Below are 62,758 nucleotides of genomic sequence, written 5' to 3'. Positions count from 1 at the left end.
TCAGGTTATTGGAATATGGCTGCTTCCCATCCCCAGAGATATAAAGAGATTGGTATGATAGCTTTGAGTAAGAATGTGGAAGTTGGGGAAGAGTGTCAGAGAGAGAATATCTCTTTCTGGAGCTGGGGTAAGACAGGGTTTCTGGAAGGGGGCAAATGATGTAGCTTGCATCCCTGCCCTCCTGGCAGTGATAACAGATGAATTGTTTTTCTCCTCATCATCAAATCACATTTGGGAGGAAAGGGATTTAGGAAGGTCTGCCTCCCCATCTCCCTCCTGCAGAGGCCCCAGACAAAGGCCCTGGGGTGGAGCCAGGATTTGAGGAACTAGAGGGCATGGTGTTCTATTGCTCCAAATACTCACGCCTTAGCATCTTCTGTAGAAGTCTTCAGGGCAGTTGTCATGAGGGGAGATCCTGGGGTCCTGCCAGGTCTACACCCCAGGGTTCCTGAGTGCTCCAAAAGCCTCAGCTCCCCTCCCCACCTTCTGTAACCTCCTTCCCCTGCCATACACAGGAGGAAAGTTCTGGGAGGTTGCACCTTCTGCAACCACCTCCCCCCACAACGCCACAAAACACCTACAAGAGGAAAGTTCTGGAAGGATCATGATCCGCGCAGCTGTCTCTTCTGGGAGTCAATGCTGAGAACTCTCAGACTGAGATAGCAGTGATAGATTTCTTTGGCTTGAGGGGCAGAGGGCTTTTGCTTCAACCCCATTGTACTCCAGCCTCTTTGCCACTTAGATGCCTGGGGAGGGAGCTTGGGCCCCACGTATGGGAACCTGAAATGGGAAACTCCTCTTATCTCCCATGGTCTCATTCATATTTGCATTCCTGTGCCTAGCACAGTGTTGACATAAGGAGAGAACACTCAAGATCCTCTTCAGTATGACTACATGACCAAATCTTACCCAGCTGTGCAGTTCAATGGCCTCTTCCTTCTCCCACTCCAAAAGACTTCAGTCCTTCAGATCTGAGTTTAGGGGCTTTACTGGGGATCATTACCGTTGGGAGTCCTTCCCTGGAGAAGGAATTCCCTCCACCTCCACTTTCCCTTCTCCCCATTCCTTGAATCAGACACCCCAGAATACAGCCCAGATGGGAACGCCTCTGTTGTGGGCATGGGAATACTTTACCAACAGTAGGGGTTAGTGTGACTATCTCCAGCTGAAAGGACCTGTAGTCATCAAGCCTCCATCTTCAGAGGGCTGGGACTGGGGGTTCCTGCTGTGCATCCCAGGCAGGTCTCTGAGGTACTCTGAATCTCAGTGTCCCTCCCGGTGTAAAGGGGACAGCAGTTGCTTCCTTACAACAGGAGGGTGGAAACGCGATGTGAGCGGCTTGCCCAGCTGTTGCAATACCCACTGCCTACGGTAGAGGACACTCGACCCCGTCCTCAGCTGGCGAGATGAGGAGGTGACACCGTTCTCTGGAACCCCTCTTCTCCATAAGGAGAAAAGGAGGGACCAGGCTGGATGCCGGGTCCTATCTGACACCTCCGCAATAAGGGATAGGAAGGGCCTAGAGAGACCTGGAATCCAGCCCTCCCTGCTCTGTGGTCCATCTGGGTCTCACCCAAAGGCCCCTGTTCAAGGATTTGGGAGCAGCTCCTGCTCAGTTGTCCTTTTCCCTGGAAAGAGGCACTGCCGGGAAGTGGCCCCAGAGTTCCAGCCCAGTACCGTAACTTCTAGAGCACTGACTGCATTCCAGTCTCTGTCTAGGAACTTTATGTTACGTAATCCCCATAACAATTCTAGGAGATAGGCTCTATTTTTTTTTAATTTTACATACCATACATAACCCATTTTAAGTATCCAAGTCAATGATTGTTATTAAATTTACAGGGTTACACAACCATCACCAGAAGCCAATTTTAGAACATTTCCTAAGAAATCCCTCATCTCCAATTGCTGGTAACTCCCCATTCCCACCCCCGGGCCTGGGTGACTAATCTGCTTTCTGTCCGTATAGATCTGCCTTTTCTGGACATTTCATAGAAACAGAATCATAGCATATGTGGTCTTTGCATCTGACTGCTTCACAAAAGCATAATGTTTTGGAGATTCGTCCATGCTGTCCCTTGTACTAGTGAGTCTGTTTCCTTTTTCACACCGAGTAGTATCCCGGTATGGACAAAACGTATTTTGTGTAGCCAATCACATTTGGGTTTCCACCTTTCCGTTTTCATGAATAGTACTGTTACAGACCCCGACACACAAGTCTTTGTGTGGACATAGGTTTTCATGTTCAGAGTGGAATTGCCAGGTCATATGGTAAACTTACACTTTTTTTTTAAGATTTTTATTTATTTATTTCACAGAGAGAGAGATCACAAGTAGGGAGAGAGGCAGGCAGTGCGGGGGGCGGGGGGAAGCAGGCTCCCTGCTGAGCAGAGAGCCTGATGCGGGGCTCAATCCCAGAACCCTAAAACCATGACCTGAGCCGAAGGCAGAGGCTTAACCCACTGAGCCATCCAGGCACCCCTATACTAACTTTTTAAGAAACTGCCAAACTGTTTTCCCCACTGGCCACACCATTTTACACTACTGTTAATATCCATGTTAAAGTAAGGAAAGTAAGGGACAGAGATTTTAAGTGACTTTCCCAAGATCACAGCTAGCAGGTGTCAGAGCCATGACTCAAAGCCAGGCAGAGAGGTCCCAAGACCACACTCTTAACCACAAGTCTACTCCCAGGACAACGAACCTAAAAGGGGACCCATTTCTTGGCCCACTGCAATGTGGCCACCACCATTTATGCCCATCTTACTTCCAGAATTCCCCAAGTCAAGCTCTGTTTCCACCCAGTGGTGCCGCATCCCCCCCGTAGCCACAAGCACACTACCCCCTCTGGAAATGTGTACCCATGATTAATAGCTGAAATTCTGGATTCAGTCGTATTCCTGACTCATCATCTTACCAGCTGTGTAGTTTGGGGGGCAAGTTACTTAACCTCTGCTTTCGTTTCTTCATCTGTAAAATAGAAATAGCATCTTCCTTCGTGCAATTCTTTAAAAATGCTTTTATTATGGAAATTTTCAAACCCCTACAAAATAAACAGAAGGGTACAATAAACCTCCATGTACCCAGCATCCAGCTTCAACACTTATGAACCCATAGCCCATCTTGTTTCATCCTTACCCCTACCCACTTCCTCCCCTACTCCCATTTTTAAAAAATCAACTTTACTGAGGTATGATTTATATAAATTAATGCACATTTTAAGTACATACTTCAAAGAGCTTTCATGAATGAATGTAACCATGAACAATTAAGGTAGAGAACATACTCTATTATCCTGGAGCGAATCCCGGACATCATACAGTTTCTTTCCTAAGTATTTCAATACATATTTCTACAACATAAGGACTCTTTAATTTTTTTTAATGTTTTATTTATTTAGAAGAGAGAGAGAGAGTACAAGCAGGGGGAATGAAAGAGGGAGAGGGAGGGGTGCCTGGGTGGCTCAGTGGGTTAAAGCCTCTGCCTTCGGCTCCGGCCATGATCCCAGGGTCCTGGGATCAACACCACATCGGGCTCTCTGCTCAGCGGCAAGCCCGCTTCCCCCCACCCCCGCCGCCTGCCTCTCTGCCTACTTGTGATCTCTGTCAAATAAGTAAATAAAATCTTAAAAAAAAAAGAACAGGCTCCCCACGGAACAAGGAACCCCACATGGGACTCGATCCCAGGACCCTGGTATCATGATGCCAGCCAAAGGCAGATGCTTAACCAACTGAGCCACACAGACACCCCCGGACTTTTTAGAAATAAACATAACCCCAGTGCTATTTGATAATAGTGACCTAAAAAGAATTAATGCTCACTCTTTAACATCCTCAAATAGCCAGCCAGCGTTCAAATTTCTGATTATCTTATATTATTTGTTCCTTTATAATTTGGCTTATTTGAATTAGGATCCAAAGATGGATTTTGAGGGGGTGATATGTCTCTTACGTCTCTTTTAATCTAGAAATTCCTCCTTTAACTAATGCTTGTCCTCATCAGTATAGTTGTCATTGTCCCCACCTGTCTTTTAACTCTTTTTATTTTCTCTTTATAGTTTATTCATTGAGATACTAGCTTTTCATCCAGAATTCCCACGGTCTGGAATTTACTGATTGCATCCCCATTCTGTCATTCAATCAAGCAACGCTTATTCAGAAATATTTACTAAGCATCTGCTACGTACAGGATTGCCAAATATAGCACCAAAAAATACAGAACATACTTAAGACTAGAAAAATTATTGCTTCTCAATAATTCCAATTTAACTGGACATCTGTGTGCCTGTTATCTGTGTGCCTGTCCAGGGTTGGAGGCACAGCGGTGAGCAAGGGAGACAACCCTCTGCCCTCAGAGAGTCTACATTCTAATAGACCAGGGGAAGCCAGGGAACAAATGAGGAGACAGTACTTCTCCTGGAGATTCTGTGAGGGTTAAATGAGAAACACTTAACTTTCCTGCCTGGTCCACTGGAAGCCCTTGATAAATGTGAGTATTCTTGGCAACAGTCTAGCCTTTCCCCCGTCTGTTTCTTCCCTTTTCCCACCCCTGCTCCACATCCCCCTGGGAACTATTCCAGGCTTGCCCTCCTCCTGCTCTACTTCCTCCACGTATCTAATGTTAGTTCATTCCTCTCTTCACCCCACAGTCACTGGGCACCACCCCCCCCACCCTTGAAGCAAGCCCCAGACCAGGCCCTGGGTACTCAGAGTTGATGGGGACATAGCTGATGGGGGAGATGGACATTCTAGGCTAATTTGAGAAGAAGCAACAGAGGAATGACCATGGTCCTTGGAACATTAAAGTCAGGGTAACCATACGGAAAGGAAGTCTTCTCAGAGAAGGTGATCTCCCACTTAGTTTCTAAAGGATGAGCAGGAATACCAAAGGAAGCATGAGAGAAGAATTCCAACTGAGGAAACAGTATGGGCAAGGAACAGAAGCAAGCAAGTGCCTGTCCCATGTGCTGCCAACTAGCAGCCATCAACATCTCTTTCTCCCTGTTAAGTAGAGGGGGCATCCTGGCGTTGGTCCCGACGCATCCGCCCTCTGAGTCATCCCTTATCTGTCTCAGGCAGCCCACTCCATCAGTGTGTCCCTCCCATTTAAAAGCCCCATCTTCCCTTGACCCCATAGGCTCTAGCCCCCATCCCTCTCTCCTCCCCTTCACAGCCAAACTTCCCCCAAGAGCTGTCTACACACTGTCTTCCGTTTCTCACTTCCCACTTGCTCCTCAACCCACTTCCATCTGCTTCCACCCCCACCCGCCACCGAAATAGCTGTTGCTGAAGTCCCGGGGCGTCCATCTCATCGAAACTGGCAGGCTCTTGTCAGTCCTCTTGTCTTGACCTCTCAACAGCATCCCACATGATTGGCCACTTCCTCTTTCTAGGAACCGTCTATAGTTCTTCACCTCCCGGGCACTGCTTTCCCGGTGCCCTCCCTCCTCCCTGACTTCTCCCTGGTGGTATGGGCGCAGGCTCGTTCTCCCTGCCTCAGCCCAGACGTCATGGGGTCCTCAAGGCTCTGGCAAGAATTTCTCTCCTTTTTCTATAGACGTTCTTCTTCTGTGCCCACTCCACGATGAGCATCCATCCACCGGGTCAGGGGGGAGCTCAGAAGATACTGCTCCTCTCAGCTCTGACCAAGACACTCAACTGCCCTCCCAGCCTCTAGCTCGGGAGTTCCAGAAGTTCAGCAAAATCAACCTGTCCCAGGCCATTAGCAGCTCACCTCCTCTGCCACACTTCCCACTTCCAGGGAATCGTAGCCCGGTGGAGGGCTCCACTCGCCACCCATTTTAACAGCTAGAAACTCAGGGCTCATCCTGGCACCTCCAAGGCAACGTTTTGGCAAGTCACGTAGCCATGTCTATTTCTGCCCACCCCGGCGGTCCCCCCACACCCCACTGTGCCCTCTGTATTGCCACCAGCTATCCTTCTAAGCCACAAACTGGATTGGGTTACTCTTTGCTCCAAACCTTTTAACGGCTTCCCACTGCTTTCCGGATGCAGAGTGAAATCATTCATTTGGCTCACAAGCAGGGTTACCTGGGTCTGACAGCCCTACCCACAGGTCCTCCTGGGGAGAGGGGATGAGTTCCCTCACCTTCCACCCCCATGTCCCCTGTGCCATTGTCTCTCCCTTCAGCTACCCAGGACTCCCTTAGTGCCTAAAGCAACAAGATCCCCCCTCTCCCTCCCTTAGCATATACTGTTCCTTCCAACTGCACACTTTCCCCCCACCTCCCTTCACCTGTACCAGGCCAATGCCCACTCCTCTTCAGAGCCCCACTGAATCATTCCTTCCTCAGAGGACACCTCTCCCACTCCTCCAGATACTAACCAGGTCATCTTCCATCTTTATTCCACCCCCCCCCAAACCTACGTATCTTCCTTCAAAGCATTTTCATCTGTTTGTCACTATTTAATCATTAGTGTGATGAACTGATTATTCACCTCTCCCCGCCACACTCTAGTTCATGTGGACAAGAAGTATGTTAGATTTTGCCTTAGCCCAGTGCTTAACACATTGTTGGCATGCAAATACATTTTTTTTAAAGATTTTATTTATTTATTTGACAGAGAGATTACAAGTAGGCAGAGAGGCAGGCAGAGAGAGAGAGGAGGAAGCAGACTCCCTGCTGAGCAGAGAGCCCGATGCGGGACTCGATCCCAGGACCCTGAGATCATGACCTGAGCCGAAGGCAGCGGCTTAACCCACTGAGCCACCCAGGCGCCCATGCAAATACATTTTAAAAGTCTTTTCTATCAGGCACATCTGTAACCTAGAGAGAAGCAGAGAATAGTAAAATAAACCCTACATACCCATTACCTAGATGGGTAATTACGTTAATAAATTTTTTAAAGATTTTATTTATTTATTTGACAGAGAGAGTGAGATCACAAGTTGGCAGAGAGGCAGACAGAGAGAGAAGAGGAAGCAGTTTCCCTGCTAAGCAGAGAGCCTGATGCGGGGCTTGATCCCAGGACCCTGAGACCATGACCTGAGCCGAAGGCAGCGGCTTAACCCACTGAGCCACCAAGGCGCCCCTATGTTAATAATTATTAGCATTTTTGCGTATTTATCATTTTTGCTTAAATATTTTCAAGGGACTTAAGAGTTTGCATGACTGTTCACCCCTAAATAGGAAATTTTTTAAATATACGTTATGACTGGGGCACCTGGGTGGCTCAGTTGGTTAAGCATCTGACTATTGGTATCTGCTCAGGTCAGAGTCTGAGATGGAGTCCTTCATCAGGCTCCACACTCAGCTTAGGGTCTGCTTGAGACTCTCTCCCTCTCCCTCCCCATATGCTCCTCCCCTGCTCTCTCTCAAATATATAAATTAAATCTCTTAAAAAATACAATATTATGATCACACCTTACAAAATTAACAATAATTCCTTGAGGGGTGTCTGGGTGGCTCAGTAGGTTACGCATCTGCCTTCAGTTCAGGTCATGATCCCAGGGTCCTGGGATCAAGTGCCACATCAGGCTCCCTGCTCAGGGGGAGTCTGTTTCTCCCTCTCCCTGCTACTCCCTTTCGCTGTTCCACTCTGTTTCTGTCAAATAAATAAAATCTTTTAAAAAATAATAATTCCTTAATATTGTCCAATACCCAGCCCATATTCACATTTCCCTGTCCCCCCAAAAATGTTTTACATTTGGTTTGTTCCATCAAAGATCTAAATCAGGTCCACACATTGCAATTGGCTATGTCTCTTAAGTCCCATTTAAATCTAGAATAACTTTTTCCCCCATGCCATTGAGTTGTTGAATTGCTGAAGTATTTTAAGTAAATTACAGACATCATGTCCCACCTTCTAGATTTCTCTGATTGCTTCCTTGTGGTGTTGTTTATCCTGTATTTCCTGCAAACTGGAAATTAGATCTACAGGCTTGATTAGATTTTGGTTGACTAGACTAGCAAAAACACCTCATGAAGAATCCTTCCCTCATATCACACTATGTCTGGTATCCTCAGTGTCTGAGTTCCAGCCTCAGTGATGGACCGCTGACTAGCAGGTCTGCATTGGTGAGAGCAGATTTCTTTATTGAGAAGTTGTGTTTTCTTCCTTTAGGGCCAGCAAGTAATCTGTGGGATGATATTTTGGAATGACTGCGGTTTTGTTTATTTATTTTTATTTATTTTTAAAAAGTAAGCTCTGGGGGTGCCTGGGTGGCTCAGTGGGTTGAGCCTCTGCCTTCAGCTCAGGTCATGGTCTCAGGGTCCTGGGATCAAGCCCTGAATCGGGCTCTCTGCTCAGCAGGGAGCCTGCTTCCCCCTCTCTCTGCCTGCCTCTCTGCCTACTTGTGATCTCTCTCTGTGTCAAATAAATAAATAAAATCTTTTTTTAAAAAAGTAAGCTCTGTTCCCAATATGGAGCTCAAATTCATGACCCCAAGATTAAGAGTTGCATGCTGTACCAATGGAGTCAGCCAGGCACATCATGAATGACTGTGTTTTTAATAAGTGAATGAAGTAGGTCAGTGTGGCTGAACAGTGGTAAGGACCGCAGGCAGGAACTCAAAGGGCTGAATGCCTTGATAAGAAATTCGGATTTTAGGGGTGCCTGGGTGGCTCAATCAGTTGGGTGACTGACTCTTGACTTCACCTCAGGTTGTGATCTTACGGTCTCGAGATCAAGCCCAGCATGGAGCTCTCTGTGCTAAGCGTGGAGTCGGTTTGAGATTTGCACTCTCCCTCTCCCCGACGTTCACACTGTCTCTAAATAAGTAAATAAAATCTTTTTTAAAAAGATTTCATTTATTTATTTGTCAGAGAGAGAGAGTGAGAGAGTGAGCAGGGGCAGACAGAGTGGCAGGCAGAGGCAGAGGGAGAAGCAGGTTCCCTTCCCTGCTGAGCAAGGAGCCCGATGTAGGACTCGATCTCAGGATGCTGGGATCGTGACCTGAGCGGAAGGCAGCTGCTTAAACAACTCAGCCACCCATGCATCCCTAAATAAATAAAATCTTTAAAAAATAAAACAGATTTGGATTTTATCCTATAGGTTGGGAAATTAAGGACATTTTTTTTAATTTGATAGAGAGAGAGAGAGATCACAAGTAGGCAGAGAGGCAGGCAGAGAGACTGGGGGAAGCAGGCTCCCACTGAGCAGAGAGCCCAGACTCAGGGCTTGATCCCAGAACCCTGAGATCATGACCTGAGCCGTAGGGCGGAGGCTTCACCCACTGAGCCACCCAGGCATCCCAAGGACCACTTTTAAGCGAAAGAAATCATGTGGTCCGACTTGGCAAGGGGAAGGGTGCGGAAGCATGAAGGGAATAGAGAACTAGCATTTCCCAAATGTTCAGCTTGAACTCAACTCCATGCCCTGCATCTGGCATACTTGATTAAAGTGAAACCTTCACTGTGTTTAAAACAAAAATCCTTTTTTGCAGATGAGGAAAGCAGAGGCATCACTCTCTGTCACTCACCCACAGTTCCTGCAAGAGATGGTGAAGACCGGATGGGAGTCGGAGACCACAACCATGGTTATTTGAGGGAGAATGAGCGGCTGGCCATGGGGCGGAGGGAAGGCTGAGGCTTCCCGCATATCATGGGTGGGATGCAGGAGGAGACAGAGCAGGTTGGAGGGGAAGATAATGAGCTCAGGCTTCCAGCTGCCCAGATGTCTCCAAGCTGCTCTCTTGAGAAATGGTGTTTATAACATGACAATGCCTATAATTTGGCTTCCGGCATGACTCGATAATTAGCTTAAGTTATCCTTCATTGGCATTTCATTCAAAGCAAGGACACTCTTCCATTCATTCTGATGAGACCTGTTTTCTGTGAGCGGTACAGTGGTGAGTGTGAGCCCAGAGCCATCCAGTCTCTCTCTTGGCTCAGCTGGGTCAGAGACTGAAGTTGGTGCATGGGCTGTCTTTTCTCTTGGCTAGTGCCCTCTGTCTCGGGAGCTTAGGGGTGTGGGCACCCCCCGGGATAGGGAGCTGTCTGAGGGTGATATTCTGGAACCTGAACATTCAGTGCCCAGCAGAAGCATAGCCCAGAGACTGGTTCCAAGAGCCACATGGAGGGTGTGGTGAGGAGGACGATGGTTAAGAGAAGTCAGCTGGGAGGCACCTGCTGACATTGGCCACAGAGATGTTTAGGACTGAAAGAGGGCCATGTTTCGGGAAAGTGTGATTTAAGAGGTGTTGACAAGGCTGGTTTTATGAGACTGGCTGGCTGACTCAGAGGAGGAGGGAGAGAGAGAGAGAAAGAATTAAGAAGGACCCTCACGTTTCTTTCTCAGGAGAGAGAGGCTATTAACCAAAGTAGGACAAGAGGAGGGGCGGGTCCAGGGACAAGCTGTCAGTTCAGTTTTGGTCTCGGTTCCCAGACACAAATAAAAGTGGGCATGGCCTGAGGAGCCAGGGGGAAGGCCTGGGACTGGAAAGTATCAGGACTAAGTCATGGGCGCCCGGGTCAGGGTAGAAACCACAGGCATAGCTATGCTCTTCCTGGGAGAGGTCAAGCTGGACCATGATTGAGGAGCTGCTGGCTTTAGTGATCCTGAGATGAACCAGCCAGGGGTCTGGAAAACTGATTCTGGCTTCTTAGGAAAAACAGAGGAATAGAAAGGATCACCTAGAGTTGGAGCCCTGGGGGCCAAGAAGGGAAAAGTACAGCCGTCTCTCAGCAGAAATGGGCCCCTGACACAGTCCCCCTGCCCCCAGGGCACTCTGGGCAAAGCCATCAAGAAGGAACCCCACCAGCCTCTGTTCTGGTCACTTGGATCCTCAGAGCAGATCACGAAGGCATCAGATGGGCGAGGCTTGGTTCCTGGGCCTGCATCTAGTGTCCAGGGCACAAAGACAGATGCTCAGAATTCCTTCCTTCTGTTCTTTCAGTAAATATTCATCAAACAGCAAGGGTGTGCCGGGCACAGTTCTAGTTCCTTGAGAACAGCAGCCAAATCCGAAAAAGGTCCTTGTCTTCATGGCACTTCCATCGGAGGGGAAACACTGACCACCACCAACAGATAGAAACATAGGAATGAGACGGTCAAGGACAAAGGAAAAGGGTAAGGAAGGTTGGGGCGGGGCAGAAAGGGCACAGGTGGTGGGTGTAAGGAAGGGGGCCCATGAGAGCCTAACTGAGAAAGCAGGGGCGTGCCCACGGCGCACGGGGGAACAACAAGGAAGCCAGTGTGGCCACAGAACAGAAACGAGGGGAACAGTGCAGATGAAGCCAGAGCGATTGGGGCAGCGGGCTCTGTAAGACTTACACGCCCCTGTTAGGAGCTGGGCTTCCCCCAGAGTATAGTGGGAGCTCTCTGGAGCTCAGGGGCCACGTGATCATCTTACAGCTTCATTGGACCACTCTGGCCACTGTGTAGGGAAGCGATGTCAGAGGGGAGAGGGGAGGCGGAGGAGCAATTAGGAGACCACCACAGTCACCCACGGGAGAGGACGATGGTGCAGATGGTGGGAAGTCATCAGACTCTGTGTGTGTCATGAAGGTGGAGCTGGCAGGATCTGCTGACAGAGCAGAGGCGGGAGCAAAATCAGAAATTCAGGTTTGGGGCCCGAACAGCTAGAAAGATCGAGCTGCGAGCACTGGAGATGGAGAAGGCCATGGGTGAAGCAGTTGGTGCTGTTGGGGGGTGGGGAGATTAAGGTAGATAGAGAGTTCTAGGGTAGATCACCCAGTGGGACGTTCCCCTGAAACAGGATGGGGGCACGGGACAGATGACAACCTCCAGAAAACACCTGTGACATATGGTGGGCAGATATGGGAGAGGTAGGTCAAGATAAAGAGACCCCCCCCCCAGAGGGAGGACAGGCAGGTCCCAAGAGAGGCTTAGCCCAGGCAAGCAGAGGCTTAAGCTCAAGGCGCTGAGGGTCAAGGAACAAAGAGAAGGATTCCAGAGACATTTCAACAGAAGTGGCCAGGCCAGTGGTGGAGAGTGGGAAGTCAGGCGTGACCGCAGGATTTTCAGTCCCAACTCCACCATCCAGCTTGAAGGCCTTCAGTGTCTGCTTCTGATTCCAGGCCTCAGTCATGCCAGTGAGCCCCAGGGCCTCACCCTGCCCCTGCCATGAGGGAGGTAAATTGTACCTGAAATGCTTCCACTCCCAGCACACACTCAAACCTGAACCCACACCCACATGGCTGCTTTCTCTGCTTTTGCGGAAGGCCACACTTGGGGAACACTGCTCACTGGAGGTAAGGGGCTCCCTCTCCTGTTCTCCATCTGAGCCCCCTAGACAGCAATGGCTTCATGTCCTGTTTCAGAGAAAAAACAAAAACAAAAACAAAAACAAAACAAAACATAGTGCCGGGTAAGAGAAGCCAAACACAAAAGAGTATGTATGGTAAGATTCCACTCTGAGGAAGTTCTAGAACCAGCAAAATGAATCCACCATGACCCACTGTGACAGAGATCACATCAGTGTTTGCCTGTGGCCAGAGAATATGAAGGAACTGGATAGGGAGGAACTTTCTGGGGAAATGGAAACGTTCTCTATCTTTATCAGCATGGTGGCTACTTTGCCAAAAGTCATCACTTACACAGTTAAGATGTGTGCATTTTATTACATGGGAATTATTCCATAAAAAGTTGATTTCAGGAAACAGAGCATGGTGGATGTTAGCTAAGCTTATGATGGTGATCATTTCACAATATCTACAGATGTCAAATCATGTTGTACACCTGAAAGTAATACAGTGTGAGCAATTATATCTTGATAAAACTGGGGACAAACCGAGAACTAAAAAATGTTCTACAGAGAGTAGAGGCTAACAAGCAGAAGTGTCTTATACAGGCATTCACCAGTCTCCTCCTTCACTTCCTCCCCCCAAGAATGGGGAAGCAGGGTGCCCTCTGGTCCACCCAAGCCTTGTGTGGGAGACTGTCCCGGAAAACTGTGGGCCACACGTCCCTGACCTTGAATTCTCCTCCCCTGCTGTCATGTCTCCCGTCAGCTCACAGCCCAGCCCCTAGGAAGGTTGTCTAAATTCACACTATGCCCCCTTCTCATGCAAGCCACTGCCACCCCCTCCACCCCGCTGGGCCAGCTGCCCCACTCTGAGACACCTACACCGCACAGGCCCCTCTTACCATCCCTCCTCCCCCCTTTCCATGACCCCATTTTCTGTGGGGTCCTCCTCCATCTCTGGTCACTTTGCATGCTCTTTGCCTGGCTTCTCTCGCTCTGCCCCTTCTTAAATGCCTCTGGCCTTGGCCTTCTGCTCTCTGCACCTGCACAGCCTCCCACGGTGAACTCACGCACACCAGGGCTTCGGTTACCGTCTATTGCTGACAATGCTCAAAGATGTCTGTGATATTTTTTCAGAGTATCAAGGATATGGCAGAAGAGGTTGACAGAATATTACGCAGGCTTCCAAAGCACTTTATAGTCTCTAAAGTGACATATATATCCAACCTTCCTCTGGGACAGACGACCAGACCCCCAGTTCAAGAAGCCCCCATCTGATTTCTTCAACTCTCCCAATTCTGCTCCTCCTCCTCCCTTCCTCAGGAGCTCTGCTGTTTAAGACAGAAAGCTGGGAGTCACCCTCCCAGTCCCTGACTACCACCTGTCCCTCACCCCCTTCTCTCTACTTCACCCTCTACACATCCTGTTTCTCAGTCCCCACACTCCAGTACACAGCCTCTTCCTCACTCCCAGAGGTGGTCAACCGTTCATCCATTCACTCATTCATTCATTCATTCATTCATTCAGCAAATATTAACTGAGCACCCATTATGTGTCAGACGCTGATCCACGGGCTGGGGATACATCAGCAAACACAACACATAAAAATCACTGTTCCGTGGAGCTGACACTGCAGCACTTGTGATCATTTCAGAAGTCACTCCGTCTTCTGCCTTTACCCTCAGACCTCCGACTCGCTACCGCCATTGGACTTCGCAACACCTTCATGTGCTCGGCATCTTCCACGGGATCTCTTGCTCTGGGGAGGGGCCAGGTGAGGTGCCTTCTGCCTCACTGATCCCATCCGCCCTCATGTCCCCTTTCCGCCCACCACCACCTCCACTTTCCACTCCTCCTTCACTGAACACATTGCCCCCCCCACCGAACACAGCGGTGCTCTCATGCTAGCATGGACACCTGCTAGTCCTTGCCTTGCCTTAAGTGCTTCTCTCACCTGGTGACCCAGCAAACTCCTGGTCACCTTCAAGTCATAGCTCTGACCCTGTCTCTTCCAAAGAGCCTTGCCCGACTTCCCCGGGCAGACACTGGAGCTCCTTCTCCAGGGCTCTCTGCAGAGCAGTCCGGCCCCCGCACCTCCGATAACATGTCACACTGTATGGTGTAGTTTGCTGCCCACCAGCCAGCCCTTCCTCTCCACCTTGAATGCCTGCAGGGCTGCAACCTGTTTCAATCCTTTCTGCATCACGGAAGTCTGGCCCATTATCTCACACATCAGTTGCAGCCGTCAACAAATGCTGGCGGGTTAAATAAATGACAGTGAATTAGTGTCACAGATAGGGAGAGATTTGGGGAGAAGGGGATATAAGACCTGAACTAGCTCCAGAACAGTCCTCTTACTGATCATTTTGACCCACCCCACGGTTAAAAGCGGGGTTCAAGTCCTGCTTCTGCGCCTGCTGGCTGTGTGCTCTCTGAGCTCTAAGCTCATTCCCTTCCCTATAAAACAGGAACGAGAACAGAACCTACCTCAGTGGTGTTGCAAGGAGCACATTGGAAATTTGGCACAGTGCCTGGCACACCAGCTCCATCAAAAGCAAGCCGTCATTATCATCATACTCACCATAGGTGTCTATCCTTGTCTCCTGACCCTCCCGTCCCCCTAGCACATTCTCCACTAACCCCTCCCTTCTCGCCTTCCAATCCATGCTTAACCCACACCCCCCAGTGCCTGGAATTTTCCAGGCTGAGGTCACCAGGGACCTCCTCCTTGCAGAACCCTTTCCTCTCTGGACCTCTCAATGGCATGTGACCCTGGCATCACTTCCTCCTTCTTAAAAGTCCCTCTCCGAATTCCATGAACGCTCTAGCTTCTCTGGACAGCCTTCTGACCCTCTCACTCCGGGTCCCTCCAGCCCAGACTCTGCTGATACAGACAGAAACCATCCACTGCCTACTGAGCATCTCGTGTGTGCCACAAACACGCGATGCCAGGGGGTCCAAAGTGGCTCCTTACCAGCTCCACCCCCCGCCCTCACTCCTGGGGTCTATCAGCGAGTGGACAGAAAAGCCCCATCAACCAAATCCCCAAGCTGCCCCTCTGAGAGTTATTTCCCGGGTCTTGCCCTACTCAGCAGTCCCAGTCCTGGTCTTAAGATCCCACCTTCTTGACATCCTCATCCCCAGTGCTCCACTCATCCCCTCCGCTCTGCTGGAGTCAGACCATCTTCTCTCCGCAGGGCCCTTACAAGTCTGCTACCACTTGCTGTTCAAGTGTGCTCTTTGGATCAACAATACAACATCACCTGGGAGCTTGTTAAAAATGATGGATCTCAGACCTGCTGAATCAGAATCTGCATTTTAACAAGACCCCCCAGGGATTCCATGCATTTTAAAGGTTAAGGATTGCTATCCTAACCAATCTCCCACCCTCCAGCCTCCCCCCAACCCTAACCAACTCCAGACTTGACACGCCATGTTTGCACCTCTTAAAAGCCCTTAGTGACTCCCCACTGCCCTTGGGATTAAGTCCAAAGTCCTTAGCAAATATGCAAGGTCCCCTTAATCTAGCGTTTGCCTTAAGGCTATCCCTCTAACCCTCCCTACTGTTTTCCTGCCACACCTACCACCCTGTGGCTGGCACAAGACACAACTTCAGTACACACTTTGCTGGTTCTTACCTCTGTGCCTTTGAACATACTGTCCACCCCGCCTGGAATGTTCTTCTGTCTTTTATCTGCCTGTACCCACTTGGTCCCAGCTGAGACCTTCTCTGACTCCCTAAACACAATTACTTCTTTCCTACCCATGTTAGCACTATTCTGAGCACCAGCACGGCTCTTTTATCCCTTAAGTTATTTCTCTATATGCCTGTCACTCCCACCATCCTTGGTGTTATCTGTGTCTCTCCTGTGGCCCATCCGTGAAGACTCAATGAAGTGTTTGCTAAAAGACTGAAGAATACAACGTTTTCAACTTCTGTTATGACAGCAATTATAACAGGAGGAATGGAGATTAGACTTCAGGAGGAACTGGAGGAAAAGGGGAACATAGCAGGGCAAATATGCTATTCATCTGTCCTCTCTCAGCCTGGAAACTTCCCAGGAGCAAAGTCATCAACCACAAAATGTTAACTGCAATGAGATTTTCAAGATCCGGTCACCCAACCAAATGCCAGAGAGGACAAGTGCTTTGCCCAAGGTCACACAGCTGGCGAGGGGCAGGGCTGGGACTAGATTCCAGGTAGCTCTGAGAAAAGACCGAGTAGATGGCTACTTCATCCCACGAACCTCTTCCTTTCCTATCCATCTTAGCTCCCTAACAGAAGTTCCTTTACAACCTAATGTAATCAAAGGGACCACTTCACTCACAGCTCTTAAAGCATCCTTCGGGATCTTAGCTGGCTGGAGCTGCCAAAGCCCCCACGATTGGAAGAGGGCATCCAACTATCCCCATGTTCCAGATTGGCAAACTGAGGTAGCCAGACTGTGTGTCACACTGCCAGCTAATGGCAGAGGCGGGATTTGACACTAAGTACTGTGCTGTTCCCGTAGAAAGATTTGAAAAGCCAAAAATCCCACCACGCAGAGTCACTATTTACAATAATCGTGACGGCTGGCCGCCTAATGCCTGGGGAATCCCCTAACTCCCACCAGTTCCCCTTTAAATCGAGCTTCTTTCCCTCTTGCACAGGATGTCTGACTTAGGAAAGAACCTGTACACCCGCCCTCGCACCCCAGGCAGGCCTGCTGGAGAGACCACCGCAGGGACATAACCTTTGACGGGGAAAACACCCTTCCCTATGCCCCACACTTGACAGTGTCACTGTTGACATCAGCCATAAGGTTGGAAGTAGCGATCACATTCTGAGATGGGGGTATTGAGGGTCGCGGAGTAGTAATTACTAACCGATGGTCAAAGCCAGTAAGTGGCTAGGCGGAGTCTTGAACCCACGTCTCTCTGGCCCCAGCCTTTCTCCTTCTATTCGGCCTCGCCAGGCTCTCCTACCCGGCAGGAAACCACCTGAAGCCTCTTACAGACTGGGTTACCTCGAGAAAGTAACTTAACCTCTCTGAACGCCCCAAGGTCAGAAGCTTTGCTTTCGGGAGGGAAAGCGAGACGCAAACCCAATGCAAACCCGCGGGCGCCGGCGCAGTTCCTTCCCGGAGCCCGGGGCTTTCTAATCCGGAGGGCGCGCCCCCAGCCCCCGGGACCCGCGAAACCCAGCGCCCGGCCGGCTAGCAGAAGCGAAACCTCAACACTCTTCAGCCTCCCCCGCTCGGTTCTGGGAACCAGAGAGCCAGGCTTCGTGGAAACGCGCGCGGCGGCAGCCGCCTCGGGCCCCGGGACCGCCCCGACCACAGCCCGCGGTCCCTGGCCGGGAGGTGCGGGGGCCGGCGCGGTCGGGCCCGAGCAGCAGCGCGACGCGCGCTTCCGCCCCGCTCGGCTCCGGCGGCGGCCGCGGCGGCCCCACAATCCCCTTCTGGCTCCGGGGACGGGCGGGGCGGGGCGGGGCGGGGCGGGCCGAGCGGGCGGAAATAATTTTCTGTTTGGTCCTCTCTGCCCCAGTCCCTTAGCCGCGGGACGCGCGAGTCGGGCGAGGATGCTGGAGGCGGGAAGCGGGAGCGGGAACGCGCTGCCCTGGCATGCAGAGAGGGGTGGGCGGAGAGCGAGAGAGCAGGGATTGAGTGCCTACTGTGTGCCTTAGCGCTTTCCAAAAGGATTTTCGTTAGATTTTCACTATGACACTTGCCAGAGGGAGTTAACGTCCCATATAGGAAGGACAAGCTGAGCCTGAGAGGTGAAGACAGTCGCTGAAAACTGCACAGCCCAGATCAGCGTGACACCCCCAAATCAGTGCACAGTTACTCCAAGGAGAGCAAGACGGACTTGAACCACTTGTTGGCTGAGTGCCGCTCTTGCTTTTTTTTTGGGGGGGGGTGCATAAGCACATAGTAGGTTCTCAGGGAAATATTGGAAGACCGGGAATAAGCTTTACAGTTCAGCCCTCGGAGTGCCCGCCGCGAATCCAGCCCAACCCGCGCGGAACCGGGTTTCTCCAGACCTCAGAAGGGAGCGTTTGTGATGGGCGGACATCAACACAGGCATTTGACCAATGCGTAGTGGCGGAACCCGAGCCCTAGCGGAGGACAGAGTGGGTTCAAGTCCCTGCTCTGCCGTTTTCAAGGCTGTGTGACTTCGGGCAAGTCACTTCATCCGCCAGAACCTCACCTAATTTGTTTATAAAACGGAATATTAACACCCATCCCAAAGGGTTATGGGAAGGATTAAACGAAACAGTTCCTAATACACTTACTAAACGCACAAGTATCATCGCGCGTTCACCTCACAATCTTCGGGCGGTCACCCGCATGGGATGAGAACCGGAGACAAAGCCTCGGCCGCCCCACGTTGCCCACCCCTGGATGCAGGGACCGATGGGCCTTCGAGTGACCCTCATCTTGCGAAACCCGAAACTTCGGCCACTTCGGCCGCGGTCGGTCCCGAAAGCAAATATTCAAATATTCCGAAACTGGTGCATGGTTAGGGCTGACATTTTTTGCGTTTGATTTTCTTGAAGTTTTATTCTTGTCAGGAAAAATAATTCGTTAAAAACTCCTAAGTGACACTTCTCTTCTGTTTCTTAACTTTTCGTATGAGCGAAGTTCACAAAGCCGACCAAGATACCGGCACTTGGCAGTCCTCGCAAGGATCGCGGTCCTCTGGCCCGCTCCGACAAATCTCTAGCTCTCGGACCCCTCCCCCCGTCACGGAAGCCGCGGAGACAGGCCTCCTCCCCGCCGCGCCCGTTTAGACAGAGCTTCTACGTCCTGGCAGCCCTCCGGGATTCTCTGGTCCCTTGCAGGAGCGAGGGGAGGTGGAGGGCTGCAGTCCGGAGTTTAGCTTCCCCGACCTCCCCAAAGCCAGTGTCGCTGGGATTAGGGAGTAAATCCCTGACGCCAAAGACCAGGTCAAGGACAAGTTCTCCCCAGTCCAACTCCCCCCCACTCCTGGGCGGGGATTCACCCCCCTCCTTCCCGGATGAAAGGTACTAAATAGACGCGAAGGGAGGGGTGGCGGCGGGTCCCGGCCCCTTGATGTTCCGGTTGAACAGGTGCTGGTGAAAAGGAGGCGGTCCCGGCGGAAGAGTCGGCCAGGGGGGCAGCGCGCAGAAGGGGGGGCAGCCTCCTCCCACCCTCAAGTCCCCCTGCCAGTCTTCCCCTCTCCTCTCCCTGGGCCCCTCCCCCGCAGGAAGCGTTCCCGGGCGCGAGGTCTTTGAAGTGTCGCTGAAGCCCTCAGGGCTGTCTTCTCCCCTCCGCCACCCCACCTCCCGCAGAGGGAGTGTGACCTTTGGTCCCTGAGGGCGTCCGCCCCCCTTCAGGAAGGAGGGGTCAGATTGCGTCCCCCTGGCCCACTCAGGTCTTGGGATAAAGCCATCGGGCTGACGCCCCTCACTTCTTCCCAGACCCAATTTCAGGGGCTTTAGTCCTTTCGGGGAGCTGTGTGTGAGTGTATGTTCTGTGGTTAAGTACGTGCCTAGAGGTCAAGTGTAACTGGGTTGTTTGCGGACACTTCCGTAAACGTGGGTCTCTAACTGGCGTGGGTCTCTAAGCGTGCCTGCGGGGGCCGGACCTGGGGTTTATGTCTCTCTGGGAGAGTCAGGTGGTGTGGCTGGATGAGGCTGGGGGTCATTTTGTGTCTGTGGGTGCTTCCGTGTGCCTTTAAAGGGTCCCAGTCCCTTTGCACGCCCTCCTGAGTCTATAAGCTGGATCGGAAGCTCCCTGAGGGCAGGAATCAATACCTGTTTTGTTCACTGCTCTATCCCAGCAGCTGCCCATAGGAAGCATTCAATAAATATTTGCGTAATGAACAAATGTCTGCATGGGAGAGTGTCTACCGTCCAGAGGGGCCTCTGAAGACAGAGCCCACGAGCGACCACCCAAACAGCACCCCCCAGACACGGAAGGGCGAGCGGCCCACGTAGTTCTCGATCGTTCTAGCGCCCCTTCCTCTGATCTCCACCTCTTGGGAGTTTCTTCGGAGTTGAAGAGTAGAGAAGACCTGGGCAGAGGGGATGGAGAATTGGAGAACCGGGGCCGAGACGGAAGGGCAAGCGGAAGGAGAGCTCAGGAGTAACAACCGAGGGCCACGGAAAGAAAAAGAAAGAGGGAAAATACGCGCGGAGCGAGAGAGCGAAAAGCTCCCTACCAAGCCAGGCTTTGTTCCCTGAACCTAAGACTTTACCCGGCGGCTGGCGGCGGGCGGGCCGGGAGCGAGCGGAGGCGCGCGGCCATGGCTGCCGCGGCCGGGCAGGGGGGCCGGGGGGGCGGTGCGTGAGCGGGCGGCGCGGGGCGGGCGCGGGGCGGGCGGGCGCCCGCGATGTGCCACTCGGCGCCTCCCCCGCCGGGCCCGGGCTGTGAGGCGGCCGGGCGGCCCTGGTAGCTGGGCGCGCGGCGCGGAGGGGGCGAGCCCGGCGCACTGGTCTCATTGTTGGCGGGGGGGGGGGGCCCGTCGGGGCATGAGGGCGAGAGCACGGCGGGGGGGGCGGCCAGACAGAGCGAGCGAGGAGGAGGAGGAGGAGGACGCCGAGGAGGAGGAAGGAGGAGGCAAAGAAAAGAAGCGGCGGCGGCGGAGGAGGAGGAGGAGGGAGCGAGGAGGCGCGCGGCCCCCCGCTCCCTCCCTCCCCCCCTGACCCCCGACCCCCGCCGGCCGGCCCCCCGCCCCAGCCCCGGAGGGAGCTCATGGGAGTATGAAGGAGATGGTAGGAGGCTGCTGCGTATGTTCGGACGAGAGGGGCTGGGCCGAGAACCCGCTGGTCTACTGTGATGGGCACGCGTGCAGCGTGGCTGTCCACCAAGGTACGGGGTGGCCCGCAGGGGGCGGCGGGACCCCGGGGGCGGCGCGCGCGGGGAGCCCCGGGCCGCGCCCTCCGGAGACCTCCCGGGGCTCGGGCGCCCCTCCCCCACCCCACCTGAAGGGAAGGGAGGCGTCGGGGGGCTCCCCCCGCCCGGTCCTGGAGGACCGGGTCAGGCATTGTTTTCTTGCCTATTGTTCCAGTCCCGCGCCCCCCACCCCAAGTTGAGGGAGTTTGGGGACAGACTAGGGGGCAGTGAGTGCACTCTCCGCGCCCCACACGGCCGGTGTCGGGGCTGCTGGGGGAATGTTTACCTGCGAGGTGTCCCCTCCCGCTCGGTTATTTTGGTCCCAGCTCCCGGAGGGAGAGGTCAAGGGGGGGTCATCCCCCCCTCCCGCTTCCGGATACTGGGAGGAGCGGAATTGGGAAGGGAGGAGAAGGGTCCCAGGGGAGAGGGGACTCCTAAAATCCTCCGGGAAGAGCTGCGGATAGGAGAGAGGTTGTGCAGGGGGCCGGGAATAGAGAAGAGGGAGGTTTGGAGTTTCCCCCAACAGCACATGGTTCGGGAGTTAACTCCTTGAGGAGTCTTGCCGAGGGCGCAGGCTGGCATCTCCCGCCTGTCTGGCTCAGCCAGCTTCCCCCTAACCCCTTCCTGGGACAACCCTTAATGCTATGGCTGTCCGGGCTTCCCACCGTTCTCCTATTGGTTACCTGCACTGCACCTGCCCTCCAGCCTTGACTTTTGACCTGTACCTATTATAGTCAGAGGCTTGAGATGTGGTCCCTGGACCCCCTTCTTCCCCACCTCTTCCCTGACTGGCCCTTTAAGAAATGCCCCCCCCCATAACAACAAAACGTGTTTGACTATAGTAAATGTTGTCCCTCTGGTTTCCTCTATCCCTGATGATGAGAACAGTTTCCAGGCAGGCTTTGGGGAACAGGTCCAGAAAGAGCATGGGGTGGGGGCGGGGGTCTTCTAGAACTTTAAGGTCAAGTACTCAGACTTCTTATCCCGGTTTGGACTACTTGGTTGTGTGGTCAAAGGCTGGCCATGTGCTGTTAGGCATTCCTTGTGATCTTGCTGTCTAGTGAGCAACTCCAAACGGGAACAGCTCCCCTCTCCTTTGGAGTCACCCCCTCCCCCGCTTGCTCTGAGAGGAGCCGCTGCTGACAGATTTCCTTGATGATTTTTCCACCCCCAGCTTGCTATGGCATCGTCCAGGTGCCAACGGGACCCTGGTTCTGCCGGAAATGTGAATCTCAGGAGCGAGCAGCCAGGGTGGTGAGTCTGACTCCCTCCCTGGTCCTGTACACCTGAGCATCTCCTCCCAGTTGAACTCGGGGACTCAGAGAGGCGGAGGCTAGGGTGGGACTGTCACACAGGACTTCCTGTTTCCTGTACATCTCTCACCAACCCCTCTCTCCCTCAGCTGATCCTTTACTCCTCCCCAACCCCCAGCACTGGGCCTTTTATTTTGTTTGTTGTTTGAACTTTTTATTATGGAGAGTTTTCAAAATGTACAGAAGTAGAGGGAATACTATAATGAACCTCGTGTCCCCATCACTCATCTCTGACAATTATCACTCACGGCCAACCCGTGAGTGATGCCCCCACACATCCCCCATAACTGCTCACTTCATCCTGGGGCCCTGTGAATGTGTTCAGGAGGGGCCCAGCTCAGCAGATCCCCCATCCCCTCTTGGAAAGCCCCCCCAAAATCCCTGTGCCTCCTTGCTTTGGCAGAGGTGTGAGTTGTGCCCACACAAAGACGGGGCATTGAAGAGGACTGATAATGGAGGTGAGGGGGGCCCTGAGCCCAAGAGCTCATTGGTCGAGGTCAGCAGGGCCCCTGAGTGGGATCTGGGAAGGAGGAGTGGACTATTATAGGGTGGCCAGGGTGGGGCTGGAGGTTGGGTTTTCCTTCCCTTGCTGGCACTAGAATCTGATGGGAAGGCTGTTGGGGGGGGGGGGACTGTGTGCTGTGTGGGGCGGTGAGGTGCCAGGGTCTCAGGCCGGCCCCCCACTGCCCCAGGCTGGGCCCACGTGGTGTGTGCCCTCTACATCCCGGAGGTGCAGTTCGCCAATGTGCTCACCATGGAGCCCATCGTGCTGCAGTACGTGCCTCATGACCGCTTCAACAAGGTCAGTGGGCCCAGCCTGGCCTGTACCAGCCCCCGCCCCAGCCCCCGCCCCACCCCACCCCCAGCCAGCAGTCCTGGGGTCCCTCCAGCTTTCTCTCCACTAGTGTAATTGGAGTCTGTCCAGCCAAAGGGGGACTCAAGAGGTGGGTCAGTGCTTTCCACTGCCAGACACACGCCTGTGCTCTGGAACTTGTGTGGTTGAGCGTGCCCCATGGCAGTAGTAATGCCAGGTCATGGACCTGAGCAAGCCTGTCACCTACTCATTCACTGAACGTGTTGTATGGAATGCCTACTGTGTGCCAGGCCTGGGCTGAGGTACCAGGCACATGGGGTCACTTATCAAAACAGATGTGCTCCCTGCTCCGTGGAATGCATACTTTTGTGTGGGAAGACTGTAAATGCCAGTAAACAGGCAAATAAAATAAATGCAGTTTGTGGTCAGTGCTGTGAAGAAAAGAAACAAGGTACAAAAAGGGGGGCTTCTGGATCCAGGGAGAAGGAACAGCATGAGCAAAGGCCCAGTGGTGGGAAGAAGCTGACTGTGAGTAAGGCAGACAGAGTCCTCAGCATTATAGGGCTCACCTTCCAAAGACTGCTGTCCTGCCTTGTAGCTACCAGCTCCACGCAGCTGCGTGCATTAATTACAATGAAATACGATTTAAAGTTTAGTTCCTCGGTCACAAGAGCCACATTTCAGGTGTTCAGTAGCCCGTGTGGTTTATGGCTACTGTACTGGACAGCGCAGTATGGAAAATTTCCATCACCGCAGAAGCTTTGATTGGATAGCACTGGCCTAGGATCCTGGGGAGAGGACAGAGCTGAGAAGGCCAAAGATCCCTCGGGTATGAGGGAGGAGGGGACGACTGTACCATGTCCCGCAGACATGCTACATCTGTGAGGAGCAGGGCCGAGAGAGCAAGGCGGCCTCGGGAGCCTGCATGACCTGTAACCGCCACGGATGTCGGCAAGCTTTCCATGTCACCTGGTGAGACCCCTGCCTGTCCCCGCTCCCTCCAGGGTTCCCTGGGATCCCCCGCCAGTTGGCCCTCGGAGTTCTGCCATGGACAGCTGTCTCGTTGGTGGTGATGGCAGCGATTCCCTTGGACGGTCTTGGCCTCCCGCTAGCCACAGTCCGGGAGGGTGGGAAGAAGGTGGCCCGCTCTGGTCTGCGGCCACACGCTTCTCAGGCTGACTCTTTCGCTTAGCGCCCAAATGGCAGGCCTGCTGTGTGAGGAGGAAGTGCTGGAGGTGGACAACGTCAAGTACTGTGGCTATTGCAAATACCATTTCAGCAAAATGGTGAGTCTTGTCCACCGGGCCGTGAGGGGGTCAGTCAGTCCTGCTTTCGAGAGGGCACAGGCTCTGGGCCAGGCTGGAGCCGGGTGCTGGGAGGACAGAGATGGATGGAGCCCAGGCCCTGCCATGAGGAGCTTTGCTACTGGTTAAGGAATGGGTTGAAGTAGAGCCTGAGGGCTGAGTCAGGCAGTCCATTCCAGAAGACAGAGCTCAGACCCTGCCTGTCAGAGTCTGGGAGGCTTCAAGGAAGAGGCAGCATTTAAGTGGAGTAGAAGTGGAAGCCTTAAGAGCCAACATTTGTGGGGATGACTGTGCTCTGGCCTCTGTAGGAAGCTCTTTACGTGTGTCGGTTTATGGTGTCCTCCCCGCAACCCTAAGAACTGGGTATACTGTATTTTCCATGTTACAGATAGTAAACGAAGACCTCCCGAGGTCTTGTACGAGGTCCTGTAACTTATCCCACAGCTGGTGGTGGGATTCAGAACACACAATTTGATCTGAAAGCTCCTTGGGGACGTGCCAAGCAAAGACAGAAAGAAATAAGTCCTACGTAGAGGGACTGGCATGGGCCAAGTCCTGAGGTGAAAAAGAACTTGGGAACAGAACAGGGTGCTCAGGGAGAATGAGGCAGGAGATGACCAGAATACTCAGGCAGGGCCAAAGCAGGGCCTAGGCTTCTGGGGCCCCAGGAGAGGCTGGAGGAGGGGTTCTACTCCATGGTTGTGGGGAGACCCACCTGCTGTGGAAACTCTGGGCTATCCTGGAGAGGGAGGCTGCAGCCTGACTGGGAATGCAGCTTGGACCTCACCCTGCCAGGCCACAGGCTTGTAAGCAAGAGGGTAACCTGATCAGATTTGTTTTTTAGGAAGATTACCCTGGCAGGCACTGTGAGGCTAGATCCGAAGCGCCGAGGCTGGCGGCTGGGAGACAGCTGCGAGGGGGCGGGGGGTTGCTGGAGGGATAAGGTTGGACTCTTGAACGGTTTCTAGGTAGACAGGCCTGCATGTGGGGGTGGCTGAGAAGGAGGATTTAAGGGTGGGACAGAGCATCCGGGCTCTCAGTGCTCGGGCACCTCGGCCTGCTATGAACAGGCGGGTACAGTGGGCTTCTGTAGGGGTGGCCTATGTCCTGTTCTGCCCTGGATAGTTCCAGTTCGAACCTGTCACCCTGGTGTAATTATTAATAGTTCCCCCTTTTGTTTTCAAACGTGTCCTGGTTTGGATCATAAATTATATGGTCACCTTGGTTTCAGGGTTTGATGACAATTTAGGACAAGGTAGGGAGCTCTGTGGGGCTAACAGGAGGGGCCTCGTGGGGATGTTCAGGTTTGGCGGCTGTCAGCTCCCCAGGCGGGGTGGTGGTGGCAGCCCTAAGGAGAGAAGGATGGGCTGGAATCCTCAGATGCCCACCAGGATTCGGTGGGGCAAGGTGTGAGGGGGACCATGAAGGGGAGAGTCTTGTGCTTGGCAAGGTAGGAGCAGTACCCACCACTGGGGAGCAACTGGCTTGGATGGGGCTTGAAATTAGTCCTTGGATGTGGCAACTGGGAGGCAGTGGGTGACCTCAGAGGGGATACCTGCAAGTCTGGGACAGGTGAAGCTACCAGGCAGGGAGCAGTCCTCAGCAGTGAAAGGAAGGAGGGGGAAGGCCCTAGCTGGGAGGAGAGGCAGAACAAGGATCATTTGTGGTTTTGCTGCCATGCATGTTTACTTTCCTCCACTTAAGGGCATCAGGTCCTTTGGGACAGAAGGACCCACTGTGGGTTTGATAGAGGGGGAGGGCCAGGATCAAGAGAGAATGGCTGGAAGGAAGTATCTGGAGGGGAGAATGAGGTGGAGTACAGGGGAGCAGGGCCTGCTCAGGGGTCCCCCATGTAGCCTCTACCCCACTGAAAGGTGGAACTGGGCTGTGGCTCAGGCTGCCTGAGATGGACCAGGAGGCCTTTGTCCTACCTTCAGTGGTTCCTTGCTAGGGCCAAGATGCCTCTAGCTTTTCTGGGCCTCAGTTGCTGAATCTGTGCATTGGATAAGCCAACCGGGGAAACTCCAGGATTTAAGACTAGAGGATGCCTTCTGCCAGGCAGAGCATCACTGAAGACACAAGGTCCTTTTAGTGACAAGCAGGGTGGGAGGGCCTGGCCCCCAGGATCATTTGACTTTCAGGAATCCTTTCTTTTCTTTTTTTTTTTTTTAAAGATTTTATTCATTTATTTGACAGACAGAGATCACAAGTAGGCAGAGAGGCAAGCAGAGAGAGACAGGGGAAGCAGGCTCTCCGCTGAGCAGAGAGCCCGATGTGGGGCTTGATCCCAGGACTCTGGGATCATGGCCTGAGCCGAAGGCAGAGGCTTTAACCCACTGAGCCACCCAGGCACCCCTCAGGAATTCTTTCTGAACCTAGCGAAAGGATGGTTTGGCAGTTCTTCTCTCTTCTTTCCCCAGAAGACATCCCGGCATACCGGCGGGGGAGGCGGAGGAACAGGAGGAGGAGGGGGCACAGGGGGCGGTGGCAGTGGCTTTATTGCTGGCCGGAGAAGCCGGTCAGCCTCTCCATCCACTCAACAGGAAAAGCACCCTTCCCACCATGAAAGGGGCCAGAAGAAGGTAAGTGCCTTCTCCCTTTCCTTCTCCTGCCCACACCCACAAACACAGAACTCTTTCTCTCTTTCTTTCTTTCTTCCTTCCATTCCTTCCTTCCTTTCTTCCTTCCTTCTTTCCTTCATTTCTTTCTCTTTTTCTTCCTTCCTTAAGATTTTACTTATTTATTTGAGAGAGAGATTGAGAGAGAGCACAAGCAGCAGGGAGAGGGAGAAGCAGGCCCCCCACTGAGCAGGGAGCTGGGGATGCGGGGCTCCATCCCAGGATCCTGGGATCATGACCTGAGCCAAAGGCAGACATTCAACTGACTGAGCCACCCAGACACCCCAACACATAACTCAAGAAACCACCACAAGGTGCCCCTGAGGCCTTGGGGCCTGCCCCGTCCTTCCTCTGAGGCCATTAAGGGCCAGCAGGGGATTGAGGAAGTGACACATGAGGATCAGGGAGGGTAAGATGAGGGTCTGGCTTCCCTGGAGCTCTTGGAGATAGGTTCCTCTGAGTCCTCCTCATGACATGACGTCTCCCAAGCCCTCGACACAGGGCCCTGCACATTTGGAGACACCCCCACTGTCTAGCCACGCAGCAACCTAATTGTCTGCATCCCTCATGCCATACACCCCTGTGTGCCTGGTTCTCAGCCCAGCTCCACACACAGCTCCACGTCCCAGGTGGACACCCTCGCAGGTGTGGGCTCCTGCGTGTGGTACTCTGTGTCCCTGGAGTGCTAATGGGACAGGCTATTTTTAGTGAGCCATGTGGAGGAGGGGGAGGGGCTGTTGGCTCCCAGAGCGCCCTGCCCAAACCATTCTTGTCCAGCCTAAGTCCCCCAGTCTCTTCACGGGAGTTGGGGGGGATGCCCACAAAGCCCCTCCCTGAGAGGGGCCTACCCCCTGCATGCTTGCAGCATGTGTAGCCTCACCCAGACTGTCCCTCACTATCCAGACCTGGTCACTTCTTCCTCCCCAGAGTCGAAAGGACAAAGAACGCCTTAAACAGAAGCACAAGAAGCGGCCCGAGTCACCCCCCAGCATCCTTGCCCCGCCTGTGGTCCCCACTGCTGACAAGGTACTGCTGCCCACACCTTGGGGGGGTGCGGGTAAGGCAGGGGAGGGAGGCAAATCCTGAGGGGTCAGAGTGAGCCAGGAACTCTGGGTGCCCCCCAGCAGCTTCAGGTCACTGTGCCTGTGTTCCCTACCCCGCCCTCCACTCCCTGCTTCTACCCTGTGCTCCTCAGACCCACCAATCACTGACCAACCAGGAGGGTTAGGGTGGGGAGGTGCTGCTGCCCTGCCTGCTGGCTGCCAGATGTTTCCATCTGCCTCTGTCCAGACAGAGAGCCTCGGCACCAGGCTCTTGTCCACGGGTATAGCACTCAGGCTGGTTCTCCAAGTTCTGGGGTTCATTGCCCCAGAGATTAGCTCCCACCTCTGCCCCCCACATCTGCCCCTTGGGAAACGACCCTGTTTTCCAAGCAAATGCCGTGGTGGCATGGGGCAGGCCCACAAACAGCACCCTGAAACCCCCACTCATCCCATCCTTCCCAGGCCTGCTATGTCAGGCCTGTCTCCAGAAATGGGCAACATCTGGAGGAGCAACCGGCAGGCCCTCCCCCAGGCCAGGGAGCTGCTAATCCAAGCCAGAGCGGGCCCCTGCCTTCCCCTCCTGCCAGCCTGCCTCCCCACCCCCTTACAGAAGGAGCATGGGGGCCTGGAAAAACTGCTTCTTCCTGTTGCTACCCCATTCACCTCCACTGCCTTCGGAGGCAGGCAGAGCTCTGGGCATCATCTTCGCAGGAGGCTCGGGTATTGGGTTTCCAGGGTGATGTTGTGGCAACCATCCCAGTAACCCTCTTCAGGCCTGCTTCCCAGGGCTCACCTGGAAAAGCTTGTCATTCATGCCCTCTGACCTTTCCCTGGGGCCTGCAGGCAGGTGGAAATAGGGCTGGAGATATGGGAGTTCCTAGCGGCCAGGTGTCCCCTTGGACATGTAGGAGACTTCTACCCATCCCCCTCCACCCACCCCTGCATTTCAGCTACCCCTCCCCCTTGGCCCTTTCCTCCCTTGCTTTCAGAACCACATCTGGCTCCCTTCAGAACTCCAGCTGTTGAAAAGAACAAAGAGGAAGACAGAGACCAGGACTTTGCCCAGGGAAGGGCAGTGCAGGGTGATTCTTGTCCCCTGATCCAACCTTCCTCTAGCTTTTATCCGGTTACAGAGTACCTGGTCTTCTCTGAGAGGAAGGGCGCTGTCCCTGGTGGTACCACAAAGCCCTCACTCTCTCCCTCACCACATGCCAGGGTCCCTTCTCGAACAGGAAGATGGAAGGGGTCTGTGGGGATTAGCTCATTTCATCCTTAAAATAATCCATTGAATTAGGTATTATATTAACCTAGTCTAATAAACGCAGAAGCCCAGGCACAGAGAGGTTAAATAACCTACCTTAGAAGTACACAGCTCGTAGGTAGGTGGGGGAGCGGAGATTTGAACACGGGCAGTCCGGCCTGAAGGCCCATACTTTCACATAGGCCACGGTCTCGGCAGTATATTCACAGCGGCTGCCAACACCTGACTTGGTTGACCCCTTACTCTGTATCTGGCCCTGTGCTTCTCGTGCCATTCCAAAGAGGCCTTGTTGGTCCTCTAAGGACCCTGAAGCTCAGCAAGGCTGAGAGGCCACACAGCATAGCACAGCCGTGGATGGTAGAGCCCCCCAGGCTGCCTGCCTGCTCTGCCTGACCCCAGAGCCCATGCTGCCCTCTGGGGCTCCCTGGAGGCCTCAGATGTGGGGACTGGTATTTCAAGGCAGTGTGGCAACTGTGGACATGGCCTCTGTGAGGACATGGTGCTCTGGATCTAAGAGGACAGAGCGACCAGGTTTGTCCCAGGGATTTAGGTGGCCTCGTGGGTTAAGGCCTCACAGACTTCCAAGCTGGATTTGGAAGGATGAGAAGTTTCCCAGGAAGAGTAAGGAGAGACTGTCCTGACAGAGGCTTGGCACTGCTGAAGAGCCCAGAGTGGCCAGGGGAGGGGGTTTCAGGTGAAGGAGTGGTGACTGGGGGGCTCGAGGATGGGGCCAGGCAGTGGTGCCTCTCCCCTGTGCATGTCATGGTCAGCACATCTGGGCTTCTGGGGCCCACTGAGCGTTTCTTAGGTGGATGACTGAACAGATGGGCACACGTGTACGGGCTCAGGGACTGTTTTCACTCCCCTCTGCCTCAGGTGAAGGACAGACAGACTCCCCTCTCCTCACACCCACCTCCCTGATCTGGGGTCCCCACCCACAGGTCCTTCCCTAAGCAAACTTGGACTCTGTTTGTAGCAGAGACAGCCCCGTTTGCATCTGCCACACGGCCAGGTCAGAGTGAGCCCAGACAGCTGGCCTTGAGCCTTCCCCTCTCCTCCTTCCCTCAGGTCCCCTCCTCAGCTTCCTCGTCCTCCCACCATGAGGCCAGCACTCAGGAGACCTCTGAGAGCAGCAGGGACTCAAAGGGGAAAAAGTCTTCCAGCCATAGCCTGAGTCACAAGGGGAAGAAACTGAGCAGTGGGAAAGGTGTGAGCAGTTTCACCTCGGCCTCCTCCTCCTCCTCCTCCTCCTCCTCCTCTTCCTCCTCCTCTGGGGGGCCCTTCCAGCCTGCAGGTGAGTGTGGGCATCCTGGAGGAAACTGGGGGCGGGACAGCCTTTGGCCCAGAGCTTCTCCAGCCAGAGCCTCTGCACACTGCTTTGCATCTCATTTGCTTCTTAAATTGGTTAAAGATGGGGGCTCCCCACCAAGCGATGCCTCTCCAGCCCCTCCCTCTCAGGCCCCACCCCTCCACTGCCCTGACAGTATTGGCCTGTCCCCTGCACTTGGGCCTTGAGAGGCCATTGTTAAAGTACTAACGCTAATGATAGCTCCTGTAATCTCTACAGTCCCGTGAGGTCAGCTGGGCAGGAGTTCTCTTTCCCCTTTATCACACATGGGAAAGCTGTGTGGGCGGGGGAGACGTTCATCCTAAGACATAGAGGCAGTGGCAGAGCTGGGACAGGAACCCAGTCTTCCCCAGCCCCCGACCAGAGCTCTCTCCAGCTACTGCAATTGCGAGGGCGGGGAGGTGGGGGGGGGCGCAGATCTGGGGCCCAGCTGTAATTCCATTTCCCCCTCTGTGCAGTCTCGTCCCTGCAGAGCTCCCCTGACTTCTCGACGTTCCCCAAGCTGGAGCAGCCAGAGGAGGACAAGTACTCCAAGCCTGCAGCCCCTACCCCTTCAGCACCCCCCTCTCCCTCAGCCCCCGAGCCCCCCAAGGCTGATCTCTTTGAGCAGAAGGTGGTCTTCTCTGGCTTCGGGCCCATCATGCGCTTCTCCACCACCACCTCCAGCTCAGGCCGCACCCGGGCCCCATCCCCTGGAGACTACAAGTCTCCCCATGTCTCCGGGTCCGGGGCCTCAGCAGGCACCCACAAGCGGATGCCCACACTGAGTGCCGCCCCCGTGCCTGCTGAGGACACCCCTGAGACAGGCCTGAAGGAGAAGAAGCACAAGGCTAGCAAGAGGAGCCGACATGGACCAGGTCGTCCCAAGGGCAGCCGGAACAAGGAGGGGACTGGGGGCCCAGCTGCCCCCTCCCTGCCCAATACCCAGCTTGCTGGCTTTACGGCCACTGCTGCCTCACCCTTCTCTGGAGGTTCCCTGGTCAGCTCTGGCCTGGGGGGTCTGGCCTCCCGCACCTTTGGGCCTTCAGGAAGCCTTCCCAGCCTGAGCCTGGAGTCCCCCCTGCTCGGGGCAGGTTAGTGACCCTTGGGCATCTCAGGCCCCAGCCAGTCTAGTGAGGGAACAGAGGCATAAGCATGCAATCCGAAGGAAATGTGATAGAAACTGCTCCAAAGGACAGAGATAAAGGATGGAAGAACTAGTCCCCTCTAATACACTCCATGATACCCATCTTCTGCGGGGTTGTAGTGGGAGAGATTGGAGTAGACTGCCAATAGGAGGACTCACCTATTAGAAAAGCCTGGAATCCTCCTGGCCTGGGCAGGGCAGTCTAATAAACAGGCATGTCAAACAGATGTCACACACAGGCAAGAGGTGACATCTTTGCAGCTAAGAGGATTAGACTGATCCAGGGGAGCATTCTCTCTGGGGAGGGGCTGCCCCAGCCACCTGACTGAGAGAGCGTTCTGGGGGAAATGGTAACTAAGCATCCCTGTGTGTCCTTCTTGTGCCTGTAGGCATCTACACCAGTAATAAGGACCCCATCTCCCATGGTGGCAGTAGTGGAATGCTGCGTGCTGTCTGCAGCACCCCCCTCTCTTCCAGCCTGCTGGGGCCCCCAGGGACCTCGGCCCTGCCCCGCCTCAGCCGTTCCCCATTCACCAGCACCCTCCCCTCCTCCTCTGCTTCTATCTCCACCACTCAGGTGAGGCCTTACCCTTGGGCTCCTCCATCCCTGGGCAGGTGGGGGACAGACTGCTGGGGATGCCAGCTATCCATGGGAGAGACTGAGAGATTAGGCTTGGTGGCCACCAGAATATCACCCTCTCTATGGCCCTGTCCTCCCCAGCACATCTGATCCCTCCCCCTCTGTGTACACATGGTTGTGCCCTAGATCCCAGAATAACCACCAGGCTGGACTATCCCTCCTTTCCCTCAGGTGTTTTCTCTGGCTGGCTCTACCTTTAGCCTCCCTTCTACCCACATCTTTGGAACCCCCATGGGTGCCGTTAACCCCCTCCTCACCCAGGCCGAGAGCAGCCACACAGGTACGTGTCTCTGAACCCATTTCCCTTTCTTCCCAAAGACCTGAGGGGCACCCATCACCTGCATGTCACCCCAGAAAGATGGGAGGGTTTTCTGGCTGCCCCCTCCCTCTGGCCATTTCCCGCCCTGGGGTAAAAAAAAATCCACGCATAACAAGCCAGGGTACACTTTCACGTTAAAAAAAAAAATCGTGGAGAGGACAGGACAGGACGCACAGAATTACTACGGCTCCATCTCACAGAAGAAAAAGGCTTAATGATCTGCTCAAAGCAGTTGAGAACCACGGCTCAAATTCTGGTCCTCACTCCAAGCCCAGTTCTCTGGTCACTTGCATAGTTCCCGGCTGGCCTCTTAGTCCTCAGAATGGGGCCTTTCGGTGCACCAGCTAGGACACCTGCGCTCCGGGTATTTCGGGTATTTCGGAGTTAAGGGGGAGGATCACAGGCGCCCCTCCCCCTCCCTAGAGAGCCAACCCAGCCCCAGAGAGCTGATTGGTGCAGAGACACCACCTGGCCGGTTAGGGGGCGGGGCTCACGCCCTGGCCGCCAGTTCAGGTAAACCTCCTTAAAGGGGCGGAATCCGACTCCAAAGTTAATGACCTGACAGCTCAGGGTGACTATCTTTTCCAAAACCCAAATTGGAATCCTGTGGCTCAACAAGGTTTTGCAGTCTAACTCGTGAGTTTATGAGTATGAGAAATTGCACAGGACTAATTACAAAAGCTGCAGTCAATAAGGGCAGGTTGCAGGACAGCTGACAGTCCACATTTATTACCTTGTTTGTAATCCTCCTAACATTCATTTTAGTGAGATTTAGTTTCCAGCCCAGGTCACATAGCAAGTATCAGATCCACATTCAACCGAGAACTGTCTAGACCCTGAATCTCTATAACCCTGAATCGTCCAGGAAAGAGATTGGGAGGTGGTTCTGAAAGAAGCCAGGCAGCGGCCGCCCTTCTGACTAGAGAAATGGAAAGAGACCAGACCCCTCCCATGGCTGTGCCTCCCAAGGGGCCAGGTTTCCAAGCCCGGGCTCCCAGCGCCTTCCAAGCTAGAACTGCCAGTCTGGGGTTGGGGGAGTTCCTGAGGGAAAGGGGTCTGCGATGAGGTCCCAGATCCTGCACCCACTTCCCAGGCGGGGACCGTGAGGCCGACGGCACCCCTTCCCCGCTGATCCCTGCTCCCCTTCTCCTTCCAAGAGCCAGACCTGGAGGACTGCAGCTTCCGGTGTCGGGGGACCTCCCCCCAGGAGAGTCTGTCTTCCATGTGAGGGAGGGGGCAGCGGCTTGGGGGAGGGGCAGGGAGCGGGGCTGGAGGGACTTTAGGGGAGGAGGGGACGGAGAGTCGGGCGCCAGGAGAGGGTGGGGTCCAAGAGGGGACGACTGGAACCCCTAAGGGGGGAGGAGGGACACAGGAATGGGGACGGGAGGTAAGCCTGAGCCCGATTTTTTCTCCCGACTCCAGGTCCCCCATCAGCAGCCTCCCCGCACTCTTTGACCAGACAGCTTCTGCACCCTGTGGGGGTGGCCAGTTAGACCCAGCGGCCCCCGGAACGACTAATATGGAGCAGCTGTTGGAGAAGCAGGGCGACGGCGAGGCCGGTGTCAACAGTGAGGAGGGGTGGGGCCGGGCTGGGAGATGTGCCCCAGGACCCCCAGACTCGGTCACCTTTCTCTCCGAGGTCCCCAAACTTCTTTAAGGTTCCGTCCCTTGGCCTCGCCCCAGCCTCAACTCTTGGCTACCCCAAGCCTTACCTCTAACCTCTGCTAGGCCGGGCTCTTGGACCCGCCACTTGTGCACCCCGCTTTCGGCCTCCGCGGCCTCCTGGCCCTTATATTATTGAGCTCCAACTTCCTCCCGCCTCGGCGCTTCCAGTCAGAGCCTCCACCCCCCAGCCTCAGGCCCCGCCCCTAGTCCTCACACCTCTGCTTCCCCGGGGTCCCGCCTCTCCCAGCTCACCTGAGTCTGGCTAGCAGGCGCCTTCTCTTTTAGGTCAGAGTCTGATTTCCTCCGCCAGGCCCCGCCCTCCAGGCCCCGCCTCCGGCTCTCTCGCCCCGCCCACTGCCCTCGCCCCGCCTCTCCAGGCCTGCGGGGCTCAGGCGCTCTCACCCTATCTCCGCAGTCGTGGAGATGCTGAAGGCCCTGCACGCGCTGCAGAAGGAAAACCAGCGGCTTCAGGAACAGATCCTGAGCCTGACAGCCAAGAAGGAGCGGCTGCAGATTCTCAACGTGCAGCTTTCTGTGCCCTTCCCCGCCCTCCCTGCCGCCCTGCCTGCAGCCAACGGCCCAGTCCCTGGGCCCTATGGCCTGCCTCCCCAAGGTAAGGGGACTGCCGCCCAGTCAGGGAGTGGGAGCCTCTGCCGGGCGGTGCCACTACAGGGCCCCGATTCCAGCCCTTGACCTCCTTCCCTGATCCCCTCCGCAGCCGGCAGCAGCGATTCCTTAAGCACCAGCAAGAGCCCCCCGGGGAAGAACAGTCTTGGCCTGGACAACTCTCTGTCCACGTCTTCCGAGGTGGGCGCCGCGGTGGGGAGGGTGGACAAGGGAGGGGCAGGAAGGGAAGCGCCAGGGCCTCCAGGTCTCATCTTCACCCTGCAGCGAGTGGAGGCTGGGCAGTGAAGTGATTGGCTGAGCAATTGGTTGACCGGTTCATTCCTTCTTTTATTAAATGATAATTATAGGTGTCTACTTAATGCCGGGCATTGGCCAAGCAATCAGTGAGCAAAACGGCCTGCTCCTGAAGCTAGACTAGCCATCCGAGAAAATAATCGTTACAAATCAGGGAAAGTGTGGAAATGGAAATAATTTGAGGTCAGGATAATTTGTGAGGCAGGATGGGGGTGGGATTCTTCTGGAGTTAGGGGATGGTTAGAGAAGGCCACTTTGAGAAGTGTTTGGGAAGGGTTTATTACACCAAACGGCACCTAGTAACCGCACTGTGATTGACGGTGTTACTAGGGAGCAGTCTGTTGTTAGGTCGTGGTTACTGTTGAAATCAAACAAACAACGTGGCTTATACTTGAGCAAAAATAATCGTTGCACTGATGAGCATTAATTGCACACTTGCCCTTCGAGATTGTGTCCTGCACTGACACTTTCAAAGCATCGGTTTGTTTAGTCCTCCAATGAGCTTATGGAATAGGTACCACTATTCCCCCCATGTTATGAGTGAGTAAAGTAAGACCCAGAAGCCAGTGAACTGTGGACACAGAATCTGAACCTGAGCTTTCCCCTCCAGCTGCTTGCTCTTCTCCTGTCTGCAGAGTTACTTAGCCTGTTTAAGAATCAGTGTCTTTATTCAAATTTGGGACTAGATAGTTCGGGGCAAGCGGTACAGCCTGGGTCTAGTCCACTAGCTGGCCACCACCACCATTCCTGTTGGTGATTAACAAGGAGTGCGAGGGGTGCTGGGCCCCCAGGAAGTGATCTGTAAATGTGATTTATGAAGACCATTTGGATTCTTAGCCTTTATCCCTGGGCCTTGCTTCTCCCTCCTGGGTAGCTCTGCCTGAGTGAGGTGGGGGTGGCCGGGCTCTGTAAAGATGCTGGTGGGTGCTGGGCCGGGGGCCAGAAAGGTCACGCTGGCCCCCTGCCCCTCTGACCCCTCCCTTCCCCCTCCCTCCCCAGGACCCACACTCAGGCTGCCCCAGCCGCAGCAGCTCGTCGCTGTCCTTCCACAGCACGCCCCCACCGCTGCCCCTGCTCCAGCAGAGCCCTGCCACTCTGCCCCTGGCCCTGCCTGGGGCCCCTGCCCCGCTCCCGCCCCAGCCACAGAACGGGCTGGGCCGGGCACCGGGGGCGGCGGGGCTGGGGGCCATGCCTATGGCTGAGGGGCTGTTGGGGGGGCTGGCGGGCAGCGGGGCCCTGCCCCTCAATGGGCTCCTGGGGGGGTTGAATGGGGCTGCCGCCCCCAACCCTGCAGGCTTGAGCCAGGCTGGCGGGGCCCCCGCACTGCAGCTGCCGGGTTGTCTGAACAGGTGAGGGAGAGCTCAGCCTGGGGAAGGGGATGGGGAGGCTGGCTCTGGGAGGGGCTCCCCCCAACACCCGCAGTCCCCCCAAAAGGAAGAATGTTCTCCAGTCTTACAGGGTGTAGAATCTAGTCACCTCTTGGCCCCAGGTACTCCCTACATGTGAGATGTGAGTGCCCTCTGGGTGTGCTCTCCTGGGACAAAATCCTTTCTTTCTTGCACCCCCAGTCTTGATTTCCCTTCTGGGAAAGTTCTTCCATCGAACTTGTCTCCTTTCGGGTGGTCTCTGAGCTTGCTCTGTTTCTCCATAGTCCTGCCCTAAAACCGCATAGCCCTCTTTCTCCTCCTGGGACCAGGGAGTCTGGGAACTTGGGAGGGGCCAGGGTGGGGGGAGGAATGTTTCCCTGCCTCTTCCCATGGTCTGTGTCTTGTCGCCCTGCCTCAGCCTCACGGAGCAGCAGAGGCATCTCCTGCAGCAGCAAGAGCAGCAGCTCCAGCAGCTCCAGCAGCTCCTGGCCTCCCCGCAGCTGACTCCGGTAATGCCCTCCCTTCCTGGCAGCTCCAGCTCCTGGGGGGCCAGGGTCCAGCTCAGAAGGGAGGGAGGGCCACCTGAGGCTGGACCCCCCACGGGACTTGTTGGAGCCGGGGGCGTGGAGAGGCTCAGGGTTGCTCTCAGGCCCAGGCATTGCAGAAGGAATGCTCACCGCCTAGTGAGATGGTCTGGAGGGTGGTGAGTCCCCAGTTCCGGGTGTTTTCAGTCCCAGCCCCAAGGATCTTCAAGGGGAGCTGCAGGGTCTGTGGCCGAGCAAGTGGACACCCCCTCACCCAGAGCAGCCCCTTTTGGGTCTGTGCTGTATGTTGGGTTCTGTGAAGATTTCCTCTTGGAGAAAAGGAGTTCTACCTTTTTGAAAGGAGGGAATTGGAAAACACAGAAAACATCATCGTCTCCCTAAAAAGAAACACAAGAAACCAATTCAGTTGGTTACCTACAGGGGCCAGATGGGAACAGGGGTAGGAGCAAGATTTCTTAAGGTAAAGCTTGAAATCATTTTGTTGGTGTTTGGAACACTGACAATGCCTTGCCTGTTCAAAGCAAAAATAAATGAATCTTAAAAGCAACAAAACAGAAAGAGGGGGAATTGAATACTATTGACCCAGCCGAGTTGTCTCTCAACTTGGGGTCATACCACCCCTGGGGGCATTTGTGGTTGTCATAGCAACGGAGGAACTGATGCAGCCAGGGGGTGGGGCCAGGGCTGGCAGAGGTCCTCCCTGCAATCTGGCCAGGAGTGCCCTGTCAACCAGGGTTGACTGACACTAAGGGCCACAACTGCTTTCTTTCTTTCTTTCTTTCTTTTTTTTTTTTAAGATTTTATTTATTTATTTGACACAGAGAGAAAGATCACAAGTAGGCAGAGAGGCAGGCAGAGAGAGAGGGGGAAGCAGGCTCCCTGCTGAGCAGAGAGCCTGATGGGGGATTGATCCCAGGACCCTGAGATCATGACCTAAGCCAAAGGCAGAGGCTTAACCCCGAGCCACCCAAGTACCCCTTTCTTATCCACATGGGGAGACTGAGGCCCCGAGTGGGGAATTGGAGACAGGACCGTGACTGTCCCCCAGGCCTCTTCCTTCAGGGCTCCAGTGGGATGGGCTGGGGCCCCGGGCCGAGCAGGGCATGCTGGCTGTGGGGACCACTGGCCCCTGAGCCGTCTGGCCCCCTTGCAGGAACACCAGACCGTTGTCTACCATATGATCCAGCAGATCCAGCAGAAGCGGGAGCTGCAGAGGCTGCAGATGGCCGGGGGCTCCCAGCTGCCCATGGCCAGCCTGCTGGCAGGAAGCTCCACCCCGCTGCTGTCCGCGGGTACCCCTGGCCTGCTGCCCGCAGCATCCGCCCCCCCGCTGCTGCCTGCCGGGGCCCTGGTGGCTCCCTCACTGGGCAATACGAGTCTCATGGCCGCAGCGGCGGCTGCTGCAGCAGTAGCAGCAGCAGGCGGACCTCCAGTCCTCACGGCCCAGACCAACCCCTTCCTCAGCCTGGCGGGGGCGGACGGCAGTGGCCCCAAAGGAGGGGTGAGTAGCCCCCACCCCCACCCTGGGCTGTCCTGTCTGCCTTCTCTTCCAGGTTGGGCGGGGAGGGAAGCATCCTAAGGAGGAAGGAAGCAACCCCAACGTCAGCCAGGCACCCTACCCCAGGCCCCAGGGCCTCTGCTTGCTCTGCCAGAGATAAACTCCCAGTGTGGGCTAACAGCAAAAGGGCTCCTCTGGGAAGACCAGTTAGAGAAGTCTGTTTCCTCTCTGAGTGGACCAGTTAGAAGAAGCTGATGCTCTGGGTGGGCCTTTTGGGGAAAGCCCCACCCCCCACTTCCTCTGAGGGCATAAAGTCGTTGCCCAGGGAGCCGGCCTTGCTCAGCTTGCACAGGGCACCTTGCCCTCACCGCCCCCCTCAAACACACACACACACACACACACACACACCCCTAGCCCAAGACCCCAGGGCAGGGGCTTCAGCGGGGCTCCATTGCTATACCCTTCAGCAGTGGCCTTGCCCCTGGCAGCTGATCCCAACCGGGTGTTAGAACCAGACACCTCCTAAAGCCCCAGCCTCCCTTCCTCTCTTTCCAGACCGCTGACAAAGGAACCTCAGCCAACCAGGAAAAAGGCTAAATCCACCCAGCCCCTCCTGACCCCCAAATGGAGGGGGCAGATCTTGGCCTGAGGGGTCCTACCTAGCCTGGAGCGGGCACCTGCACCCAGACACTGGAGAGCCCCAGCTCAGAGATCGTGCTGAGGCCTGGGGAGTGTGGGGTGCTCCTGGTGCCAAGGACTGAGCCGGAGAGGGATGCCCCCACCACTGGCCCCCTCTCCCTCCCCCCAACCCCTTTGTGAGGGGCTCAGAGGGAGGACAGGCTCCAAGTCCACCTAGGAGCCCCCACTCTCAGCAATGTTTTGAGGTCCTCCAAGAACCACATGGGCCATGGCATAAGTGGGGGTTTGGTTGGACCCCCCCACATAAAATGGATCAGCACTTGAGTGGGGAGAGATGGGGGGACAGGCCCTGGGCCTGCCCACCCGTGGAAATCCCTTACAAAAGAAAGGGTGGCCCTGCTTTACCTGCAGTTTCTCCCCAACTTGGGCAGAGGGCGGAAGAGATCTCTTGGACTGTATCTCCCCGCTCCCCTGCCCCTGCCCCCCAGCGAGGGTTACAGGCTGAGCTTGTGAATGCCCCGCAGATGAGGGAGCTGAGGAAGGGGCAGGATGGCACCAAACTCAGCCCATGCTTCCCCACCTCTCGGGAGCCCCCCCTGCCCCCCCTCCGACAGGATGGGGGAGGGCAGGGGGGCACGGCCCAGCCCCCTTGGTGCCCTGCCCCTTGTTTGCACTATTGGATTTAGGAGTGCGGAGGGTGGGAAGATGGAGCTGCCTGACTCAGAGAGCGTGTGTGCCTGTGCGTGTGTGCATGTGTGTCTGTGTGTGTGTCTGTCTGTCTGTCTGTCTGACTCCCCCTGGACCTGGGGCAGCCGAGGGCAGGGATAGGAGCAGTGCTCAGATGAGGCAGCACCAGAAGGGGGGTTCCCAGCTTTTGTTTGCACCCTCCCCACCTCACCAACTTTGGTCCCTTTCTGGGCTGTGAATGGTTAGCAAAAACCAGAACAGTACTCCAGGATTGGAGAGTAACTGGGGGCTGGGGGCTTTGAATCAGGGTAATGTCCTGCCTTTCCTCCCCCAGACCTCCACATGGTTTCACTGCCCCCTCAGAGCTCCCTTTCTCCCACTGAGAGTTAGCCCTGCTTCCCTGGCCCAGGGGGAGTCCCAGGGATCTGGGGGGCATGGGGCAAAGGGGGGGTGTAAAGTGCCACTTCTTTGGTGAAAACCTCCCTCCCAGAATTAGCCAGCTTGCTTCCCCGCACCCCACCCCCTACCCCCCCACCAACCAGGGGAGCCTTCAGCTGACCTGACAACTGTCCCCACCCACCAGCTATTTCCCCCGGGGTGGAGGGGGCAATTCTCACCTTAAAGAGCCCCCACCTGCCCAGAGCCTTTGATGGCAAAGGTGGAAGGGCGGGCAGGGCAGCCAGGAGAGGGGCGAGGATGAAGCCTGTTTCAGTTGCACTGGGGTTGGAGCCGGGAGAAGGCGTTGCCAGCTTTCCCTGATGCTCATGTCTCGTCAGTCTTTGCATGTGTGGATTTTTTGTGTGTGTTTCTGTTTGGGTTTTTGTTATTGTTGGTTTTTTTTTTTTTTAAATAAAGAAAAGAAGATGTGTATATTTTTGGCAACGACAGAAACGTAGTGCAGATATATTTTTGCCTGTGCTGCTCAACTGGTTTTTTTCTGATACTGAAAATAATATTAATATTCCTGTTGATAATACTTTGTAAGATGTTAGGGAGCTGATAAAGGAGGGGGTGGGCGGGAATCTTTCCAAGGCAATTTCTTAGGCACTTGCAAGGGCTTGGGGGTGGGGGGAAGGCAGTTGTGATGACCTCAGTAATACTCACTTTTTATTAATGCTAAATATCAATTAGAAATGGTAGGACTCAGCATCTTACTCATCTTCATCTATTAAGCTAATTCCCTGCCCCCAAACCACTGAAAAAAATTACCTTCAGAGGTTCTTAGAAGAGCCGCTCATTCACACTCACACCCTTGCCCAAGGCTGTCCCATTAAGAGCCTAAATCAACTTCTGTTTTGGATGCTGAGAGAAGCCGGTCAGCTCCGAGGCTGCTGTGGCAGAGAGAGAGAGAGGTCCCTAGGATTTAGTGCACTGGAACCAAGACCTCCCCCCTCCTTCCCTCCCAGCATCCCAGAGCCTGGGGTTCTCATCTCCAAGAGCCTATGTTTTTCCAGCTTTCCCCAGGCTGGGGTGCAGGCAGGTGAGGTTCGAAGAAGGGACCCAGGCTGGCTATGGGTTGCTGCTGTCCCTCAATTGGGGCGGGGGTGGGGCATGAGTGAGGCTGTGCATTTCCTTCTTCAGAGAGAGCTTTATAATAGGAAAGTTCTAGAGATCTTCAGGATCCCAGTGCAGGGGGAATGGCATTACCAACCTCACCCTCGTTTCCCAGCCTCTGTCCCTTTTTCCAGGATGAATTTGGATGAGGAGTGGGAAGAGACACAGATTCGTAGATCTCTCTCTGCCTAGCAGAGAGAAGGGATGTGGTTTACAGGGCGGAAATGGAGTCTGAAAATGCATGAGAGGAGCTTCGTGTGTCATCACACTCAGCGTGGAGGTGTGAGGGCTGTGTGTGCAGAACCCCTGTCCAGCTTTAAGGTCACAACTGGTGCATGAGTGTCAGAGCTGGAAGGGACCTATCTTTAGGGATGGTTGGAGCCAGTTGCTTGCTTCACAGGTGATAGCTCCAAGCCTAGGAGGGGCAGGGGCTCGGGGCAGAGCCAGGACCAGCCCTCAGGACCCTGGCTTCCTGGTCCTGGGCTCTCTCGCCCCCCACTGCGGCACCTCCATGTGGCTGTCTGTCTGTCCCTGTGTGTGTGAGTGCTGGGCTGGGCCCCGGGGTGGGAGGGCATCTATGTAGCACTGATTGTCTTAGCTCAGAGCTGATGGATCCTCTCCATAGACAATGACACTTTAAAGATTGCTTTTTTTTTCTTTTTTCTTTTTTTTTTGTTTTTCCTTTTTGTTTGTGTGTCTTTCCCCTCAGGCTCCTGGGTCTACCGCTGCCCTAACCTTGAGGCTGAGAGGTCCCCACCCATTCTTTTAGTGAGTTTTAGGGAAGCGCTCCAGGGAAGGACCTCGGCAAGTGAGGGGAGCCAGAGCCAGGGACCAGCTCTGAGAAAGGGAAACCTCCACATTTCCCTTTCCCTGAACTGGAAATGCAGACAAGCTTTTCAAAGGCACAGGCTCCCCTTGCCCACGTCCAGCATCTTCCTTGGGGTGTGGTGGGCCAAAGTTAGGAGTAGGCAGCTTGCTCCCAATTCTCCCTTATCTTAATTTCTTTTTCTTGGGGAGAGATGCCCAGAGGGATTAAGGTCACTTCAGTGGGGAATGTGGAGGCAATGGGATGCAATTCCCTGGCTCCTTCTGGTCACGTCAATCCAGATTCAAAGTGTGTCTAGCTCCTGACCGCTTTGACTTGATCTACTGAAAAGTTGGGGACTGAGGGGTGCCTTCATTGCCCTCTGTTCACTTCCTTCAGCCCAACTTGGGACTCAGGTGGCAGGACTGGAGACCCAAACCCGGACTCCCAGCCCCAGTCTCCCCCCTATCCATCCCAGCCTGTCTCAATGTAGCAGACCCTTCCTTAGGGGAGAAGGGAGGGGAAGCCGGAGTTTGCAAACCCAGGGGCTCCTTTTACATTCTTTCTAGAACCTCCTTTATATCCTCAGCCCAAAAGGCAATGCCCCCCTCCTTTCACTTCCAAGCCTGGAATTGTGCATAACCCTGATCTTGTATCTTTGTATAACGGATGTTATTTGTACGAAGGGCAGTTCGTAAACAGCACTTGTTCTTTTAATAAAAGAATGTTTTACAAAAAAAAAAAAAAAAAAAAAAATCCAAAGTGCCCTGCTTTGTCTGGCTTTACTGAAGGGAAAGGGAGTGGGGTGCCAACTGTGGAAGCCTGGGAGGGAATGGGGAGGGGGTCTGTTACATTTCCTTAAGCACTTAGAATAGTAGTTCACATACCAGTAAGCCCAAGGCACCCAGGTTCCTCCTGTTGAAAACTCATATACCTGTGCCCACCCGCAAGGAGGTGATGTGGGTGCCCGGTCGGGCAGCAAGCCGTTAAAAAAGCAACCTCCCTGGGCGATGAGCTGGAGCCGCATCGCTCCCCGGTAACCTCTGCCTGAGCCGAGGGCTCCCGGGAGGTCCCCGCCCACACCAGGAGGCGCGGGCCGGGAACGCCGAGGCCATGGTACCGGAGCGGACGCCGGACGGCCCCCTCCGCACCCATCCCCCGGAGGGTCTCCGAGCCGGCTGCAGTGTGTGTGTGGGGGGTGTCCTGGTCGGGCTTCCGCCGGCGGCGGCGGCGGCGGGGTGTGACAGGGAGAGGACCCGGGCCGCGCAGGTCCCCGCCCCCACCCGCGCCGAGCCCCTCCGCGTCTTCCGGGCGGCCGCGGGTTGGGCCGGCCGGTTGGGCGGGAGCGGGAGGTGACCCGGGCGCGGGGCGGAGCCGGCGCGGCGCAACTGCGGGGACCGGCATGGGCGGCAGCGTGGGGGCGCCCTTGCGGCCTGCGGCCTTGGTGAGTACCCCGACCCCGCGGCGTGTCCGTGCCCGCTGCCCACCGCGGCTGAGCGTCCCCAATTCCCGCTTCGCCTGCCGCCTGGCCGCTCTCCCTCGCTGAGCGCCGGCTATGTGCAGCCAGCGCCTCCCAGCACCTCCATTTCCTATCTTGTGACCCCTTTTTCTTACCCTCCTGTTTCTCCTACACCCCCCTGAATCCCTGGCGTCTCGTCCCTTCCAGAGGGATTCCCTCTGGAAATCCAAAGCTTTCCACTGACTTTTTTTTTTTTTTTGTCCCCTCTGCTTCCAAACCACCGTCTAGTCATGCCTGCATACCTTTCAGAAGCTCAACCAGAGCCGGTACATCTCCTCCTGGCTGGTGAGTACCCCATTTCCACTTCCCTCTGCCAGGCCCAGAGATGCCAAAGGTAGAAACCACAGAATGAACCAGAAGGGTCAGCCCCACTTCCCAGACTCTAACGTCAGAAAGCCCCTGCCTGTAGCCCCCTTCCTGGTGGCTCAGGGAAGGTGGGGGTAAACAGAGGGCACAGGGCAGGGAGCCAGGCATCTCTGCTGGGAATAGTAGTGCCTGATAAACACAGCCCCAGGTGCAGGTGACTTAGGGTGCCACTTAGGGTGGCAGGATCCCGGCCCTCCCCTTTCTAGCCCCGGGAGTGGGAGTCCAGGTGTGAAAGGAAGGCCGCTGGGCCCAGAAACCGGAGTGCCTGTGTGGGCTTGAAATCTTTTCCCTTGTCTAGAGCTCAGAGTCCTGGGGACATGTCCTTGTGGGGTGGCATCAGACCAGCCTCCTGCAGAGGATGCCTGCCATAGGCCAGGGCCACTAGGAACCTGGGAACAAGGCCATAGGCAGGAAAGTGCTTCCAGGGCACGAGCTGACCCCAAGCCCTTCGTCTTCCTTGCCGCAGACCGGATGGTTCCCCAAGACCCCAGCCAAGTCCGTGGTGGCCCAGAAAACGCCCATCAAGGTAGAGTTGGTAGCTGGAAAAACCTACAGATGGTGTGTGTGTGGCCGCAGCAAGAAGCAGGTGAGAGACCCCTACCCACCTCTCGTTGACATGGGACACCCCTGGCTGGGACAGTAGGTCTTTCCTGAGAGGTCCTGGCCAAGACCCTCCTCTTTTCCCACAAGTACCTGAAGGACTACAAAGGGAGGCTGGGGGTGAATGAACACTCAGGCCAGCGCCATCCACAGCCCTGAGCTCCCTGTTCTCAGCATCCACCCTCTGAGATGAGGCCAGGGAGACAAACTCAGTCTCACAGCCAGGCCGCTGGAGTCCCGGGGTTCTGCGCCCCTTCAGGTGCGCCCTCCTTGGAGCCCTCTGCTGGAAGCCCAAAGAGACCAAATTGTTTCTCTCCCCTCTTCTCTCCCTCTTTCCAGGAAGCACCTGAGCAAGAAGTTCCCAGGTCTTGGACCCCAACACTGGGGAGACCGCAGGCTCTCCTGCTCCCAAGTGCCCCTTGCCACTGTCTCTTGCAGACCCTCCCTCTCTGGGCTGCGGGCTTCCTCCTCCCTCTCCCTTCTGCCCCAGGAGCCTTCCTTTCAGCCGTTACCTGACCCTTATTCCCAGCCTCGAGGGTCCCTTTCCTTCCTGAGCTGGGCTGTACTGTGTGCCTCTGAGCAGCGCAGTGTGGTGTCAACAGCCCAGGTCCCAAGTCCTACTTTGCCACTGACTTGGCTGGGAACAGTCCTGGGGGTGGAGCGGCGCTCGGGGAATGCCAGCCACCCTGCGGCCTTAGCTCGGGCTGGCACTCTGCCTTCCTGCCTCTTGCCCTCTGGGGCAGGCTGCTGGGTTTTATTTGTCGACTTCTCTCATCTCTCCTCCCCCCTACCCTGACCTCAAAGGCAAGAGGCCTCCACTCCAGCTCTGCCGCTAACTAGCAAGTCAAGGCAGGCCTCAGTTTCCATGATCCAGTCTCTGCTGGAACAGCTTCCAGTAAGGATGGGGGAATGTTCTCCAGCACTGATTCACCCTTCCTCCCTGCAATATCCACTCCCTGTAACAAGCCCACTTGTTTCCCCGGAGCCAAACAAAATTGATACCCCAATTCGCAAAGCACTGTGAGGCATGTAGGTTCTCTCCCACGCAGAGAAGTTTTTACCCTGAGAGTATGTGGAAGGAAATGAATTGCATGAGCCAGTAGAGACTCAGAGACATTAAGGACAAAAACAAAAACAAAAACTATCAGTGTAAACACAGCTGATACCAAAAGTCCCACTTCACCTTGAAAATTTTATCCCGGTCTTCTGGGGTCCCCAGGGACAAATATTGTAAGGACTCCTACTTACTGAACACTATCTGCGGGCAAAGTGTGTAAGAACCACAATTTATTTCATAAATTCCTCTCATTCTCACACACTCTCACAGATGAGAGTGGTCAACTAGGGACCCAGGCAGTCTCACTTGGGAGCCCAGTCCCTAGACCCAGTGGCCTTCCTTCCAGACCTGCCCCACCCCAGCAGGTGGGGCTGGGTCTCTAACATCTCTTTCCCTCACCAGCCCTTCTGTGACGGCTCTCACTTCTTCCAACGCACTGGTCTATCCCCACTCAAGTTCAAGGCCCAGGAGACCCGCGCAGTGGCCCTCTGCACCTGTAAGGCTACCCAGAAGGCCCCGTACTGTGATGGCACCCACCGGAGTGAGCGGGTGCAGAAGGCAGAAGTGGGTTCCCCACTCTGAGGGACCAGCCCCAGGCCTCTGGTGGGCACCCCTTTTGTGGGGAAGGAAACGGAGTGCTGAGGCCAAAAAGGGACCACCCAGGGACCCCAGTCCCATCTGCTGGTTGTGAAGGGCTTGCTCCCAAGACCTGAGGTCTCTCAGGCAGCTGGGGACCCCACCCCTGGCTTATTACCTGCTGGTGAAAGTGGCATTAAACTCTTTACCCGCCCGGCACAGTGCTCTTGTGGTCACTGGTGGGGGGCACACGGTCTACCCCTGCTTGGGGCCCTAACCTGGGGTGAGACATCCGACTGGCCGCAGTGAGGGGGCAGTTCACATTCATTCCGTATGGGGCTTCTTGAGGCAGGTCGAGCTCAAAGACCAGAGACATGAGGTGGAGGCTGAAGGCTGCGCCCTCCCACTCCCTGTCCCCCATCCCTCAAAGAATTACAGCTTCTGGAGAGTATGCAGCATTTATTACAAAGCCGGGAGATACAAATGTCCCAGGGCGGGAGGAGGGTACAGTCACAGCACCTCAGACACAGGACAAGGTGCAAACACAGACAAACCTGATGGGGAGGGGGGGTCCTGACCCCGAACACCTAGGTTGCAAGGGAGTCTTGCCTCCTCCCCGATCGGATCTATGTACATTGGAGGAAAAACAGGTGGCCAGGGATCTGCTGGGGTCCGCCCTTCGCAGGGGACAGTCCACGGACCTCTCGGAGCCAAGGTCAGAGCTTACAGGTCTCCATCTTCTTGTGCTTTTCGCTGCCTCCATGGCTGCGTCCTGACTCGGCCTCAGCTGGGGGCGGGGAGGGGACTGGAGGGCTGCCAGCGTTCGGCACGATCTGGGGTCTGTGCTTGTGGGAGATGCTCCACTGCACTCCAGGCTCCTAGGTGGGACTTGGACATAAACCAGCGTGGCCAGTCGGGGGCTCCGGGGTGCAGACAGGGGCAGAACCGGGCCAAGCATTCACCTGGCTAAAGCCACAGTGGGAGCCACAGTGGGGTTTCAAGAGCTGAGGCCTCCCGTGGCCCAAAGCTTCTCTTCCACAAGATAAATGATGCAAAGGCCACACGCACGTTGGGGGGGGGGGGAGGCAGAACTATCTACTCTTTGCACAAAGTTTCCACTGCAAGAGGAGGAGATAATGGAGATGACATCTCTACCATGACTCGCTCCTCAGAACCAGGGGATAAACTGTATTTGTAAAAGGCACTGTCTTAGCGATTCTCTGGACATTCAACAGTGGGGGTGGGGGGCACTGGCAGGGGCAGGACAGCAGCCAAGATGGGGGGAGAGAGGCTAGACCCCATACACAGCCAGCTGGAGTTGTGCCTAAAACTTTGGGGGCCAGTAGGGCTCCCGGAACACCCCACCTGCCTTGGGAAACGAAAGGAGGATGGAGCAGAGCTTGACTGCCCCTTGAGTCCACCTCCAGGCACCCCCAAAATGAGAGCAGGGCAAATTACACAAGACCCCCTAAAAAAATGAACACTCCACCCCCCCACACACATACACACACACATAAAGTTTGTTTCCTGTGGCATTTAAATTAATCTGGCTGGCCCATAGAAAATAAGTATGTATATTTGGCTTTTCCTATGTACATATATATATAGATTTATTTATAAAACCTGCCCCCCACCCCTAAGGCGGGAGGAGCTGGGGAAAGTAGAAGAGGTGGAAAAGGGGCCCAGAAAAAGTGGAGGGGTGGAGAGGCATGGCTGGAAAAGGAGGGAGAGGGTCCCTTTCCTCAAGTTAAGGGGGGCACAGGAGCTCCGTTGACAGTCATCTTGCGCCCCCTGCTGGTGGAAGATGGTGTCTGCAGGCAGTTCGAGGTCCCCCCGTTGGCAGCTGTGGTGGCCCCACTGGCTGACGCAGGGGGTGTGGGGGAGGTAGGGTGGGTGGCCGGGGGCCCGTGGGAGCTGGGAGAGCCATGGCAGGGGGTGGCTGGGCTGGGCAGGGAGGAGGAGGTGGCCGGCAGGGTGGCAGGGCTGGGAGCCTTGTCGCTGACTGACTCACACTCAGATGCCCCGCTGGTATTGGTGCCCTCCGAGGGGGTGGGCGCTGTAGGCAAGGTGAGCCGCTTGCAGGCCGGCTGGACCCGATACTTGAGGGGGAGAGGGCCGTTCTGCAGGGAGAGGGGGCAGAGAGAGGCAGGGGAAGGGGAGGGTGTCAGGAGAAAAGGGCTAACCACCCCTCACCCTGCCCAGATAGGAAGAAAGGGGTCCAGGCCTTGGAGAGAAGGGGACAGACTGACCGAGTGAGGCCAGAGGTACAGCAGCCCAGAGACCCACAGACACAGAAAAAATGCGTAAGGCCAGAGGCTGGACAGGAGAGAGGGAAGCCGAAAAATTGAGGGGTGACATTTCCCCCTCCACAGCGACCCGACCCTCCTTCCTGACCCAAATTAGGGCACGTAATCTGCCAAACGACCCTCTTTTTCAGAGAGTGGTAGGTCATCACGAAATATGGCCTGGAGGCTGGTTGGCTGTGGCAGGCCATCCCGGACACGCCCAGCTCACGGGAAGAGGCCCAAATGAGGATTACTGGTCACTGTGCGGCCCCTACAGATGGACAAGACACCAGACCCCACACAGCTCCCCTCCCGCCCTGTACCCACCCAGCCCCGACCCGCTCAGCTCACCCGCCGCCATGGATAGATGTAGGCAATATCCATGAGGGTGTAGTATTCCTTCAGTGGTTCATCCTCGTAGAGAACCTCTACCTGGACGAGGAGACAGAGGACACCATGAACCCCGGTCAGGTTCAAGGCTCCACCCATTTGGCAATGAGGCTCAAAGCTAGGGGTGGGAGGTAGGACACTGGGAAGGAGGGACTAGCAGGTGTTCCCTTATTTCCCTGGGGTTTCATGGTGGGTTTGGCTTCCTTCCCGGACTTGTCCCAACAGAACTCCTGCCCACCAGACGGGAAAGGATCCAGAGAAAGCACCCAGGTCATTAACAGCCCTGGCCAACAGTCCAGCCACACAGCTGTCTGAGGCCCCTTACATCTCCAGCAGGTCCTCCAGAGATCATGGGCGCAAAAAAAAAAAGCCCCAGTGAGAGAGATCTCGCCGAGCACTGGCTCTCACTCAGGCAGTTTTAAAAGAAATACCAATGCTTGGATCTCACCAGAGATTCTGATTCAAAAACGGCAGGACATAAGTTGGGTTTTAAAGCTCCCTGTGTGATTCTGATCTGAGGCAAAGTTTGGGATCTACTGTCCTAGGGCCTTGACCCCCGAAGTGTGGTTCACAGACCAGTAGTACTGGCAGCACTAGGGAGCTGGCTAGACCTGCAGAACCTACCGATCAGAATCTACACTTGAATAAGATCTTTAGAGAATCACTGACAAATTCCAATTTGAGAAGCAACGTCTGAGAGCACCGTTAGAATCTCAGACTGGCCTCTTTCAGCCAGCTCGCCCCAGGTAAGAGCCCGTATTTTTGCACACATACCTCTGCCACAGTTCTGAGCGTGTAAGCACGCAGTGTGCACACGTGCGCACACGCACCCCCCATCTTGGTCCCATACGCCTCTGCACACGGGCTTCAACGAGGAAGATGGCCCCACCCTAATCTTGGTTTCGACTCCTCTTCTACTCGAACTCAGTCACACAACCACACAGGCCCTTGACGACACCCAGCCGGCTCAGAGAAACGGCTGGGATGCCCAGACTGTCAGACACGGCCACACACGGCCACTGAGTTTCTGAAAGGTCCTGGGGACTCACCTTGTACTTGCTGGGCACATCCATCTTGTTGCGAAGAAACTTGGCGAGATGCATGACAGTCATGGCCGCTGGGCATTGCAGGAATCGCACCCCCGTCTGCCGGAGGAGAGGCACCCAAGGGCTGGGGTCCACACCAGGCACTCACTCTCTCCCAGCCCACAGCCCACTCCTAAGCAGGTCCCCAGCACTCACCTTCTCCTTGTCCCCATCCCCATTCTCCAGAGGACCCTTCTTCTCCTCCCGGTCCCTGGGGGAGAATGAAGAATGACGCTAGGGAGACCCTGAAACAGGCAGGATCCCCTAGCACACACATCCAGAAGGGGGCCAGGGTGGGAGAGAAGGGGCGACCCAACCTAGGACCCCCAAAAGACCAGGCGTGGGTCTGACTTGCCTGACACCTTCGTAGAACTCGATGGAGAGGCTGACAATCTCATTGTCACTCAGAGCCCCCTTCTCCTGCTCCAGGACCTCACCGCGGTCCTCATTGGAACCGTTGGGGACTGTGGAAGGAGAGGGCTCTGAGGGGTTGGCCTAGGACCGGGAAAGGAGGCCCAGCAAGGACCCCAGGATCTCGGAGCTCAGTGGGGTGATCCCAGCCTACCCGTGGGCTGGGGCGGCCGAGAGCTGGGACATACAGGACAAAAAGCCCAGTGCACCCAGCCCGCGTGCCTGTGGCGGCCCCGTGTACTCCCGTGAACGGACAAGTGAACACACTCACCTTCAGTCAGGGGATATGCTGCATAGAAATCCCGCCGCCGTTTCATCTCATCTGGAAGAGGGAGGAAGTGTGAGGACGGAGCGCCAGGCAGGGGAGTGGGGGGCGCAGGGAGCAGGAAAAAGGCTGCATGGATACCTTTAAAAAGCCCAGGGACCAGTTTATAGACGATGTCTTGAAGGGTTTTGTCAGATCTGGAAAAAAAAACACATATAAAGTCCTATCCACGACCACTTCACCCTAATCTCCCCAGCCAGGAACCCCTCCTACCGCCTCCCTTCCTTGATGCAGGGCTCAGGTATCGGGGTCCCCATGGGCGTGGTCTTTACCCTTCTGGTATTTCTCAGCCTAGACAAGACAGAGGGAGGGGAAGGGCCTTGGCTGACACCCTGTGCTTCTCCTCAACCTGCCACCATGGCTACGGGATGCAAGGAGGGCCGAGGGACAGAGGACCAGTGTGGCAGGAGGGACAGTGCCCGGCCCACCTGATGCTCAGCAGCGGCCTGGTTTTATGGACCTGCACATCGCACATGGGACAGTACTTGTTGGTCTCCAGGTAGCGCACGATGCAGGTTTTGCAGACTTGGGGGGTGGTGCAGAGAGAGAAAGCAGAGTCAGAGCCCCCTTAGTAATCCAGAACCAGCTCCCCGCACCCCAATGGCCTCTGCTCACATTCAAGTCGCCCCTCCTCTCCACCTTGTCCCCACTGCTCAGCCCCTTCTGAGGCTCAGGGTGGTCCTGCTTTGCACAGACAGCAACCACCCCGTCTCCATCCCCGGGGGAGCATGTGCATGTCTGTGTCAGGCTGGTGTCCTGCACCCAGCAGAAAGGGAGTCCCGAATCTGAGGGAGCACAGCACAGAGCCAGCATGCAGGACACCTCCCAGGGCCCTTGACCCCCCTCGCCACCAAGTCCAGAGTGCACGTCAGGGGCACTGCACCTTCTGGGGTGGCCAGGGGCTCCAGGGGACCCCTGAGCCCACAGGTGAAAACGGAAATGGACCTTTAGGCTGCACCCTCCAAGTCTCCCCACCCCAGGGAGTCTTTCTGCGACCTTGGACCGCTGTCAGCGAACAAAGGGGCTCTTTGGGGCTGTGCCCCCACCACTTACAGGAATGCAGGCACTCCACGATGGTGGTGGCATCGATGAAATACCCCCCGCAGAGGGCACACATGAGGTGAGGGTTCAGCTCCGTGATTTTGATCCGTGTGGCCCGATGCATGATGACGGGGCGGGGGGCGGGGGCCTGGGGGGCGTCACCTTGAGAAAGGAGAATAGAATCAGAAACCCAGAGACCCAACAGCGCCTCCTACATTCCCCCCACGCCACCGACATCTGTCCCTGAGCCCGAGGCGCTTGCTCTGTCTGCCTGGTGACACGCATGGGGGCTGACTCCTCCTGGCCCCAGAGTGTTCACTGGGAGCTCACTGGGAGCGGAGGGAGAGGGGGGCTGTGGAGAGTTAGGCGACCTTGAACAACAAGGTCAGGCTCCTCCATCTCAAGGGCAGGAGCAAAGACTAAAGTTAGACCAAGTCTCCAGAAAATATAGGGAGCGTGAAAGTGAGAGAGAATGGTTTTTAAAAACATCTCTGGTCCCCGTCCATATTCTCCCAAGCGAGTGCACGGAGCTGAGGAAATCAGGTTCCCCTCTACCCAGATGCCAGCCCCGGCCTGTCGGCCTGTCGCCTCTACTCCAGCCCACTCCCTGCCAGCTCATCACTCTCCCCGCAGGAAAGCAGCCCTGGAAACATGGCAGGCACGGGCTGCCCTTAAGTTTAGAGGGAGCACCCCAGTGCCTGTCCTCCTAGCTTGGCATCCAGGCTGGCCCCGGAGCAGCTCCCCGGGGAATCCACCGCACGCTGGCCGTGCAGGTTCTAGACCTGGTGCTCAGGCAGGAAGTACCGAGGATGGTCTTACCATGCCTGCAGTGGGGAACACACAGCCCCAGCTGGACCCCAGAGTCCGGCCCCGGCAGGTCATGGCCAAGAGCCTGGGCTAAAAGGACTACCACCTTTCCCAGCCTGACAGCCCCCTGCACATGTCCCCCGGATCCGACACACATTCCAGGACCTCCGTCCCACACACACGCAGGGACCCACATGGGCACCGGCACCGTCTCCATGGGCTGCAGCCTGTCCACAGGCTGTCCAGTGACAGACCCCAGGTTCTCAAACCTCAGGCTCTGAGATGCCTGCCAAGACTGGGCAGAAAGCTCTCTCCATGGCAGCCCTGAGCACGCAGCCAGGCCTTGGCAGGGTCCGGGGAGGTCATTTAAGGCCCAACTCGGAACTGGGTGACATGCTTAAGTTCTTGGTATAGAAATCTAACCTGCACCTAGAAAGGAAGCCCCCCCCCCACCAGCCCCTCTTTCCCAGAGGAAAAGCCCAAGAGGTGGGGCTCGGGAGGGTGGCCAAGCCCCAAGGACTCCTTCACAACACACACCCTTCTCTCCTTTCCAGAAAGATTTCTAAAGCCACCACACTGGGTTTTCTAGGACCAGAAATTCACAGCCAGGATCAACAGTTTCTATAGAGACCCCAGGATGAGTTTGGCCAGGACCCAAACAGCCAACAGAGTCTGGCCAGAGACCGAAAGAGATGGAGAGACACAAAGGCCACACGTGGGAGAGACAGCAAGTCTGCAGGGCGGACAGAAGGAAATGAGCGAGCCCACAGAGCCAGGGCAGACACTGCGGCCAGGAAGTGGAGACCTGCCCTAAGGAAGGAAAGCGGTGCCTGTTCCATGGAGGGTGGCCCCTGCCCCCCGCGCAAGGGTTCCCCCTTCACAATCCTGCAGGCTTGCTGGCTACTCCACTGTTTGGTTGTTTCCATAGTAACCCCGTCCTTGGCAAGATGCCCAAATATTATTACAAGCATCCAGAAGAGAGAGCAAACTTCAAGTGTGTAGCAGCGTGTGTGCAATATCCATCGGCTGTGGCCGTGACATCTGGGCGCACAAAGGTCCTGTGTGCTACTGGCTTCCCATGCGTGTCTAGGTTCCACGGAATCTACGTGCTCACACACAGCCAACATTTTGGTTGACGCTGGGTGTCCACACTGCCACTGGTGCATCTCACACCCCCATCTCTCCCTCTCACATGTGCGCACAAGTACCTACACACACACACACACACACACACACACAGGTGCTTCCCCTGCCTCCATCACCTCATTCACACACTGGGTGCATTTTCAAAACAAGACACTTCCTCTGAAGAACTCCTATCCAGCTCCCACCAGGCAGACTGTGGCCTCCACACACAGTAGTTCCCAGGCAAGTGGCCGTGACCTTTACCCTCTCACTTCCCTTAGCAAGTGGGAGAACTCAGACCAACATTATCCCTTGGGCTCCTTTCTAGATGCAGGGGTAATGGAAGGAGCTGTGGTGCTTAGGGAGTGAAATTTTCCTCCTCCTCTGGTACAGGAACAGGCACCCTGGCTGTGCTCCCTCTCCCCACACCCTATCCCCAGGGGCCTCAGACTGCTACCTCTGAGGCTGGGGGTGGGGAGAAGCCCTGATTGGTTCTTTACCTGATTGCCATGGTTACCTGCAGGGCCCTGCCAGCAGGTGCCAAGAAGAAGGGTAAACAGGAGCTCAGTTCCCCCACTGCGCACCCCCCACCCCAGGCCTCAGGGCCCTACACCTGACACCCAGGTCCTCCCCAGCTGCAACTGGCCAGGTGTATTGTGGGAAAGACCTCGAAGAGGGGAGAAGGCTGGACCTCCAGCTGTCATCACTTTAGGGAAGAGGTTGGGAGATGGGAAACAGCCAGGGAGAAAGAGACAAAATCCTCGAAGAGGACATGGGCCATTCTGAAGTGACTTCCGTGGAGCTCTGGGGGGGTTTACCGGGTCACTCCCAAGGATATCACCACAGGGACCTGAGCACTGCTGGCAGCCAAGTCCTTTAACACCTTTTGTCCCCAAACCACTATCTTGGCAAGAGCATGATTGCTGGGCAGCCCGTGTTTCTGGTGTCCAGGCTTCCAGGTCTCGGCGACAGTGGCAGCAAGGGACCTTGGGTCAGCACCCATCCCAGCTCCTGCTGGCCTGTCAAGCCTGGCATTTTTCTTTGCCCTGCCTCAAAGCCCCTACTAATTAGAAACCACCACCCATCTCTCTGTTCTAGCTAGTCTTTTTCTGGAAGTTCCCCACAATTTAGGCCTCTCCCACTGTCAGTTTTTTTTTTTTTTTTTTTTTCATTTTCCTCTGCAGAAATAGTCTGTCTCTGATAACCCAGAGGTCTTTGCTCCTTCAGATGCTCTAAGGCAGGGTTCTCTGCTCTGCTTCCCTCCACATGAAATTAGCCCTACTCCCCCATTAGAAAATCACCAGGTCTTGGGAAAAGTCACTCAGGGTCACCTCTGGACACCTAGAACTGAAGTAGAAGGGTTCTTAGAAAGCCCCTTATCTGGGGTGCCTGGGTGGCTCAGTGGGTTAGTCGTCCAAATCTTGATTTCAGCTCAGGACATAATCTTGGGGTAGTGAGATCGAGACCCACATTGGGCTCCATGCTCAGCTTGGAGTCTGCTTGAGATTCTCCCTTCCTTTCCCTCTGCTCCTCCCCCTACCCTCATCCCTGCTCTCTCTAAAATAATAAATACATAAATTTAACAAAAAAAAGAAAAAGAAAAAGGAGGGTACCTGGGTAGCTCAGTTGACTTCATGACTTAAGCATCTGCCTTTGGCTCAGATCACGATCTCAGGTTCCTGGGCTCAAACCCGCATAGAGCTCCCTGCTCAGCAGGGACAAGCATGCTTGTCTCTCTCCCTCTGCCCCTTTCCCTACTTGCTCTGTCTCTCACTCATATAAATAAAAAAAAATCTGAACAAAGCAAGAAAGAACAAAAAGCAAGCATGCATCTTGTCCAGTCTTTTCACTTTCCAGATGAAGAAATTCAGAAAGAAGTGACTTGGCTAAGGTCACCCAGTAACACAGTGGCAGAAACTGCCTTTCTCCCATTCCAGTACTCTACACACTGCCCCCCAGGCCAGACTTCCCACTCACTTAAGAAATTAGTAAGCCTGGCCCAACTCTATCCAGGCAGGTAGAAGGCAGAAGGACTCCAGGGTACCCTAGAAGACCACTCAGTGAGCCTTCTGGGAGTGGTCAGAGTCTGGCCCAAACATGACCTTCAGCACACTTTCTCACTTTGAAGTAGAGAGAGAGGCAGAAACTAATCAGGTAGGAAAACTGAGGCTCTGTGGAATATACTGGGTCCATTCCTCTCCTAGCTGCATGTATCCAACTGCATGAGCAACGCGCATTTGTGTGTGGAAGGGGGAGTAGAGGGGTCTGCCCAGGGACAATGTCAACTTCTCCGTGTTCCCTGATCCTTGAACCTGGGACCTGCCCCTCCTGCCAGCAGCATCGACACATCCTCTAGTCTCCTGAAACTGGGCTTATTGTCCCCTCTCTGTCTTTCCCCGCTCAGCTTCCTAAGACCAAACAAAGACAAAACCCCAAAATATACACACAGAGCTACACACTGCCGAATACACACAGATGCACACAAAGCCAGACACACCCCCTCCATCTCTCACACAACACACAAGGCCAGACAGACACTTGGACAGACACACACACACCCATATACACACCAGGCTCACACACACACAGCCAGACCAGAGCCAGGCCCACACTGGCCAGATGCACAAGCCATCCCCACCCACCCCAGAACCACACAGTCTGACATGCCTGCCTGAAACCAGAGCTGCAAATCCACACTAACCTTCTGTGCATCCCTAGTCCACCCAGGGTAAATGATAACATAAGTCCTCCAGCAACAAAGGCAGTGCAGCTCCAACCTCCACTCTGGGGGCCAGAGGCTGAAGGCGCAGGTTGGGCATCTGCCCTGAACGGAAGATGTAGCCTCTTCCTGCTCAGGCTCTCTCCATTCCCATGGCAACAGCTCCATCAACCAAGATCTCTCTGGCAAGGCCAGGGGCAGCAGAGAGCACCGCCCCCCTTCCTGCCCACCCCCCAAAGACTTCAACTTGAACCCCACCCTTGACCCAGACACCAGAAAAGAGAATAGCTACACAGGGTCTTGATCCTGGGTCCCAGGGGTCACCTGGGGTCTGTTTCTGGCCTCCTTCCAAAGACAACTGAAAGACCTCAACCCCCAACTCCCAAACAGGGAACCCCTGGGAAAACCCCCCTACCCAAAAGCTGCAACAGAACTGGCTTTATGCTCCTTCTCCAAGTACTAACACCTTGGAAAAGAGTGGAGACGGGAGGAAGAGAAATTAGAGTTTCAGGAACAGATACAAACTGCAAGAGGCCCAGAGAAGGAGGCATCAGAACAGAGCGGGAGACAACCCGGAGACCAACCCCCTTCTTCCCCTCCCCAAGCGGCAGGGAGCCCAGGAGAGACTGAGGCATGTGTATATACGGGGAGAGGGGTTACTCTAAGAGACAAAGACCAAGGAGAAGCGCGGAGTAACACTTCCACAATATTTACAGGCAAATTCACCACCCCCAGGCCTCTTCCTTCCCCACCTCAAGCCATCCGGGGCAACTCTGGGCAGATGGGGGCAGTGGGGGAGGGGGAGACGCATGCCTGGGCCCACTGTGGTGACTGGAGCGGCAGGGGTGTCTGCCGGACGAGAGGTCCGACCCTCTCAGAGCCAGAGACAGGAGAGCCAGGCACCGAGGGGGCGGCCCGGCTATCCAGCAGAAGAAGGGGCCAATCGGTCAGACCCCTCCGGCCTCTGCCGGCGATGGAAAATATCGCGATAACTCTCCCCCCCAGCCCCGACAATCTCCATTCTACTCCCTCCTCCCGGGCTTCCCCCGGAACCTGGGTCAAAGGATCAGGGACCCCAGTTACCCGGTGGCCGCTCCTACCTTCCCTAGAGTCAAACTTTCGGCGGGGCCCAAGGAGGGGTGTTCCAGAGAAAGAGGCTCTGCCGAGGTGGTTCGGGGAGGGGGCGGGGCGCCCGGTCCTGGGCCGGGGGGGGGGGGACCCGCTGGGGGGAGGTGCCCGGGAGGCCCGGGACCCGGGCGAGGAGGAGCGCCCTCCCCCGGCCCCGGAGCAATCAGAAAGGCACGTCGCCTTGCTCCCGGCCTCAAGTCCCTGCGCGTCCACGACGCCCCGGAGCCCACGGAAGAAGCGGAGAGCGACCCCTCCCCAAACCGAAGGGGGTAGTGGGGCAGGTCCAGGGGCCGCTCTGGCCCGTGGGGTGGACGAAGGGGGCAGAGATACGGCCCAGCGCGCAGCCCACAGCCCCCGTGGCTGCCTCGGACCCTCCCCCTCGCTACCTCGGGAGCAGGTCTGCGAGGGGGCTGCAGCACAAAGAGGTGGTGGTCGAGGGAGACGCCAAATCTCTAAAAGGGGGAATCCGTTTCGGCCATCTTGGAAGGGAGGAAAGGGAAAAGGGGAGAGAAAAGGGAGAAAGAAAAGGCGGACGGGGCGAGCTAGGACAGGGGTTGGCGGGGTGGGGCGGGGACGCGAGCTGCAGGCCCGGCTCAGAGTCTCCCCCTCCCACAGGGGTGTGTAAAGAGGGATGGACCGGCCCCCCCACCCCATTCTGGTGGCGGGGTAGGAGAGGGAAAGGACAGGGAGTCTGCCTCCACTTACCTGGGTTCGGGGTCCGGTGGGTCTCGGGGAGGGGGGGATGGGAGGGAGGGAGGGAAGGGAGGGGAGGGGGGCCGCAGCCGTGTCGCTCGCTCCGGCGGCGGGAGGGGAGAAACCTACGGTAAGAAAGGAGTTTGTGAAAGCGGCTTGGGGTGGGAGGGAGAGAGGGGAGGGGAGGGGACGACGGGGGGAGGGGAGGGACCGGGGCTGGGGGGGTACAAAATGGCTTTTTTCCTCCAGACAAGAGTAGGTCCCGCCCACTACTCACCCACGTGACCTCATTCCTTCAGGGTGTTTGCGGAGCGGGGAAGAGGAGGAGGGGGGAGAGGCTAACTCGGCTACCCCCACACCGGGTGCCGGGCCCCCTAAACTGGGACGCGACCTCACTCTTCCCAAACAGCCCCTGACCCTGGAAGATGTATCCTCTTCTCGGTTAACCTCCGCAATGAACCCTACCGCCCCACAAAAAAAATGTGCGCGCCCCCCACCCCCTGACCCTGCGATCCCCGCCCCTAAGCTGGGGCGTCTGGAAAATGGTGAAATGAGGACTAGGCTGAAATGTGGTTCGTTCTGCAGTCCTACCCGCCGCGGCCTGGACCGAACGACGATGGGCTTGGGTGGGGGACACGACGCCTCCGGCCACGCGTTCAGGGTATTTTCATTCACTCTAAATGACACTCCCTTAAAATTAATAACTGCAACCGTGGGAGAAATCGTGTCCTCCCCACTCCCCTCGGCCCCGCTCAGCGGCCAGATCACCGGCTCTAAAAGGCAGTCCCCTGGGGCCCAGTCGGTAGAGGCGAGAGGTCCCACGCCTCCGGGAGGCGTGGGGGGATGTCGGTTTGCTGGGGTGGAGGCTGGCGCCCCTCGCGTGCTCGCGCAGAGAAGAATGCAATGCAACCCGGGCCGGGGGACAAGCTGAAGACGGGGACTCAGGTTCCGGGTCCGGGACACAATAACCCAGTCGAATGCGAGAGGTCCGGCTGGACTAGTAAATCAGGCGCCAGGGCTCGGAAGTGGGCCCGCGCTTTTCCTCCTGCCTTGCGCTGGTTCCCGCATTTTTCTCGGCCGCGCCGGTGCGCCGGGAGCTCTGCGCGGTTGGTGCGCCTCCCTCGCCCCGGCGGCGGGAGGAGCCGGGCGAGCGCAGAGGCGGCTGGTGCCAGTCCGCCTCCGACAGTCGCTCGCGACTCCTCCCAGCGCTCGGGCTCCCGTCCCTAGTGGCTCCCGCCGGGAGGGGAAAACGGGGAGGGAGGCTTGGGAAGGCGGGGAGGAGCGGCCGAGGCTGGCGCCGGGGGAGCCAATCGATACTACGTTACGGCGACGACCCGGGCCCTGCCTCATTAGGACGGTCGATTCGCTTATTCGTTATTTAAGATTTATTAGAGATGGTCACTGGCTCTGTCCCTCCAGAGAGCTCGATTATCCGGCCAGACGGGCCATTAAGCGCACTGACGGTGGGTGGCTCGAGAGGAAATTAGGAGACAAATCTGCAAGCTTCGGAGTGCCTGCCTCTTCCTCTTCCCTCCGCACTCGCAGCTCAGGCAGACCCGAAGCTGGGCCCCCCAGACTGAATGCTTTCACCCTTTGGCCAGCGACCAGGAGACCTGAGGACACTGGCCGCCAAGTGACCCCAGCTGCAGCCTTCAGCCCACACCGGGCGAATGGGGGCAGGGAGGAAGAGGATGGGCGGGAGAGATACCCTCCGGGGGTGGGTGTGTCTGAGAACGCGCGGGAGAAGGTCGGGGTGGAAACTGGTTACCTACACCTCTGTCTTTGCACGCGAAGACTAGGATTTTGCCCCCCCCCCCCCGCAAGAGGGCTCTTGGGGTGGACACACCAACTGTCCCTAGGGCAAGCCTGTTGCCAGCATCCCGAACTCTTCCAGGGAAGACTTGTGCATCCTCTACTGTCCCCCAATTGCCCTGCGGAGAGGCAGCGCAGCAGGGACTCCTGGTCTGTCGCCCCTGTCCAACTAGATGATCCTGGGGCAAGGCAAACCTGTAGGGGCTTCCTGAAGATCTCTGATGCACAATCCATATGGGCACCCAGGGTGTGTGTGTGTGGGGGGTGCATATCAGCTACTTGGAAGAAGGTTGATGAGTCCCCACTTTGGTCCTTTATCCTGGAGTGTTGCAGCAAGGGGGCCCACAGTGCTGCCCAGGCATCCATTCACTCGTTTCTCAATTACTAGCGCTAGTCACTAGCAAACCACAAGGCAGAGGGATGAAGACCCCATTACCCACTAAAACTTAATTTAATCATTTCCATCCTGGGCCGCAGGTCTCCACATCCCTGGCCTTTCTGCCTTGTCAGGAGAACTTCTAAGACTCAACCTTTCACACATCAGAAGTTCTTTGGTTTCCCTGCAAAAAAAAAAAAAAAGCACCTGTCCTGTACCAATGTGGAATACTGCACTAGCACCAGGGACCTAAAGCTGATGAGCTGGGTTTTTGGCTACAAGGAGCTCACAGGCCAGTGGGGGCTATCTAGCATGTCTCATTAGCTCCCATGGCACTGTGTATCCCCCTGGTTTGTCCCCACTAGCCCTGTGAGTGCCTGGTAAGTGGGTGGGGGTGGTGAGCCCTGGGAAAGGTTTTCAGAACAGGTGTCTTCTGAACCCAATCTTGAGGAGAAGCCAGGTAGCCTGAGAGTCCTTTGCTTAGCTCCTGGTGCTGGGATGTGCCCTGACTGCATTAGACACCAATGCTTCCCCTGCATTCTGCGCTAGTTGTAGTGTCTCACATAGTCCTCTAGCTGAAGAATCACCGTGTCTGTCACAGACTGGAAGCTTCCAGAGGGTAGGAACTTGGTAAATCTAATCAGTGATTTCTGGCACATGCCAAGAGCTACTGTGAAGATAAGATGTCCTTGAAGATGGTGACGATGGTAGGAGAGGGCAGTCCCTCTAGTGATTTTTTGGCCATCTTTCCCCATGTCCCTGGCTCCTCTCTCCCCAAGATGATGTCCTTTGTCAGTTTCTGTTTGTACTTCTCCATCCTCTGCCCTACTTCTCCGCCTGTACATCTAGAAAAAAATAGTTTTGTTGTTGTTTTCCTTTTTTGGAAGCTTCTCATATTAACTGCATCTCCTTTCCCTCCATTTTCTTCCTTCAGCTCACCCCGCCTACTTTTCTATCGTGTCCCTTTTCCGTCTCTGTATATCACAGCTGTGTTCTCCCTTTTTCACCTTTTCGCTTCATCCCCCAGTTTCTCCCTGCCTTTGTCTCGCTACTTTCTTCCCTTCCAAACGCAGTATTTCGACACTGTAACATCGATTGAGGCAGACAATGGAAAAACTGTCCAACCTCCACTGTAAATTCATTCTTAATCTTACGAAAAATACAACCTGAAACGTACACACGGTGAGACAAAACCCTGTCTTCGCCTTTCCTGAAATCCAGCCTGGGGGCGGGGTGGGAAGTAGGCGATGGAGGAAAGTGCTGGAGAAATTATCCCATCATTGACCGAACAAAAACGAATTTTCAATCACAATGATCCGCTGATTTGCTATAGAAAAGGAATCTCTGCCATTTCAAAGCGAAATTTAGCATTTTGCAGGTTGGGAGAATAACGCTTAGGTGGTTTTTTTTTTTTTACAGAAAAGGATCGCGTCCCTGGGTGGGCTCGAACCACCAACCTTTCGGTTAACAGCCGAACGCGCTAACCGATTGCGCCACAGAGACTACGACAGCCGCCAGCGTGGCGGCGAGCTGAGTCAATGGGAGAGAGCCTACGACGGCGCAAGAATGCAACCGAAAGCCTGCAATCAGGCGAGAGAAGTCAGGACCCGGGGAGAAAGGGAAGGGTCCCGATCGAGGGAGGGAAGGAGGGGGGACCTTCACGTCTCTCCTCCACTGGTTTTGGGAGGGGTAGTCGCCGGCTTCCTCTGGATCTCTCTTAGAAGAAGATAAGATGGGGACGCCCGAAACGTCCTTTTTAGGGTGACCTGAGTCTTGGGGATACACGAAGTCGACCTCCTGAGAGTCCCAAAAAGCGTAACTACCTTTGGTCTCCAAACCTCCCCCTTTATAGCCGAGGCCCTGCAGCCCTGCAGTACAACCGCGACGCCCTTCTCCTGCTCCTCCTCCTCAAAACATTAAATAAGTGTTGAATGCGCACCTCCCAAATACCAGGCACCGTTCTAGGCC

General features: G+C 55.6%; 3 protein-coding genes and 1 non-coding gene across 10 annotated transcripts; 2 read left to right on the top strand and 2 right to left on the bottom strand.

The window, feature by feature from the left end:
- The first annotated feature begins 20,770 nt into the window (after nucleotides 1-20,770).
- MLLT6 (MLLT6, PHD finger containing) lies at nucleotides 20,771-41,833 on the top strand. Of its 6 annotated transcripts, none has more exons than XM_045070341.1 (20): nucleotides 20,771-20,984; nucleotides 22,183-22,262; nucleotides 22,725-22,779; nucleotides 23,014-23,123; nucleotides 24,004-24,107; nucleotides 24,328-24,421; nucleotides 26,983-27,021; nucleotides 27,985-28,083; nucleotides 30,430-30,655; nucleotides 31,168-31,782; nucleotides 32,225-32,412; nucleotides 32,647-32,755; nucleotides 33,952-34,018; nucleotides 34,217-34,362; nucleotides 34,875-35,072; nucleotides 35,178-35,266; nucleotides 36,380-36,729; nucleotides 37,166-37,256; nucleotides 38,446-38,793; nucleotides 39,346-41,833. In XM_045070341.1, the coding sequence occupies exons 1-20, from the start codon at nucleotides 20,876-20,878 to the stop codon at nucleotides 39,385-39,387; spliced, it is 3,159 nt and encodes a 1,052-aa protein (XP_044926276.1). In that variant the 5' UTR covers nucleotides 20,771-20,875; the 3' UTR covers nucleotides 39,388-41,833. The 6 variants fall into 6 exon arrangements, 5 of the variants coding, with proteins under 5 accessions (XP_044926276.1, XP_012917973.2, XP_012917974.2 ...); XM_013062519.2 differs by having other exon boundaries at nucleotides 26,863-27,021; XM_013062520.2 differs by having other exon boundaries at nucleotides 26,860-27,021; nucleotides 30,430-30,568.
- A 1,977-nt stretch (nucleotides 41,834-43,810) lies between these two features.
- CISD3 (CDGSH iron sulfur domain 3) lies at nucleotides 43,811-46,812 on the top strand. Its single transcript, XM_004764699.3, has 6 exons — nucleotides 43,811-43,919; nucleotides 44,244-44,279; nucleotides 44,827-44,946; nucleotides 45,300-45,325; nucleotides 45,765-45,855; nucleotides 46,420-46,812. The coding sequence occupies exons 1-6, from the start codon at nucleotides 43,878-43,880 to the stop codon at nucleotides 46,597-46,599; spliced, it is 495 nt and encodes a 164-aa protein (XP_004764756.1). The 5' UTR covers nucleotides 43,811-43,877; the 3' UTR covers nucleotides 46,600-46,812.
- Nucleotides 46,813-47,035: 223 nt separating this feature from the next.
- Nucleotides 47,036-58,808, bottom strand: PCGF2 (polycomb group ring finger 2). 2 transcript variants are annotated; one of them, XM_013062522.2, is made up of 10 exons: nucleotides 58,615-58,808; nucleotides 52,143-52,292; nucleotides 51,518-51,614; nucleotides 51,171-51,226; nucleotides 51,036-51,086; nucleotides 50,709-50,817; nucleotides 50,510-50,564; nucleotides 50,318-50,413; nucleotides 49,230-49,310; nucleotides 47,036-48,713 (listed from the first exon to the last, which is right to left on the bottom strand). In XM_013062522.2, exons 2-10 carry the CDS (start codon nucleotides 52,252-52,254, stop codon nucleotides 48,336-48,338), a joined length of 1,035 nt encoding a protein of 344 aa, XP_012917976.1. In that variant the 5' UTR covers nucleotides 52,255-52,292; nucleotides 58,615-58,808; the 3' UTR covers nucleotides 47,036-48,335. The 2 variants fall into 2 exon arrangements, with proteins under 2 accessions (XP_012917976.1, XP_004764751.1); XM_004764694.3 differs by lacking the exon at nucleotides 58,615-58,808 and adding an exon at nucleotides 57,882-57,953.
- Nucleotides 58,809-62,219: 3,411 nt separating this feature from the next.
- TRNAN-GUU lies at nucleotides 62,220-62,293 on the bottom strand. Its single transcript has one exon. It is a non-coding gene; the product is annotated as a tRNA-Asn (tRNA).
- Nucleotides 62,294-62,758: the final 465 nt, after the last annotated feature.

This window comes from Mustela putorius, unplaced genomic scaffold (genome assembly GCF_011764305.1).
Source record: "Mustela putorius furo isolate JIRA1106 unplaced genomic scaffold, ASM1176430v1.1 tig00003962_pilon_pilon_pilon, whole genome shotgun sequence".
NCBI lineage: Eukaryota > Metazoa > Chordata > Mammalia > Carnivora > Mustelidae > Mustela > Mustela putorius.
This window is presented reverse-complemented; position numbering and strand designations above follow the sequence as displayed.

Coding starts and splice junctions, on each gene's coding strand:
- MLLT6 (XM_004764695.2), top strand. CDS start 20,876: ATGAAGGAGATGGTAGGAGGCTGCTGCGTATGTTCGGACGAGAGGGGC. Junction 24,108..24,327: donor CAAGCTTTCCATGTCACCTG/GTGAGACCCCTG, acceptor TCTTTCGCTTAG/CGCCCAAATGGCAGGCCTGC. Junction 24,422..26,859: donor AATACCATTTCAGCAAAATG/GTGAGTCTTGTC, acceptor TTCTTTCCCCAG/AAGACATCCCGGCATACCGG.
- CISD3 (XM_004764699.3), top strand. CDS start 43,878: ATGGGCGGCAGCGTGGGGGCGCCCTTGCGGCCTGCGGCCTTG. Junction 43,920..44,243: donor CCTTGCGGCCTGCGGCCTTG/GTGAGTACCCCG, acceptor CATACCTTTCAG/AAGCTCAACCAGAGCCGGTA. Junction 45,856..46,419: donor CTCTGCTGGAACAGCTTCCA/GTAAGGATGGGG, acceptor TTCCCTCACCAG/CCCTTCTGTGACGGCTCTCA.
- PCGF2 (XM_013062522.2), bottom strand. CDS start 52,254: ATGCATCGGGCCACACGGATCAAAATCACGGAGCTGAACCCTCACCTC. Junction 51,227..51,517: donor AGGCCGCTGCTGAGCATCAG/GTGGGCCGGGCA, acceptor TTTTTTTTCCAG/ATCTGACAAAACCCTTCAAG. Junction 48,714..49,229: donor ACATCTATCCATGGCGGCGG/GTGAGCTGAGCG, acceptor CTCTCCCTGCAG/AACGGCCCTCTCCCCCTCAA.